The following is a 72,089-nucleotide window of genomic DNA, read 5'->3' as shown; positions in this document are numbered from 1 at the left end:
CTTTCACAACCCCTTTCACAAGACCTAATGACTCGACCAAGCAGTGGCGTAACAAAGGCCCCATGGTGCAAGAGAGGGCCGAGCTCCAGGGGGCCCCCTCAGCATAGTACCCTGGTCCGAGAGCTTTTGATTGAGTATGGACGGGACCCCTACATGTACCTTGCTGGTGGGCTCCCTCAAGTTTTGTTACACCACTGCGACCAAGTGGTGCATTTCACTGCACAATATCCACATAAATTGGCTTCAGAGGATCTGAAGGAGCTCCAAAGATATATTCCTATATGTTCATGGTGTCCCAATCAAATCTTACCCTTGACAAAGATGTTGGGGTCTCACTCTGCTGTAGACTGCCTAATATGGTGGCAAAACTACTGTTCTGTACAATGTCCCTCAAAGCTGAACGGAGAGCCCTTTGAATTTCAGCAGGTGACAAAATCTGAGTATGCAATGTCCAGGGAGGTTTAAAACTATGAATAAAGTGGTTAATTCAACAGGAACCCTACATTTTATGCCCTCTCCCTGGTAACATGATCTCTCTTTCTACCTCTGTCTCTTTCTTTGAGTCTGACTCTCTCCATCTTTCTGACTAGCGTTACCTATCCATTTCTCACTACTCTCTATCAGCCTAACTTTCTCCCTTCACCACAAGTCACTGTATCGCCTCTCTCCCTATCCGATTTCCCCCCTTTTTACCTTTCTATTCTTCTAGGGTCAACCTACCTATAACATTTTATTCATGTTACTTCCCTCTGACTATCTACCTCTTTTTCCACCTCACCCCTCTCTTACTACCTCATCTTTCCCTAGTTTTTTCACCTCATACATCTCACTCTGCATCTCTGTCATGTTATTCCTCACCTCACTCTAACTCACCAATTAGTAAGTACCCATTCTCTCTACCTCACTTCTCTCCCTGCCTCTCTCTCGGACTGCTGCTACATCACCTCTTAGTACCATCACATATTTCTCTTTCTCCGCCTCAACTATCTGTTTCATGTGTCTCCACTTAGCACATCTCATTTCTTCAACATCACACTCTCTTGCTCTCTACCTATCTACACACCCCTATGTAATTATCCCTCCGCACTGTCTCCCCTTTGTCTACCTTACCTTTGTCAATCACACCTTTTTCTATCCACCTCTCTCTCCCACTAGCAAACCTCTCAATTTACCTCAGCACTCATTTGCTACGTCACCTTTCAGTTCCCTACTCCCTACTCCTTTCAAACTACCTCTCTACATCTATTTTCTGTCATCTCCTCTTTCTGTCTCTCAATTTGCTATTATTAGCATCCTTCCCTCTTTCCATTCATCCTCTCTAACTCACTTCATTACACTCTCAACCACTCTCTTAATCTTGCTACTTCAATTCTTTGTGTCTGCTTCACCACTCTTTCTGTACCTAGCTCCCCCTCTCGATCTCTGTATCAACCTCTTTTTCTACCTTACCTTTCTCCATATTTAGCTTGTTTGCTCTCTACACCTCATTCCTCTTTCTACCCATCACCCCACTTGGTCTACTTTTCTATCAGTCTCAATAATCACTTTACCTCAGCTGTATTTTTTCTAAATCGTATTCCTCATTTGGATCACTGACATAGTATTGAGGTAAACAATATCGTTTGACACAAGTATCATGTCAAAAAAATTGCTTTCCAAATTAACATGTCCCTATACTTATAATGCTAAGTACAGAAATATCTGAAAAAATATATAGTTGACACTAATATTGTCAAACAAATATATACAAATATCATTTTCTCAATATATATAGAGTTTAAAGTAGTAAAATCTTTTAATATATACATTTAATATAATGCAAATTAAATATATTCCTCTAGTATTCAGTACTATATATATATATATATATATAATTATATAAACACAAAAACCAATATATATGTGTGTGTGTGTGTGTTTGTGTTTATATAAATATATAGATACAGTGTGTTGCATAATTAATACAAATATTTATTTGGCATTATATTTTTGTAACATTAATTACTGTCAAAATGTTATTATAGATATGTAATACATACACTGTTACAGATATATATATAATACAATTTTTATATGTATATTCCTCTGCCGAATAAAAAATACCTTTGCACCTTGAGACCAGAGGGACTCGTGATCGGCGGATTCTCTCTACACTTGGATATATATAGTCCTCTATGCTTTCTCCAGGGGCCTCACACCGCAAGGGGCTGCTCCCAATGACAGTGAGTCATGTGAAATGCCAAGTCCGTTGCCCAATTCTGGCCACACAATATGAAGCGCACTCAGCGGAGCTCGTTTTCAATAGTAATTTATTGCCACGGTTTGCCAAATACACTGGACAGATGGATTTTCAGCACAGTCACCTTATATATATATTACCTACTGGCGGTCGCCAGTAGGTAGTTATAGTTAGGACCACGTTTCCATAGGAAAACCTCAACATTCTATTTTGAATAACTTTGGCGCCGGTCGACGAATCCTCGCGAATTTCTCAAAATAGGTGGGGCGCTACGCTCCGCTCCTACCCTGAAAGTCTCGGGGGGATCCGTCAAGCGGGGGCTGAGATAAAAGGGGGGTCCCAAAACGCGTTTTTCCCATGCATTTTTCCATAGGACCTTTAGAACGAGCTACAGCCCGAACGGCTGAACAGAATTACTCAAAATTTGGCAGAGAGGTAGTCCCTAGGTCAAGGAAGTGCCTTTTGTAGGTCTGGTGTAAATCTGTTCAGTATTTCCGGAGAAAATAGCATTTAAAAGCATATATATATATATATGCGCGCAGGGTGCGCGCACCGTGCGAGCACCGTGCGAGCACCCTAACGTGCGCGAGCGTAATTCTGATTGGTGGTTACATGTTAGTCAACGTTCGAATCGGTCGAAATCAGGAAGTGTCGGCCGCCATTTTGTTTGTTTTCAGTGCGAGAGTGAAAAAGGAAGGTGGCAAACGTGAAAAGGGGGCAGGGTAGAGAGTTCCTGACCCCCTAGCCTTTGTCAGGGGGTCCCTGAAGGACCCCGAAGGCAAAAAAAAAATTTTTTTTTTTTTAAAAATCGCGGGGGTGCGCGCACAGTGCGCGCACCCTGAAAAACACAAAAAAAAAATTTTTTTTTTTGCAAAAAAAAAAAAATTATTCGCAGGGTGAAAACCAAAAAAAAAAATTATAATAATTTTTAATACGTAGTTTATTGTAAAATAAATATATAAAAAATAATACATAAATATATTAGCATTTAAAAAACCGTACAAATTCACTGAAAAAACCATAGCTTTCACACACGTTATAGTTAGGAATTAGCATTTAAAAAACCTTGCTAATTCACTGAAAAAACCATAGGTTTCACACATGTTATAGTTAGCTGGACATTTTACTGATAAAAAACCAATGAAATTCCCCCGTTATAGTTACTGTAGGCAACTATAACTCACGCGACCGTAATCCTCTGCTGATGACATATGTGTCTTTATGAAAAAAAAATATTTGTAATATATGTATAGCTAAAATTTAATGGAAGAAGACATGGGCAAATAAGTGTCTAAATACAGTATTAGCATCAGCAGAGGATTGCGGTCGCGTGAGTTATAGTTGCCTACAGTAACTATAACGGGGGAATTTCATTGGTTTTTTATCAGTAAAATGTCCAGCTAACTATAACATGTGTGAAACCTATGGTTTTTTCAGTGAATATATATATATATATATATATATATATATATATATATTATATATATATATATATATATATATATATATATTACTTCCACTCCTTTCTCTTGCACTCGTTATCGCTGCAAACAGGAGCCCAGACCACGGTTAAGTGCTTCAAAGGAATCTTTATTCGTCCGCTCTCAGGTAGTTAGACAGCCATTACGCGTTTCGAGCCCGTGGGCCCTTGATCACATGACGCTGTTATCACTCACACCTGGGCTTTTTAAACATTTTTTTCAAAAGTGCATTTTTTTCTTTTTAAAGTGACAAGGTGCTTACTAGAGTTACCAAAGGGATAGTGCAATATACAGGTAATAGACATAGAAGATATATTCATATCTTTTGTGTTTGACATACATAAATACCACAATGTTAATATTTAAAATTCACTTCATTGTTGACAATAAATATATAAATAAATATATAAATATAATTTCATATATGTACAATTGTGTAGAAAAAAAGGGGAAAACGCTTTTGATAAAATGTCATCTAAAAGCAGCCAATAATAAATTCGTGCGAAGAGTTTTTTTCCGCTGAAACATGTTATTGTATTCAATAATCATTTTAGTTGTAATGACATAGTGTCTTAGTTTCAATAGATATTGGCAATTCAGTTTATAACATTAATGTTATTAGAGAACCCAATTGTGTCAAACCTGGAGATGTTTTTTGCTAAAACCCATAATACATGTTGTTTTTTTGGTAACATTTGGCGTGTGAAAGTGTCAAGTGCTTATTGTGTTTTTTCCTACCTCGTCCCTACCCAAAACGTGTGACAGTGATAAAGAACAGAGAGGCAGTTTGCAGATTACTTCTATATAAAATATACTATAGATATTTAGTCATTTGCAACTTATTTTTAAAATAGATTTAAAGGGCGCATATTTTGGAAAAGTTGGGTCTAAAGGCAAGTGTATAGATCCTCCGTGCTATTTAGGCCTACAGGTTGTTTGCTGTCCAGTTGAAGAATGTATCTAGTTTCCAATAAGCTTAGGGCTTTCTCCCTGTTGCCTCCTCTCTTGTTGTGTGGCACATTGTCAATCAAAAAGTATTTTAAACCTTTGGGATCTCCATTATGGGATTCTTCAAAGTGCCGTGCCACAGGGTATGTGTGATCTTTGTTCTTGATGGCTCTCATGTGTTGAAGTATACGTTTGTGGCCTTGGAGAACTGTGCTCCCAACATATTGAAGGCCACAAGGACACTCCAGCACGTAGATCACAAATTCTGTCTTGCATGTCAGAAATCTGTGTATGGGGAATTCTTTGTCACTAAAAGGTGTTTTATAGGACCGTTTGTTTTCTCCATATTGACATGCTTTACATACCGTGCATTTAAAAAAACCCGTGCGTTGTTCTAGCCAGGTGTTTTTTTTACACACGAAAGGGTCATTATGGACCAACTCGTCCCTCATCGAGGGTCCTTTGCTGTATGTGATTGCTGGTTTACTCGCTAGACAATGGCCAATGATGGGATCACCTAGTATGAGTGGCCAATTGTCTTTAATGATTTTACTGATGGCCCTCGATTGTTTGTTGTATTCCAATATAAAACGGAATGTTTCTAAATTGGAAGCAGTTTCATTGGTGGGACTAGCATTAATGCTGTTATTATCTGTCTGTGGTGTCAAAAGACAGTTCCTACTGATTTTGCTGCATCTTTTTATGGCCATATCTATAGTTTTTCTGGAGTATCCCCTCTCAAGAAATCGTTTGGTGCTTGCCACCTGGGCACTAAACAAATCGTTTTCATTGCTACTTATACGCTTCAATCTTAGCATCTCCCCATACGGTATACTCTGTATAAGATGTCTAGGGTGGGAGCTAGTGGCGTGTAGTATGGCATTTCCCGCAGTTTTCTTGCGGTGAAGTTTAGTGGCAATTGACCCATCTTTTATGTATACCTCAACATCAAGAAATTCTGCCCTTTGCTCACTGATATTGGCTGTGAATTCCAGATTTAAGTTATTGGAATTAAGTTTATTGACGAACATCTCTGCCTCTGACCGGGTCCCCTTCCAGACGATAAAGAGGTCGTCAATATATCTAAGCCAAAGTTTTACATGTGTGTTTATAGTTTGTTCATGTTCTTTATGGAGGACCAACTCCTCCCACCAGCCCATGTGTAAACATGCATAGCTAGGGGAGAAGCTGGCCCCCATCGCAACGCCCCGTAGTTGTTGGTATAGAGTATTTCTATACATGAAAATGTTGTTGTTGAGACAGAACTCAGTCATGTCTTTCAGCATTTTGTTATGATTTAAATAATGTTTGGGTCTTTGGTTGAGGTAATGTAATAATGCCCTGATGCCATCTTGATGATTAATAGACGTATAAAGTGAGGAGACATCTAAAGTAATTAATAAATAATCATCATTCCAACTGAAGTCTTTGATTTTGGATAAAAAGTCACCAGTGTCACGTATATATGATGGTAGCTGATGCACAAAGTTCTGGAGAAAAAAGTCAACATATTTGGATGTTCGTTCTAGCAGGCTGTTCCTCGCCGAAATAATAGGTCTCCCTGGTGGATTCGTGGGATCCTTGTGTATTTTGGGGATGAAGTATATAATTGGGGTTGTTGGATGGTCATTGCGGAGATAGAGGTATTCATCCTGTGTGAGCAATCCTGCATTTTTCCAAGTGATCAGCTTCATTCTGTAAGTGTTGTAAGTGTTCCTCAGGGTTAACTGATCACTTTTGCGGTAGCATACTTTGTCTTGTAGTTGTTTCATGGCTTCATCATTGTACTCGGATTTTTTCCATAGGACTAGATTTACCACCCTTGTCTGAATTTCGAATGACAACATCAGAATTGTTTTTTAATCTTTTCATCAATATGTGATATTGAATCTCAGTTTATTCTTCTTGGTTCTGGCAATTCTTTGTGTCCTGTGATTGAGTTTTTTTATTTGACTGACCACATGTTCATGGAAGATTTCGATTCCATCTCGAGGCATAATGGGATTAAAGGTTGAAGTAGGTTTAAATCCCGTTTCAATCATTTGGGTGATAGGCACTTGTCGTTCCATCTCATATTGTGTAGATGTCATGTTTTCATCAAGCAAAGCTTGCATTGTATTGAGCATGGATACATCAGCATTGGTGGCATCAATGGATGGTGATTTTGATGGCCCAGATATTTGTTTTAAACTGTCTTCTGTCCCTGATGTTTTCTGTGACATGAAGTGTTTTTTCAGTTTTAGTTTGCGTATACTGCGATAGATATCCATGCGTGTTGAGGCATAGTCAAAAGTACTCTCAGGGCAATAAGATAGTCCTAGCGAAAGTAATTGTTCTTCAGCTTTGGTCAAATCAATGTTCGCCAAATTGATTATTGTTGGACTTATTGCCGGTTTTGTCGTCTCCAATTTCTGCGGGTCATCCCCCTCTTTCTGGGAGCGTTTGCGTTTTGCTGCTTGCCTCTCTCTGCGTTTGATGGTTGGTGTTTTACGTAAGCATTTACTTGATTTCTGGGGCGCAGTGTTTCTCTGCGTTCTCTGCATAAAAAATCCACTTCATCAACCAGAGAGATTTGGGTGTGTGCTGGTCTCGTAGTGCGCCCGCCAACTTCAGGTTCCGATTCACTTTCTATGGGGGAGCTAAGATCCGAATTGGAGAAAGTTGCTGTTCTGTTAGCACTGGTTCCTATGTTTGCTTGTGTTGTGCCATATTTAGATGCCTTGATGGAGTCGAATTTCCTTGCAAATGTGAAGATGCGGCCGCATTCGTAATCCATGCGGTCTCTGTGAAACTTGAACGCCTTTCTTTCACGGATGATTTCCTCCTCTTTTTTCAGTCTTTTTGTCATCTCCTCTTTTAATTTGCTTAATTCTTCATTTTGTCCCATTGTATTGAGTTCTCCATTGAGTAAAACAATTTCTTCTTGTAACTTTATGCGGTCTTTTTCGGCATATTTTACCAAAATCGTGACTAATTTTCTAGAGGATTCTAAGTTGGTCTCGGCCCACTCCCTCATCATTTCAGGGTCGGGGTTCTCATAACTGGGAGCTGTTAAAATCCGTAGGCCTCTCGGTATTCTCCCAACATCCAAATAGCGCTGCAATGATTTCGCCTCCCACCATTTACTTTGCTCTGATTTCATTTTCTTCTCCAAGATTTTTACTTTTTCTTTCAAGCTGGTATTTTTAATGCTGTCAGTTGCATGCTGGGAGATTGAGTGCATGGTGGGTGCTTTCAAATCATCAAAGATATCTGCTGCTGCTGCCTCTCTGTCTTTGAGCGCGTCTGCTGACATGATAGATGTTGCCTTCGAGCTTGGACTAATTAAATACTATTTGTTAGGCGGGTAGCGTACACTTGACAATGCTCCTTATGGTTTAATTGCCCTTTCCGCTTAGCCGCCTCGCACACCTCTGACCCAGCGTTTTGTGAACAAATACGGGCCGCTATATCGCTATCACTCGCTGGTATGCTGGGTTGTCACATCAGCCGATGTGAGTTCTCCTACCTGCGAGTGTTTCCGCGATCGCGTGTCCGCTTCTGCTGTTGCTGGGGGGCCGCTGTTCTTTAATCCTCCCGGATTACTTCGTTTTCGGCTTGGAAGGCCACGTCTCCCTTGAGAACAGCTTAGCCGCTTGCACAGAGGGGGTCCAGGTTACGCCGGAGGAGACAAAACCGGCAGCTTTATATTACTTCCACTCCTTTCTCTTGCACTTGTTATCGCTGCAAACAGGAGCCCAGACCACGGTTAAGTGCTTCAAAGGAATCTTTATTCGTCCGCTCTCAGGTAGTTAGACAGCCATTACGCGTTTCGAGCCCGTGGGCCCTTGATCACATGACGCTGTTATCACTCACACCTGGGCATTTTAAACATTTTTTTCAAAAGTGCATTTTTTTCTTTTTAAAGTGACAAGGTGCTTACTAGAGTTACCAAAGGGATAGTGCAATATACAGGTAATAGACATAGAAGATATATTCATATCTTTTGTGTTTGACATACATAAATACCACAATGTTAATATTTAAAATTCACTTCATTGTTGACAATAAATATATAAATAAATATATAAATATAATTTCATATATGTACAATTGTGTAGAAAAAAAGGGGAAAACGCTTTTGATAAAATGTCATCTAAAAGCAGCCAATAATAAATTCGTGCGAAGAGTTTTTTTCCGCTGAAACATGTTATTGTATTCAATAATCATTTTAGTTGTAATAACATAGTGTCTTAGTTTCAATAGATATTGGCAATTCAGTTTATAACATTAATGTTATTAGAGAACCCAATTGTGTCAAACCTGGAGATGTTTTTTGCTAAAACCCATAATACATGTTGTTTTTTTGGTAACATTTGGCGTGTGAAAGTGTCAAGTGCTTATTGTGTTTTTTCCTACCTCGTCCCTACCCAAAACGTGTGACAGTGATAAAGAACAGAGAGGCAGTTTGCAGATTACTTCTATATAAAATATACTATAGATATTTAGTCATTTGCAACTTATTTTTAAAATAGATTTAAAGGGCGCATATTTTGGAAAAGTTGGGTCTAAAGGCAAGTGTATAGATCCTCCGTGCTATTTAGGCCTACAGGTTGTTTGCTGTCCAGTTGAAGAATGTATCTAGTTTCCAATAATCTTAGGGCTTTCTCCCTGTTGCCTCCTCTCTTGTTGTGTGGCACATTGTCAATCAAAAAGTATTTTAAACCTTTGGGATCTCCATTATGGGATTCTTCAAAGTGCCGTGCCACAGGGTATGTGTGATCTTTGTTCTTGATGGCTCTCATGTGTTGAAGTATACGTTTGTGGCCTTGGAGAACTGTGCTCCCAACATATTGAAGGCCACAAGGACACTCCAGCACGTAGATCACAAATTCTGTCTTGCATGTCAGAAATCTGTGTATGGGGAATTCTTTGTCACTAAAAGGTGTTTTATAGGACCGTTTGTTTTCTCCATATTGACATGCTTTACATACCGCGCATTTAAAAAAACCCGTGCGTTGTTCTAGCCAGGTGGTTTTTTTACATACGAAAGGGTCATTATGGACCAACTCGTCCCTCATCGAGGGTCCTTTGCTGTATGTGATTGCTGGTTTACTCGCTAGACAATGGCCAATGATGGGATCACCTAGTATGAGTGGCCAATTGTCTTTAATGATTTTACTGATGGCCCTCGATTGTTTGTTGTATTCCAATATAAAACGGAATGTTTCTAAATTGGAAGCAGTTTCATTGGTGGGACTAGCATTAATGCTGTTATTATCTGTCTGTGGTGTCAAAAGACAGTTCCTACTGATTTTGCTGCATCTTTTTATGGCCATATCTATAGTTTTTCTGGAGTATCCCCTCTCAAGAAATCGTTTGGTGCTTGCCACCTGGGCACTAAACAAATCGTTTTCATTGCTACTTATATGCTTCAATCTTAGCATCTCCCCATACGGTATACTCTGTATAAAATGTCTAGGGTGGGAGCTAGTGGCGTGTAGTATGGCATTTCCCGCAGTTTTCTTGCGGTGAGTTTAGTGGCAATTGACCCATCTTTTATGTATACCTCAACATCAAGAAATTCTGCCCTTTGCTCACTGATATTGGCTGTGAATTCCAGATTTAAGTTATTGGAATTAAGTTTATTGACGAACATCTCTGCCTCTGACCGGGTCCCCTTCCAGACGATAAAGAGGTCGTCAATATATCTAAGCCAAAGTTTTACATGTGTGTTTATAGTTTGTTCATGTTCTTTATGGAGGACCAACTCCTCCCACCAGCCCATGTGTAAACACGCACTCAGCGGAGCTCGTTTTCAATAGTAATTTATTGCCACGGTTTGCCAAATACACTGGACAGATGGATTTTCAGCACAGTCACCTTATATATATATATATATATATATATATATATATATATATATATATATATATATATATATATACATTAATTACACAATAAAAACATAAAATATATAAGCAATTCAATAACAAAAATATTACCTACTGGCGGTTGTTAGGACCAATTCTCCAAAGGAAAAGCTTTTTTTGGCTTGCCTGTATCTTTGGCCCCATTTAACAAATCTTCATGAAATCTTCCCAAAAAAGTGTTACGGTGTTTCTCCTTTCAAGCTGCTATCAAAAACTCTACCCATTACCCCAAAAGACGCCATTTACATATTTCATGAGTTAATTGGGGATCGAATTAAGAAAATCAATGTAGAGGCAAACAAAAGCAAGTCACATCAACCAACCGCAGTTATGAAATAGAGGAATTTGGTTTTGAAGCTGCAACAAAAAACATGTCTTTGTAAGAAATTCAGATAAGGGCGGGAACATTGTACTGTGGCCAACTAATATGTATCTGCTAGAAGTTTATAGCCAGCTTAAGGACATTAGGTGTTATACTAGATGCAACCTCAGCAGGTTGCCTCTAGTTCAACAAGAATACAACTGAGATCTTGAAGGCTGCCGTAGTGATGGTCTTATAGCACATGATGAGTACATGTTCCTACGCAACGACAACCCGAAAACTCCAGTATTATATATGATTCCAAAAGTCCATAAGAACGCAAGGGTACCTCCGGGGTGACCTATAATAGCTGTACAAGGAAGTTTATTGGAAAATACGACAACGTACATTTACTTCTTTTACAACGATATGTAAAGAATTTACTACCTTATGTCAAGGACAGCGGTGACTTCCTAAGGCTAATATATGGAATTTCCACAGAGGACAATTATGTGTTGATTGCACTTGATGTTACTGCACTGTACACAAGCATCCGGCACGAGCATGGCTTGAGAGCAATTAACTCTTTCTTACAGAGCAGACAGGTCAGTCTGTACAAGCATACACAAATGCTATTAGCAATGGCTAGAAGATGCCGGGAGTGTAACTTCTTCCTTTTTTGGAGGAAGTTGTTTCAACAGGACCGCAGGACTGTGATGGGCACCTGCTTTGCCCTCAGCTATGCATGCTTGCATGTGGGCTGGTCGGAGAAGCAGGTGCTCGCAGGGACCACGGGGAGGCATGGGATGAGCATATTACTGTATCGACCAGGCTCATTGATGACCTGTTTGTGGTATGGCGGGGTTAAGGGAATCGACTGAACAATTTGTGAGAGGTATATCATAACAACCTGAACCTTTACTTCACACATAGCATAAGTAGAACTCATTTGACATTTTTGGACTTAGAGGTTTCCATACAGAACAGCAAACTGGAAACATGACTACATGAGAAAGCAACTACGGCACTGCAACCTTACATGCATCCAGTTCTCACCCGAGTCATACCAAAATTCCATATGGGGAGATGCGGCGTGCAAAAAGAGATTGCAGTATATCAATGGATACATTGCAATGTCAGGCGGACATGAAACAGAGGTTTTTACAAAGGGGGTATAGCCTCAGAAGGATTGAAGAGGCAGAGAGATCTGCCAACAGCAAGGAACGGGAAACCATACAATTTGCCAAACAGAATAAGATGGAGTTAAAGAAATGCAAAACTGAGGTAAGGTTTATGACCTCTTTCAAGAACCAAGAGAGAAAACTAAGGGCCTTGTTGTTTTAAGAAAAAGTGGCATATTGTTAAGGCAGAACCGATTACTGGTGCACATGTCAAAAAATCCTCAGATAACATACAAATGTGCACCCTGACTTAAGGATGCCCTTATGAAAAGCAGCCCTGAACTATAAAGCCAGTTGAGCTGGCTACAACCCCAAGCAGGTTTCAAGAAATGCTCAAAGTGTAAGGCGTGTCCCATAGGCCAAAACACAACCCTATGTGCCACCTTTTAAGACCAAGCCATACAGGATCAAAGGTGCTTATACCTTTAGAACTGAGTACGCAGTAAGTGTGCTGACTTGTACATGCAAACTGTGTATGTAGGCAGTACAGCACTAGCAGTCTTCAAAAGAATTCTGCATCAAATGTGCACCACCACAAACAGTGACCTGACATACCCATTTGCAAGACACTGTACAATGTACCACTGAAATGATCCTAACCAAATCAGGTATTATGTGATGGATATTGTGCCTCTGAACAGGAGAGAAAGGGATCGGTTGAAAGCAATGTGGGAATCTGTCATTGCGCACAATGTATTGCATATTATATTTCACGCCCCGGTTCATCTTATATCACACTTTTTGGTGCATAGTTTATACCATATACTATATCTAGTTTTCATTTTCAATCGTGCTCTCAGGACTATGTTCTATATAACACTGCTTCCACCTACCCTTTTCACGGGCATTACATCTTGCGATGGGTGGTGGAGGGTCAGGGGGTGTTTCTGCCAAGTGAGCCCGGAGTCACAGTCACAAACGTCCTCTTCCTCCTGAATAAAAGTGAGATTATGCTGCATACTTGTTCATATTTTAAGTAGTTCGCACAGACACACATTTTAAAAACAATAAAGTTCCTAATACCCACCTTCTCTGAACAGTTAGCTTGCTGCCCCATCCACCTCCTCCCTATCCTCTGTTGTCTGAATCCATGGACTAGCCTCCTCCCTCCTGCCATGCATGGTCTGATGTGCTGCCACTGCCCTCCATTTAGCATGATGTACCAGTCCACTCCTCCTGCCCTCCATTGCCCAATTCTATGGCCCATCATTGACCTCTTGCTTAGCCTCTGTGCTTAGCTTGCTGCCCCTATTCTCCTTCCCCCTGCCCTCCGATGTCTTTGTGCATGCCCCTGCTCCATCCTTTTTGCCCACCATCTTCCATGGACCTGCCACTCCTATCTACTCTGAGTGTTCTGTTGAGCTGCCACTCCCCTCCCACCTGCCTAGCATTGTCAGATGACTGTAACCTGTCCCTGCCACCTCCACCCTGCCTGTCCACGTGCCATGCCCCTATCCCCTTTCTCCTGTCCTCCATGGTCCATTTTACTGCCACACCCTTCTGCCTTCCCTGGTCTGTTGTGCTGCAACTGCTCCTCCTGCCTGCCCCGCATGGTCTGTTGTGAGGCCCCCTACCCTGAACTCTCTTGTCTGTGCCCAGGTCCTGACCCTCCCTTCTATCCTCCATGGTCCTTTTTGCATGACCCTGCACCCTCCTTCTTGCCCATCATAGCCATTGTGTTGCCACTGACCCTCCCGCTTGCCATGCATGGTCTTCTGTGCTGCCATGGCCCCTCCCACCTTCCCTGTGTGGTCAGCTAGCTGCCCCTGACCCCCTCCCACCTTCCCTCCATGGTCTGTGTGTATGCCATCATAGTCTCACTATTGCTCTCCATGGTGTGTCTTGTTTCTAGTGCCCATCCTGCCTGACCTCCATGGTCATCTTGCTGCTCCTGCCCTGCCCCCTTGCCCCCAGCCCCCTGTTTCCATGTGCAGACCCCTATTCCCTCCCTCCTGGCTTGTCTGTTCCATTGTAATGCCCCTGATCCGTCCCTCCTGCCCTTTATGGTCTGTTATGCTGCAGCTTTCTCTCCTGTCTGTCCATTATGGTCAGCTAGCTACCATTGCCTCTTTCCCCTCTGTTCTCTGTTGTCCATGTGCATGGTCCTGTCCCCTCCCTATTGCTTTCTATGGATTGTTGTGCTGCACTCCCGTCCCGCATGCCCTGTGTGGTGTATTGTGCTGCTGCAAACCCTGATGCCTGCCCTGTAGGGTCAGTTTGGTGCACCTCTCCATGTCCCTCCTGTCCTCTGTTATCCGAGTCCATGTCCCTACCCCAATTCCTCCTGCCTACCATGATCCAATGTACCATACTTGCGAACATTTTTAACTTGGTAAGAGGGATATTTTGAAAAATAACTGGGGTATTGATTTTCCCCTTTGAGTTACATTGAAAAAGAGGAGATTGTAGACAGGAGACAGATCAAATAAAGCCCATTTGAGCTTAAAAACATTGGACGTTTCCTGGCTGAAACGGGTCTGTTGGCATGTATGGTTGTACTACCACTGCCTCTTCCTTCTGCCCACAATGGTCTATTATATTGCCACAGCCTCTCTTGCCAGTCCTGTATTTTTGGTTTGTTGCCCCTGCCCCCCTTTCCACTGCCCTCCAGAGTCTGTTGTGCTGCCACTGCCCTTCCTGCCTGCCCAGTGTGGTAGAATTGTATCCTCTGCACTCTCCTACCTGCCTTCAATTTTCAGAGTCCGTGCCCCTGGCCTCTGCCTCTCAACAGTATCCCAATGAACAACTAGAATGCTAACATTCTATATTTATTACAAAAGTGTGGAACGCCTGACGTCATCTTGATGTAATCAAAACTGTAATACCTAGAGCATTTCCTTTAGAAATGACATATATGAGAGGGTCTTATTTGCATCAAAATTATGGTTAGTGCTCTAAACAACTGAAATGAGGACATCGTTTCTGAGTTTTCAAATAGCGACAAAGAACTTTTATATTATTTGTAATCTTTATGTTTTTTTATCCAGTTGACCACTTGATTAAATGTTGCACTTAGGGGAGAGGATGTGGTATTACTTCCAGAGCTGCAGACTTTGCAACTGGGGAACAAGGTCGGAGTTTTTGCTTCAGCTCAACATTCTGTGATTCTGGTCAAATCACTTAATCTCCCCATGTCTACAACCAAAATGAATTTGATCTTGAGTGATGTAACCAATGCTCATGTAAAGCACTCCAATACCTGACAAGTCTGCACTATATAAAACTGCAAATACACAAAAAATAAGTGTTTTGCACACTTCTGTCATTGGGCTACATGTGGGCTACATCTGGGTGATATTTGTGCATGTTTCAGTCTGCATGTCAGAATTTGTTTATGAAATAGAAGAGGATTTGAGAAGTCAAAATGGGCCCTAATTTTTGTTTCTGCAGCACTAATCATAATTTCTATGGCAAAATGAACCCCCTCATTTTGTTCCTCTGTAAATTAAATGTTTAAAGTGTTACCACTTTATTCCAATCAAGATGGCTTCAGGTGTGCCATACTTTTGTCATAAGTAAGACTGTTAGCGCTCTAGTTGTTCGTTAGAACACTCTGGGACATTCTATCATTGGGCTATACTTGGGCTACATCTGGGTGATATTTGGGCTACATTTGGGCTCTTTTGTCTCTGGTGACCATCTTGGCAGATTTATTTGTTATGAAGTTTCCTAATTTCCTCATGTACTGCAGTCTCCTCAGTAGGAAATACTTTCAGTTTTTTACTTTGGTTCCATCAAGAAGGCATTCAGATGTGTCACACATTTGCCATAAATTCTGAATGTTAGCACTCTAGTTGCTCATTAGATCACTGTAGTAAAGCTACTGCTCACCAGGGAAGTCTGCTGCTGGTATTCAAAGTGCATGTTTCAATCTGCATGTCAGAATTGTTTTATGAAAAAGAAGAGGATTTGAGAAGCCAAAATGTGCCCTAATTTTTCTTTCTGCAGCACTAATCATAATTTTTATGGCAAAATGAACCCCCTCATTTTGTTCCTTTGTAAATTAAATGTTTTAAGTGTTACCACTTTATTCCAATCAAGATGGCTTCAGGTGTGCCATACTTTTGTCATAAGTAAGACAATTAGCGCTCTATTTGTTCGTTACAATACTCTGGGACATTTTGTCATTGGGCTATACTTGGGCTACATCTGGGTGATATTTGGGCTACATTTGGGCTCTTTTGTCTCTGGTGGCCATTTTGGGAGACTTATTTGTTATGAAGTTTCCTAATTTCCTCATTTACTACAGTCTCCTCAGTAGGAAATTCTTTCAGTTTTTTACTTTGATTGCATCAAGAAGGCATTCAGATGTGTCACACATTTGCCATAAATTCAGAATGTTAGCACTCTAGTTAAATTTGATACTTGTATAGCGCACTACTCACCCGCAAGGGTCTCAAGGCGCTTGTACGAATACCGCTGTGGAACCCATCCTGGCTTTTCCTGTGAGGCGTCCACTCCTGGGCACCCCCAAGGTGGAGGCCAGGCATCCTTAGCGTTGTGGGCGCGTTGTGGAGATTAAGCAAGCTATTGCCCAGAGTTGCAGAGTGGGACTCCATGATTGGAATAGGCACCGAGGCGAGAATTATCAGGTCCGTGGAATTTTTGAGTCCAAGACCCGCCGAGGCAGGGAATTGAACCCTGGTCCCGGGCTAGACCTCTGCATTAGGGTCTGCCGCTCTAATCATTGAGACACACTTCTCCACCTAGATCACTGTAGTAAAGCTACTGCTCACCAGGGAAGTCTGCTGCTGGTATTGAAAGTGCATGTTTCAGTCTGCATGTCAGAAATTTTTAATGGAATAGAAGAGGATTTGAGAAGTCACTCAAAATGTGCCCTTATTTTTCTTTCTGCAGCACTAATCATACTTTCTATGGCAAAATGAACCCCCTCATTTTGTTCCTTTTTAAATGAGATGTTTTAAGAGTTACCACTTTATTCCAATCAAGATGGCTTCAGGTGTTCAATGCGTTTGTCATAAGTAGGACTGTTAGCGCTCTAGTTGTTCTTTAGAACACTCTGGGGAGCTGCAGTAGAACACAAACGAATCAACTGACAGTCTCTGCCCTTGTTGGATGTACATGTTTTACTGAGAATGTCAGACTTCATTCTCACATGATTGAGAAAGATAATGTGAATTTACAGAAAATATGCTCTCAGTTTAGCTTATAGACCACCTTCCAAACCTCTGTGGGAAAAGCATGAGAAAATAGTTTTCTCTCAAACATGATTCATGATATCACAGCAGAAGGCTTTTTCACATGATAAAATCACCTTAGAACACACCACAATTCCTAAAATGAGTATGGTACCATCAACAAATGATTTATAATGTAACTAAAGTCTTAAAACCTTCTATTAACTGCAATGCTTTTTAATGAGGTGCTATCATGTATATTGGTCCCAAGATGGCTGCCAACACTTCTTGGATGAAGTACTGACAGCCAATCAGATCTCACGATGAGATGTGTGGTTAGGCTCCGCCCAGATATATCTATCTTTTTAACTCAAATTTTCTCAGGAACTACTGAACGGATTTACACCATTTAAGCAAAAGGAGTGAGTCTGAACTGAGGACTACCTCTTTGCCAAATTTGGTGTAATTCCGTTCAGCAGTTCGGGCTGTAGCTTCGTCAACAGGTCCTATGGGAAAATGCATGTGGAAAACGAATTTTGGGACCCCCCTTTTTTCTCAGCCCTGCTTGACAAATCACTTTGACATTTTCAGGATAGGAGCGGACCGGAGCTGGCCAAAAGTTTGGAAAATTTCACGAAGATTCGTCAATCGGCGCCAACGTTATTCCAAATAGAATGTTGTGAATTTCCTATGGAAAATAGGTCCTAACTATAACTACCTACTGGCGACTGTAGAGATATCTAATGTCTTTTGGAAATACACACACATACACACACACACACGCACACACACACACACACACATATATATATATATATATATATATATATATATATATATAAAATATACATATATATATATGCAAACGCGTTTCCCACCAAGGCCGCCAAACTCACGGCGGGTGCCTCCAAAAAGCGGGGGTGAGTCCCGCTGGTTCCACAACCACTAAAAAACACCTGGAGCACTCACTCGACATTCAAAAATAACTTTATTGGCCGCATACGCGTTTCAGCATTTTGCCTTCCTCAGTGTGGCAAAGACAAATGTCTAGCATAGGCAGCACACTTTCAATTTCAGCAGTTCGGTTACATGATTGGCTGTTCTCTGGCCAATCAGGAGGCAGCAGTCAGACCGGCATGGAGACAGTATGCCGGTATCTCTGTTGTTATTAAAGGGTTATGGGACTCCAATGTCCAATGCTGGCACCACCATCCTCCCTCTGTGCCCTCACGATCTCACAAGAGCTGCTGCAAGGTAAGTTTGATTCTGAATGCCCCTCGTCTGTCACTGGATAAAATACAATCCATCCATGGGGGTCAGACAAATGACTGGCCTACCTAGACTTGTATAGTCCATAACCTTCATTGGTCAACGGGGGTTGTCAGCGACGGTTCAGGCAGTCCATAGAAAAATGCAAACACGTTTCCCACCAAGGCTGCTTAACTCATGGTGGGTGCCTCCAAAAAGCGGGGGTGAGACCCGCTGGTTCCACAACCACTAAAAAACACCTGGCGCACTCACGGGGCATTCAAAAAGAACATTATTGGCCGCATATGCGTTTCAGCATTTCGCCTTCCTCAATGCGGCAACAGTTCGGTAACATGATTGGCTGTTCTCTGGCCAATCAGGAGGCATGAAACATCAGGGGACATTGAAGTCCAATAACCCTTTAATACCAACGGAGACACCGGCATACTGTCTCCATGCTGGTCTGACTGCTGCCTCCTGATTGACCAGAGAACAGCCAATCGTGTAACCGAACTGTTGTAATTGAAAGGGCGCGGCCTATACTAGACATTTGTCTTTGCCGCACTGAGGAAGGCGTAATGCTGAAACGCGTATGTATATATATATCAAACACAATCCTACTCCTCACCGGAAGAAGGCACGCACTCGAGGCTGTTGGTATACGGCTTCTTTTATTTTCCTCAGGTCTCCCTCGACCCCGAAACTGAAGAGACACGTTTCGGCTGCACAGCAGCCTTTCTCAATCTGGCGAGCGCCATATACATTCAAGCATTTAAAGCCCATCCCCCTCATAGGCATAGAAGGAATATATAAATATATATAAATATCGAAAATACATTTGACAGTGAACAGGATGCCCAGCCTTTCGAGTACGGGCTTGAAATCGGGCGTCACTGCTATATATTCCAAAAGCACAATTCTGCCACATCTGGCAGAATGACGAGCCCACCATTCAGAGAACAATACAACAACTTTTATTTCAGAGAGTCCGTGATTATCATGACTCGTTTCGACACCCACTTCCCGTACAGGTAAAACTTAAAAGTACATGTCCATCCTTTTAAGTACATGGCACCCTGCCCCAAGTGCTGTTTAGTGCCTACCCTGGGGTGACATAGTTATTGAAATGGAAGGTATAGGCCTGGCAAAGCGTATATTTTGCCAAGTTGAATTGGCATTTTAAAAGTGCCCTCTGGCTGCAATGGCAGACCTGAAACATAGTTTAAAGGGCTACAATATGTGCTGTAGGCCCATTAGCAGTGCTTAATTTACAGGACTGGGTATATGTAGTACCACTTTATTAGGTACGTAGAAGTAAATTAAATGTGGCAATTGGCTATATGCCAATTTCACAATGTTCAAAGGAAAAAGCACTTTAGTACTGTAGCACTGGTTAGCAGCGGTAAAGTGTACAGAGACCTAAAAGCCAACAATAATGGGTTAAAGAACCAGGAGGGAGGTTTGAAGGCAAAACGTTTTGGGATGACCCTGCAGCAGGGGCAAAGTGCAACACAGCCCTGCGCTTTTCACTAGATCCTCAGGTTTAAAATAGAATTGAGAATCTATCTACTTTTAGAGTCAAGTTAGATAAATTAAAGGATGTGGAATGTAGAAGCAAAGAAAGACACTATATACATTTTGAAAAATGTTAGGCTACACACTTTCATCCTCAATGTTTTTTGTCTGGCAGTTGTAACTAAGGCTTGATAACATTGTTTTAGGGAAATTGTGCTGAAAATTTTTCTATTTAGCCACCATGGGCCCAATTGACAAAAGTAATCTGAGACAAAATCTTAACTTTACGACTTCCGATATTCACAAAAGGCATTTAGGAGTAGTAAAGTTAGGATTCCTAACTTTACTACTCCTAAATGCCCTTTGTGAATACCGAAAGTCGTTAAGTTAGGATTTTGTCTCAGATTATTTTTGTGAATCGGGCCCCATTTTTTCAATGTTTTCTTAGAAAAAGTGTACTCCCCATATCCCTTTCTTGGCCCACCATGAAAGTATTGGGATATTTCATGAAGGCCCCCTACAGAAGCTGCACCTTTTAAGCCAATTCACGTGGATACAATAGGCACGATTCACAAAGGTAAATGTAGACGTTTGCTCTAAACTTAGACGTCTAAGTTTGCGACTTTGGGAATTCACAAAGGGCACTACTATCTTTATGTCCGCACTCAAGCCGCATCTCCATTTAAGTTTACCTTTGTAAATTGGTCCCTCTACTGTGAAACACACTTTATGGTCATATTTACAGCCCTATCCCCGTCCCAAAAAATAAATAAAAATGTGGCTATATTTATTTTAAAAATTGCATTGACCTGGCTTCTCAAGGGTCATTTAGGAGTGCCAAGCAACAACATGGACCGCCTGCTATTCCGCCTTGTGACTATGGCCCTGCTATTCTATGATGTTTGCTCCAAGCTTGTGCATTTCAAATACTAGTTGAACATAGAAACATCCGGGGCAGTCAACTTGCCCCACGCCAGGGTAGCTTTCAACCACTCATGGATTTTCAGCCAGGGGCACAGAGCATGCTGGGATTTGTAGGCCATACTTATACAGCCAGGATCATTGAAACTGCAAGCCTCGTTTCTGCACTGTAACACCAGGACTTGGGCCAGATGGCAGCTACTTTAAAGTCTGGTTCTTATGAATGAAGAGCTGCAGAGGCAGCCTGGGAACAACCCGCTTAGACACGGCGGAAGGCGCTTAATGCGCGAAGAAGCATCGGGGAGCTATTCATTTGAGTTGGTGAGACTGAAGCTGTCTCTGACAAGAGCCCTCTGGGCCTCTCACATGCAGCTAACAAAGGGCTCTGCGCTCTCTCGAGTGGAGAAAACAAAGTTGCAGGTCCCGGATTGAATCCAGCTCGAAGCCTGTCAGCGGCGGCGTGTCTAAATGCCAGCCCGGAGCCCACCTGCCTCCGGCTCTCTCTCTCATCAGCAACAATCAAACCTGGAAGGCCCCCCAGAGCCCGGCCTGTACCTGCTGCAAGATGGGAAGCTGGGGTCTGGGGTTCACCGGAAACGCGCGAAAGGGTAGAAACACTGACGAGGCACCTTTGGGAAATTAAAGGCAATAATTGTGCTTCTGTTGTGTATTAGAAGAGCGACAGCTTGCCCGGAAATGCTAATCCCATTGGAAAATCTTATTACGAGTAAAATAAATTATTGTTTATAAACTGCTACTTGCACATGTGTCTCTAAAACAGGAGCACTCAAAGGACACCTACTATACTGCAAGTAAGGCTACTGCTTAACTCCGTGTCATCAAGGTATGTCCATCACCTGACACTTAACAAGCCAGTGCATTGAGTGAGCAGTGGTCCTGGTTCACCTCCAACAAACTAGAGTTGCAGTTTACAATTTTATGTAAATAAAACTGTCTTTCAAGTATGCTGTCCCTCAAGGCAAGAAACCATCTTATATTCTTAACTGCAGGTCAGTGTTATAACTCTTTGATTTCCCTGGAGACACCTCGGGGAGCTAGCCTACTCCTGGGTGATTTATCCTACATATGGAAGAGCTAGCCTACGCCTGTGAGAGATAGCCTACCCCAGGGAGTGATAGCCTACTCTTGTGAGAGTTAGCCTACTACTGTGAGAGTTAGCCTACTCCTGGTAGAGACAGCCTACTCCTTTAACACTTACCCTACCTGTGGAAGAGCTAGCCTTCTCCTGTGAGAGTTAGCCTACCCCTGGGAGCGCTAGCCTACACCTGTGATAGTTAGCCTACTCCTGGTAGAGATACCCTAGTCCTGGGAGATTGTTCCTATCTCTGGAAGAGCTAGCTTACTCATTTGAGAGCTAACATACCCTTGGGAGAGCTAGCCTACTTATGTGAGAGTCAAACTACTCCTGGTAGAGATGGCGTACCTGTGGGAGATGTATGCTACCCGTCGAAGAGCTAGCCTATGCCTGTGAGAGTTAGCCTGCCCCTGGGAGAGCTAGACTACATTTTTTAAAGTTAGCCTGCTCCTGGCAGAGATAGCCTATTCCTGTGAGATGCATCCTACCTGTTAAAGAGCTAGCCTACTCCTGTGAGAGTTAGCCTACCCCTAGGAGAGTTAGCCTATGTCAGTGAGAGTTAGCCTTCTCCTGGCAGAGACAGCCTAGTCCTGGGAAATGCATTTTACCTGTGGAAGAGCTAGTCTTCTCCTGTGAGAAATTGCCTTCCCCTGGGAGAGTTAACCTACCCATAGGAAAGCTATTTTACTCCTGATAGAGATAGCCTAGTTCTGGGAAATGCATCTTACCTGTGGAAAAGCTAGTCTACTCCTGTGAGAGTTAGCCTTCCCCTGGGAGAGTTAGCCTCCCCATAGGAGAGCTATCCTACTCCTGATAGAGATAGCCTAGTCCCGTGAGATTTACTGTACCTGTGGAAGAGCTAGCTCACTCCTGTGAGTGTTAGCTTACTTCTGGGAGATTTATCCTACCTGTGGAAGAGCTAGCCTACGCCTGTGGGAGTTAGTCTACTCCTGGGAAAGCTAGCCTAATTCTGTGAGAGTTAGCCCACTCTTGGTAGAGATAGCCTAGTCCTGGAGATTGAGCCTTCCTCTGGAAGAGTTAGTCTACTCCTGGGAGAGCTAGCTTCTCCTGCAAGATTTAGTCTCATCCCATGCTTCACATTCCCACTCTCGGAGCATCTTCTGTTTCCTTCCACTCAGTGTCTCCACTTCCTTTCTCCCATAATGTTACGTTTGCACTGGAAGCTCACCTGACACTTCAGTGTGTAAGTTGGACCTCACAACCTGTTATAATAAATCAACATGTTTATGGTTTTTTGGACTCACTGTGATTTAAGACACTGTGTATCATGTGTTCATGTTCATTGCATGAGAAGCAACTTCATATCTTCCTCTGCACTGCCCGATTCGTTTTCTGGTTTCTGGTCACGCTCGGCTCACACCTGGGAAGGCGGCAGTCAAGCATGGTGCCTTGAATGATGTCAAGCATCGGGATGTTCTTCTCATACCAGAAGAAAACAATATCCATGAAGACGTGGGCGTGGCTAGTCAAGCCAAGATGGTGCTAACCCTTTTTCTTTTTTGTGTGCTCCAAGACGATATTTAAGAAGGCATTGAGTTGGATGCATCGCAACACATTCATTCCCTTATTGCCCGTCATGTTCATTGCCCACACAGTAGCCTTTTTGTCCTAATTTTTGCTCTACGTTTTCTACAGCAAGCAGGGCTCCTTTTGGATTTCCTTGTTCAATCAAGAATTACCAGCATTACAGTATTGCCAAGGAGGTTTTATTCTGGCCTTTGTGTTTGTTTCATCCAAATGAGACCGCTCAACAAGGCACTTTACTCCTTTCATGTGTACATTACTGTGCAGGAGGGCACCATTACTACTGTGCAGAGTTGGACAATCGAGAAGGAAACAAGAGAGATCTTCACTGAGTCGAACCCTCGACACATCGCTTCTTATATATCGCTACTTGGTGTGAATGTTCACTAGCATGGCTGTCACTCCACAATGACATATTTTCTCATATTTCAACTCAGGAATTCAGATATGGTTAATGAGTTGTTGAGTTAAAAGGGATGGCCGAATGATCTGGGAAATTCCTTCACCTCTACTGTGGGTGCAGAGGGATCTGCAGGTATTTTTATTTGAATAAGTACCATTTAGATCATCAGGAGAGTGTTCTTACATCTCTAGTGTCTTCTTCTTGAAGCTTGAAGTATTATATGTTTGATGTGCCTTGAAACCCTCATGGGTGATTTGCTGCACTTTATCAATGATTGACAGATTGTTGGAGAGGTAGTCCCAGTAAGTTTAACTCTGGTGACCTGGAGGGTATCTCACCAACTATGGTGTCAGTCTTTCTGTTCTGTTACTGGCATGCCAGCAAGGACTCCAATCACCGTCTCCCATCTGAGGGAGTCCCTTCTTACATAATATATACATTTCTCTTTACAAGCCTGTACGTAGTTGGTGTGCTGCAATTTGCCAGTAGGGGCTTAGGTTTTGCTTATGCGAGACATGTTTGGACTGTTCATGCAAACTCATTTCAACAGGAAGCTCCATATGGAGCTTTGTTATATATTTATGAAGTCCCTAAGAGCCTAACACAGTAATCGGCTGGTTGAGCTAGTGATGGCTTGGCTCTTTAAAGTACTCTATGATTGTCATGAATTGAGCTATCATGTGATTTTCTTCAAAACAGAGCAGTGTAACCTTTTAGAGGATATTCAACACACATTTGGGGAATCCTCTAAGGCTTCTGCCATGGAAGAGTGGTCTTTACTTAGAGTCACGTCTTTCATAGAGGTCTGCAGCCTAAAAGGTCCTAACAGCACCAGGTAGCTGTCACATTATTAATGACTGTAAAATAACACCATTGATTACACATGTTTGGGTAGGGTAGATATTTTTTATTGGATCCATCTAGCTATGGTACAGCATGAGGATGGTTACTTTTAAAATCCTAGAGGAAATTTCCTGGTTCCTAAATCCCCATGTATAAGAGTGTCTTTTGCCACAAGCCTTTCCATAATAAAGGGGTTTCACAGTCTACCTTAGATCAACAGTAATTTTCTGCAAGGAGTGGGTGATAGCACTACCTGTTTCATTCACAGGGCTGCCTAGTCCTTGGCTCTAAGTAGGGGGCTGTGGGGTATATTTGTTCCCAAAAGAAGTAGGGTTCATGGCCTTAGGATGTCCAGAGGTGCGAGGCCAGGGAATCTACTTCGATCAATGTTTGGACAAAATATTGAGTTTTAAGATCATAATACCAGAATATAGTCGCAAGAATATCGTGATATGCAAAAAATCATTGTTAGGAATACTACAGATAAGAATATCATTTTTAGGTGTTGTTTTTAATGTTCATTGTTAAAAACATCATGGTGAAAAATATAAGTAATGTTGTTTTTTTCAATATTTTTGTACTGTTGTTAGTGTTATGTGTATTGTTTATGTTTTCATTTAGCAATGATTTATAGATTTTTTTTAGTTTAATAGTTGTTAGCTTATAGAATAGTTTAATTAAATGTTTAAGTTTTGAATGATATTTTAAAATGCACATATACATTTTAAAATTGTAGAACTTGTTTTTGTTTTAGTAGCCGGATGTTGGGTTTATAGCTGAAAATGGTGGGGAGATTTTTAAATAAATGTATATTGATTTTGCCTTTTTAATATAATAAAATATTTATAATTTATTTACATTTGATAATACATTTTATATATTTGACATTTTTATTGTCTTTTAAATAGTTGTATTTTCAGCATGTTAATTAATTTATTTAGATGATATAATTTCTAATATTGTATTTACATGCTGTTTTTCCATTGGATGTTCACATAATATCTATAAATATTGATATTGTAATTTTGTAAAATATTGATATTGTAATTTTCTAGAAAGAACATTAATTTTACATTTTATTTATAATGTATTTAAAAATAATGTTGGTTATTTCTCATATATTCATATATATATAAATATATATACACACATATATATATATATATTATACATAGATATATATAGATATCAATTAAAATATGTTATCTGTTTTTATTAAATGTACAATTATTGTGTTTTAAATAATGCCATAAAATAATTTCATCAGTTAAATTTATATTACTTTTTTATTTAATTATAAATGATTTATTTATTTATTTAGTTTTTATACTTACATTCAGTTTGTGTTTAATATTTTGTAAGTATGTATTGTTTGTTAAGTATAATATATATGGACATTTTGTATAGTTTTTTGTGTAGATATTACAAGTAATATTGTTATTGTTTTACAATTATGTAAATGTTATTTAGTTTTGAGCGGGAATATTAAATATGAGCCCTTCATGCTATCAAATGAGTGTAATAGGTCTAGTAAATTAGAACCCTGTAATGTCTCACACCTTCCCCAAAATGGTTTAGATTGGAGTGGGAATATTGAATCTGATGCTTTCAGTGTTCAACACCTTCCCCAAAAATGTTTAGATTGGATGGGAATAGTAAAGCTGACCCTTACAATGTCCAACACCTTCCCCAAAATGATTTTGATTGGAGTGGGAATACTAAATTTGCCTGCTTTGGTGTCCAACAGATTTTGCAAAGATGATTAGTCTGGGGTCTGAATAGTAACTATGGGCCCGATTCTGATGCGGTTTGAAAAGCTTCCCGACCGAATGGGTTTTGGAATGGTTTCCGACTGAATCGGATCGGGAGAGTAAAACCGACTGATTATGATGCATCCGGATGCGATTTGGTTGGACTCCCATTGTCTTCAATGGAAGCCTTTGTTCCGACCGAATGCATAGGCTCCCAATGAAGGCTCCCAATGAAGAAAGGGGTGGCTGGGGAAAATCGGGCACCCTGAGGTGGGCACCCCTGGTGCCTGACACTCTGTGAATGGCTGGTAAGGGGGGGACCAATGGGTAACCCCATGGGCCCAATTGGGAAGGTTCCGGGTGCAGGGGGGCCCACTAAGGGCCCCCAAAATCTTATTCCAACTGCCGATTCAAGTCAGACTGCACAATTCGGAAAGGTTGTCCCAATCCAGCATCGTACTCAGTCGTTAGGAAACATGGCTCCTAGAGACGTACGTTTATGCTCCGTACTGCTCGGTCATTCCAAATGGCGTCGGGTTTGGATTTCGATATTCCTAATGCCTAACTCGCTTCGTACTCGGTCAGTCGGAAACCTTTCCAAGTCGGTCGGAAAGACACGTTCCCAATCCGATTTGGACGGAGCAAATGCCGTTAGGAGTCCTTCCTAACCGCATCGGAATCAGGCCCTTCGACCCCTTCCTTCCCAATACCTTCTCTAAAATGGTTTCAATTAGCTAGAAATAGTAAATCTGATATATATAGTTTATATTTTATATATAATTGTATTTACTAACAACAAATTAATTTGTTTTATTTTTGTGTTGTGTATTATGTGAGCATCGGTATGTTTTTGGTCATAGTGGAAGCGTATCCTTATTTTGGTGCATTGTTGTTCAAAAGAAATTACTTTGTTATATTTTAACCAAGATGGCTTTTTAATTTACTTGCATTTTTTGTTTTTTCAGGAGCGGGCTTAAATCATTTTTTTATGGTTTCCAGTGCTTTTATAATATTATTCTGGATTTACCTTTTTGTTATGCAATTTGTGCATTTTGTTTGAGTCACTTTAACACTCTTTTTGTGAATTTGTTTTTGGTGTATCGGAGAAATATCATGGACATCAGCTACAGAACCAGAGGTTGATCTAAATATCTTTTTTTGAGCGGGAAATGTTTCTTATGATTTCACTTTTTATTATTCTTTCATTTTACATAAAATGTTGTATATTGTATGTATATTTTTATAAAATATTTGTTGGTTTGGATTTATTTTTATTTTTGTGTTATGTTTTATTTCATGTACTTATTCATTAAACTTTTTTACTTATCAGTTTTATTGGATATTGTTTTATTTAAAATGTTAAGTTAGACTATTTAATAGAGATAATGTAAATATTATTTATAAATAGATATATTATTTTGTTTTTTGTTGGTTCCAGTTTAATTTGAATTCTTAGGTTGTTTATAGCATTGTTCTTGCAATGCGTTCTTAGTCGTTTGCTATTTATAAACAGTTTTTCATTGCATAGTAGCCTTTTATACATTTATTTGGTCTGTTTGGGTATTTTAGGTTTGATTTGGATTATATATTGTTCTATTCTAAATTCTTGGTAGCTTTGTTTTTTTTTTAAAGAATTGGTACAGGGTAGGATGCCTTTGGCCTAATGTTGCCTGATTGTCATTATGTTGTTATAGTCGTCCCACAATGATATTTGAATCTTGGGTTGGTACCTGTGACCAGAACGGTGTCTTTAAAATTGTCCATTAGTGGACTTAGTTTTTGCTCATTGGTTTGGTAGAAGGTGGATTATATGAGGAGGATGTAGTGGTTAGCTACTTCTCTGACTGGTACTTGTGCGTTAATGTTTTTCATTTCATAAGCAAATTGGCTATTTGTTGCATATTATACACTTAGGGCCTACTTATGAGTTTGGCGGTCCTCGGGCCGCCAGACTCTTTGTGGTCTGTCAAGCGCCATATTACGACTTTAGCAGTAGTGCCGCCCTGGGACTGCCGACTCCACCAGGGAGCAACCCTTCTCTGGCGGTGGTGCGGCGGTCAAGAGGCATCAATTTGCGGCGGTCCCGCCAAGCATATTATGACATTCCACACCACCACTGATTTCATGGAGGTCTTTCCTCCATGAAAACAGTGGCAGTGAGGAAAGAAAGGGGGCTCTACAGGGCCTGCTTGTGCCTCACTCCATGCGGATGAACACGTGGGGCACGACATGCGCAACCCTGTGTGTATGCACACCCAGTTGCATATTAGTCCATGTCTTGCTGGAACTTCCTTTGATGTTCCCATTGCGTTAACATGAAAGATTAGACTAAAAAAGTCATAATATGGTGGGTCGTTCTCAGGCGGGTTTGGCATTGCGGAGGAGGGGCGGTCCTACCGCTGCACCATCAAGCTCGTAATCAGTCCCTCAGTACAGGTTTTTAGAGGTGTCTCCAAATGCTTTGGTTGGAAGGGTAAACGCAGCCTTATATGCGCACATCCTCTCTCTCCCTTCCAAAGAGGCCTGGCCCCGGAAATGGGGTCCCCAGTGCTGACATCGGCCCAAGGAAGGAGGTCACGCAGCCTCCCTTCCCAAATAAAACAACACAAAATGTTAAAAAGCATTGGCAAGTCTCTGAAGGCCCACCCCCCTTTTACCACCACTCTACAAATGTGCCTCCTGGCACCCTTCTGGTTGGGGGATGAAGTCCCCTTGCATGCTGAGGGTCCTTGGGGGCCAACAAGTCCTCCTATTACCTCCAGTAGGTCCCACACAGCGGGATTGTTGAGAGGTATTTTTTGGAGGCCACGCCCCCTTTTGCCACCACTCTGCAAAAGTGCATCCTGGCGCACTCCTGGTTTGGGGAATGAAGTACCCCTGCTGCTGAGAGTCCTTGAGGGCCAAGAACTCCCCTTGTTACCTCCAGTAACTCCCACACAGTGGGATTGCTGAGAGGTCTTCGGAGGCCACACCCCCTTTCTCCACCACTCTACAAAGGCGCCCCCTAGTGCACTACTGGTTGAGGAAATGAAGTCCCCTTGGATGCTGTAGGTCTTTGGAGGCTAAGGACCCCTCCTCTTACCTCTAGTAAATCCCACACAGCACAATTGCTGAGAGCTGGTCAGAGTCTCTACCCCTTTCTCCACCACTCTGCAAATGTTCCTCCTGACGCACTACTGGTTGGGGGATAAAGTCATCTTAGATGCTGAAGGTCTTTGGGGAGCAAGAAGCCCTCTTTCTACCTCCAATAAGTCCCACACAGCAGGATTCCTGAGAGCTGGTAGGAGGCCCCACCCTCTTTCTACACCACTTTGCAAACGTGACTAATAGTTAAAAACCATAGAAATTCGCTTAAAAAACACAGTTTACAGGGACGTTATAGTTAGGAAATAGAATTTGAAAAGAAATTCACTTAAAAAACAAAGGTTACAGGGACGTTTTAGTTAGCAAATAGAATTATAGCAACCTTAGAAATTATTCTATTTATAGTTAGGCTCAGATTTTACTAGTACAAAACCAGTGAAATTCAGCAGGTATAGTTACCTGAGCTAACTATACCCTATGCCCTCACATTAGAGTGCTTATGACCTCACATTTACATCACTGATGACATGGTCAGTGACATCACTGATGACATCTCGTTATGACTAAAGAGTTCTATTGGTTATTTTGTTTCACATTTAGTTTCATTGGTTACTTTGTGATTGTCCATAATTTGTAGGACACTAATTATAGATTCTTTTTAACTGTAACATATACATCTATGTGTAAGACTTTATTTTCAGTGGATATACATTTTTATTATATTTTTGCTGCATTATTTGTATTTATGTTAGTTTATTAGTTATATTAATTTTATTTGGGGACGTCAATTTGATCTGTTTACTGATCACAAACCTCTTACACATATACTTAATGGTACAGGTCTTGGTAAGGCTTCTTCTATATTGGTTAGACTGCTGTCTACATTACAAGTGTTTAATTTTTCTATTAAACATATTTCAGGTGGCATGAATTTCAGGGCAGATTGTCTGTCACGCATGGTGGTTCGGGAGGACACTGATCTTGAAGATGTTGAGGTCACAGAATGTGTTGTAGCAGCTTTGGATGCGATCAAGGAGTGTCCCGGTATCACTGAGCAGTTATGTGTGGAGGCTTACAGTAAGGACAAAATTCTTGAACAAGTTATGGACTATATTGTTAAAAGATGGCCTGAGAACAGGAGACTCTGGTGAGTTAAAAGCTTTTTCCATGGTATCATCTGATTTGTCCATTGTCAATGGCATGGTTATGCGGCATGATTCTTTTGTTCCTCCTACAAGTCTCAGGGAAGATATAATCAAATCTGCACACCATGGCCACTTGGGTGTCACTAAGACTTCCCAATTGATCAAGTTGTATTATTGGTGGCCATCGTTGGAGTCTCAGGTCAAATTTTGTATTGATGCTTGCACAGAATTCTTGTTGTCTGATAAGAAATGGAAGTTGATGAATGCACCCATTCCAGACAGGTCTTGGAACTAAGTTGGCTTGTATTTCTCTGGGCCCTATGATATTTTGCCTTTTGATCTCAGGTTTCCCATTTTAATAGTTGACTATCATTCCAAATGGATTTATCATATGTTTTGTGATGCAGCTAGTACTGATAATGTTGTCAAGTTTTTGAAGATGGTCTTTGCTGTTGAAGGTCCTCCATTTGTCATTGTTACTGACAATGGTACGCATTTTGTTTCTCATAAGATGTGCAAGTTTTTAGAAAGTAATGATGTTAGTGATTTCAAGGTTGCGTTGTATTCTCTAGCCTCCAATGGATTAGTTGAAAGGGCTAATAGGTTGGTCAAGGACGCCATTCAGGCAGCTGTTTCTTCTCGCCAAGATGGTCAAGATTTTGTTGATGCCAAATTGTGGGCTTACAACGTTTTGCCTCATTTTACCACAGGTGTCCCACCTTTTACTGTTCTAAGGGGTAGAAATGCACACACCAAGTTATGTCCTAATTGGTTGCTAAACAGACATGACAAGCATGACCATGTTGACAAAGGTCTTGCTTCTCATGTTTTACAAAAGCAGAATCGCATGAAAACTGTACATGATTCTGGTAAAAGTTTTAACAATAGGGATCTTAAAGTCAATGGTTGGGTCCTTATCAAAAATCCTAAGAAGGTTGCCTAAAGGTTTATCTAAATTATCTGCTACTGTTCAGGTCATTGAGGTGAGCAAAGGTTCAGCTCTTCGTGACTCAAAAGGATGGTGGAATAAAAGATCCCTTGTGCATCTCTCTGATGCACAGATTGCTTCTTTGCTGAAGTTGTCCAAATAGGAAGCTGAAAATTGTGACTGGACCAATTGGTTACATGATCTCACTTCTGGTGTTTCATCTCCGGTTGGTGAGAGTAATGCTCTTGAAGCAGCTGCTTCTCGGGGTCTAACTTCACAGGTCAGTCAGTGTGACAGTCCTGCTCCCAGGGCTGTTGCGACAGCTGTTGATCTTTCCTCTCGTACTGGTACTCTTGGTACTCGGCAAAGGAAGTTACCATCCAAACTCAATGATTATATTTTGTCATGAATTGTTGTTTAGATAATTTTTTCACTTACTGTTTGATTACCTTTGTTATTACATTTGTTTTGTTCTTCTTCCTCAATCTTGTTCTTTGTGAGGAGGGAGAAGTTGTAGTGTTTGGCTCCTTCCCCGTGCTGCACTCAGCGAGAGAATGCCTCCTGGTTTTGCTTTATTTATACAAGGTTCCACGATCGGGCTACGAACGATGCGTGCCAGGATTCTGCCAATGTTATTCAGTTGGTGGAGATCCTGGTACGCAGCGAGAGCACTCGGTCGTGGGTGCTGTAACTTTGGAATAAATCTTCAAAAACCTCACCTTGGCCTGCCGTCGCATCATTATTTACCACATTTAGTTAAAATCGTTAAATATATATTTTAACTGTTTAGTGAGTACATATGGTTTAAATATAACTTACAGTATTTTGTTTTGTGTTCATTTGGTAAGCGTAATATTCTAAATTGTTATGTTAATGTTTGCTTATGGAGTGCTAAGGGTTATTTTTACTTCAGAATTAATTGGATTCCTATTGTTTTACATTTATTAATCAATATTTTTGTACTCATAATTCTTGATTTCAATATTTAGTTTACTTTAATATATTTAATATGTTAAAAATATTTTGGCTTACTATAAATTTGTATATTTTTTGTATATTTATAGAGTGGTGGTATTTAAAAAAAAATAGTTTTTTGCTGAAATGTTTGTAATTCGATTTTTTAGTGGTCAATATTTTGTTATATAACCCTTCGATCACTTGTACAGAATGGTGATAAGATATCAGGCGGTTATTCAGCTCTCCAACATATCTCCACCCTGAAGGAAAATCTCCTGCCACCTTTTACTTTGAATCCTTTGAATTCCCAGACTTGCCTGGAAGGAAAGGTGATGAGACATCAGGACGGTACCACTCTCTCCAACGCAACTCTCTAAAACTTGCACTGTAGGACTATATACACAGTTCAGCGCCACCCCCACTCTGTCATCCTTCTGAAAGATTGATCGAAACCTATCCCAGAAGGGTCACATCTCTGTACCTCTTCTTCTGTAGTCGCTCTGACCAGTATAAGGAGGATACCTCCCCCACTTCTGGCATTTTCCTTTACTCTGTGACATGGAAGAACCTGGTTTGTGCTGTTCTCCCCATGCTGTCCCCCCAAAAAAAATGTAACTCATAGGGAATTCCAGGCCTGCTCCCGTCAGCCCTGTGCAAGCATAATGCAGAGGAGGTAGTGAGGTAAGTCTGTCAGGGCTCTGGGAAATTATGGGTAGATAACAACTTGGTGGGAGGAGGAAAAATGAACTGAGAAACCCTTGAGTTCCTAATCGACTCCTACTCAAACAGAACAGATTGCCCTACCTCCTATGGAGGCTACAACTGATGCATCATAAGGTACAGCAGCAAGCTGTGTGGGTGTCCCTTAACAAGGAAGCAGGATGCCTGGAGCATTCTGGGTCCCTAGAACAGAGCCTACTGACTCACTGCAGCTCTTGGTGCGATGGCGTGCTCGTTCTCTGGCAGATAGTGATACGTCTTTATGGAGTGGTCCATCCTTGTGTCTTTGCGATGGGATCCATCCTTGGAGCAAATGTTAGTGCTAACCAGCCCCATTTGGTGTTTGTGTTCGATACTGATGAATTGCTGATGCAAGCTCCTCTCACTGGTATTGCATTATTTGACAGAGATAATCTCTCTGCACTTTTTAGATTCCAAGCACAAGGTTAGCTCATCCTGACACTGATCTGGAGAAACACCAACTGTATGATCAACGAGGTGCAATGACCACCATTTTCCACAGGTATTTTAGAGTGTGTGTATGTGTGTGGCATTCTGGATGTACATAGTAGATATTGTGTGCAGAGGATGTTGGTGGTTTAGGTGTGTTTAAATGAAGAGCGGGAAAGTGTACTAAAGTAGGCTTGATGTTGGAAAAAAAGGTGGAATTATGGAAGTGTGTGATGTTTGCGGATTTACAAATGTGTATGTGTTTAAATTGGAGAATGAGGGGTGTAGAGGGTTCTGGAAGGAAGTTGGTAGAATCCCACCTTCAATGTCCTATGGCCCTGACCTTTGAATTTCTTGTCCAAATATTTCTTGTCCTGGTGGGTTAAGGTAACAAGAACTGGTCTCTAGACGTACCCCGCATCGCCTCTTTCAGCAAAATATTTTACCAGTGGGCAGAGCAAAGCAGACCTGAAATCATATTCATCTATTTCATATTTTCTCTCCATCACTACCATCAAAGCCAGCCAGTGCACTTACCCATGCTTCTTCTTGCATTTGAATGAGCCTCTCTGAACTTTGGGGGTTTGGAACATGCTCAGAAACCATGTGTAGTGCGTTTAATGTACCATCCAACCTGAGACGATTTCCCGGGCGGACGGTCTGTGGTGCTTTTCAGCACTGCCAAGAAGTTTGGTTGCCATGGATATATTTGTTATGTGAACACAAGCTATGTCTTGTCTTTAATGCCTGGTTGCTGTGGGTTACAGTGGCTAATCAGATGGAAGTGTCCACACAATATGCTCTGGGTCTAAGATGCTTTCGAATAGGGCTAGGGCAAAAGTCTAGTTGCTAAAGAATGTGCAGGGTTTACATTTGGTAATCATGAATTCAAGGCTTGATTACCCCCCTCACACTTTCAGCCTTGGCACATTATTTTTTTTTTATTGTTTCCTATTTGCCTATACCTGAGTCTAAGCTGGGATGAATTTTCTTCTATGCCAAATGCAGGTAATTTTCGATATACATAGGTGTATTACATGAAGAACACTTTGTCAGTCATCTGCATAAAAATTGTGCGCAGGGTAAGCCCTCTTGAACAGAAGTGCCTGCTTAATGGATTTTCCTTACATTTTCTAGAATGAGGCGAAGAACATAACTCAAGCTGTCAGCCTAAACAGTTAGCATAAGACAATTTTCCTTGTCAAGAAACCCCTACCTCTTCACCGTGAACAAATCTGGGAGTCCTCCAATCCCCTTGCCGCCCTGGGAGGGCACTGACACCTGCTCCTGGCTACAATGAAAATCCTGTTGGTTCCAGAATGGAAAGGGAAATGAGAGAAGTACCACTAAACAAGTGAATACCAGTAAAAGTACATGTCTAAAGCCATCCAGCCATGGAACACTGACCCCCCCCCCCGAGTGTGATCTACGGGCACGGAGAACTCACCACACATAAATGGGTTTATACCTGCCAGAGATCACTTTGTGAATTCCAGGCATGCTTAATACAGGTACATTTAGTCAGTAACTTATGTTTTAACTGCATTTAACTTTCTGAATGAAGCCCTAAGTGTAAATATTATGGATGGTCAAAGCCTTGCAATCACCTCTCACAAAGTGTGCTTCATTGGTTAAAAATAACAATATAAACTGGTGCTCCTGACCATTCTGCAAGCTTTAAAAAAATCCAGGAGACTTTCACCCACCTGGAAGGCTTAAGAGACCACATGTAACTTCACATCACTACGCACAAGAATCCCAGCCCGGTCAAGATGGCCGAATCAAAAAAACAGTCAGGATTAGCATAGATTGCACCAAAAACTCTTTGACCGCTGATGGTATCTCACTGACCACCATTTGTCCACCCCTAGCCCCTCAACAGTCTTCTATTTATATCTGACTAGGTAAGGTAAGGGCAAAGACTGAAAGTGACAGGAAGTAAACTGTGCAGTCACACCCCATTTTACTTTTAGTTCCCTCTTGTTGCCTTCACTGCTTTGAGATGAGGTGTAATGAGAGGACTAACAAATGGCAAGGCAAGGGTAAAAACTACCACACCAGGCTAACTCTTCTTGATGCCCATGCATACTGGGGCATAAGCAACGTTTAACCATATTGCTAGCATTTACCACGCCCCGGATGGTGGAAATGCTGATGACGACCAGGTGACGATGAGGCTTTCGCCAGAATCAGTGCACAAATGGGCAAAATATGAACAAAAATGATATAGAGCAAAACAGAGATATGATGATGTGGTTACCAGAATCTGCTTGGTCGCAACACATCTGGCCGTGATTTTTTATGTAGTATGTCTCAATTTTGCAACTCAGTGCATAGACTGCAGGCAATAGTGGCATTGGTACCATTGAGACTGGACTATGCATGTAGGACCATCTCCAGTGTTGGCAGTTTCTCGAATCAGACATTTCTCTGATACAGTACATGTCTATGTCTATGTCTATGTATTGGTATTTGTAAGGCGCCTATATCACCCGAAGGTCTCATAGCGCCAGCAGTTGCTCAGATGGTAAGGATAAGACACGCCAATTTAGAAGAGCCAGGTTTTCAAAAGCTTGCGAAATTTCTGATGGCTGGGTTCCAATCTGATGTGGAGAGGGAGAGTATTCCAGCTTACGGGAGCGATTTTCGAAAATGATCTGTCTTCATTTCTAACAGTTCGCACTTTAGGGACCGTTAGAAGATGCAAGCTAGAGGATCTGAGCATTCTGGCCGGGCGGTATTCTGTCAGTTTGTTGGCTAAATAGACTGGGCCATTTCCGTGCAGGGATTTATGAACTAGACAGCACATTTTAAACGTGATTCGTTTCTTAATGGGGAGCCAATGAAGCATCTTCAGACAAGGGGCAGAGGAGGTACGAATAGGTAAATCCAAGGCCATTCTGGCTGCAGTATTTTGGAGAACCTGGAGTCTGTTAAGGAGGTTCTCATTTATGGAAGCAAAAAGGGCATTACCGTAATCCAGGCGACTAATAATTAGTCCCTGGATTAAAGGTAGACGAGAAGAGAGAGGGATCCATTTAAACATTTTCTTTAAGTTACGCATAAGTCCGAAGCTGGTGTGAGAGATGTTATAAATATGATCTGCCATGGTAAGTTTATTGTCAAGCGTTATCCCAAGATTGCGGGCTGCTGATTTGGGAGAAGGGCAGGCACCCAGTGGTGATGGCCACCATTCGTCAGACCAGTGCTTATGGGCAGATCCAAAGAGCACAATCTCCGTCTTTGCCGCGTTGAGTAAAAGATAGTTGTTAGACATCCAGTCCTTTACTGCTAGCATGCATTTTTGGAACCTATGTTTGATGTTAATGGGATTAGGCCCAAACGTGATGAGGATTTGAGTGTCGTCTGCATAGGACACAGTATCAAATCCAAAAGCTTTAATTAATCTTGCTAGAGGAGAAACATAAAGATTAAAGAGCGTGAGGCTCAAGATAGAGCCCTGTGGTACCCCTTTATCAACTTGCTGACTGGCCGATGTAAATTTGCCAATCTGGACCTTAGAACTCCGACCAGTCTGGTAACTTTTGATCCATGCCAAAGCTGAGCCCTCGACACCAACCTCCATCAGCCGTTCAATCAAGATGCTGTGTGAGATGGTGTCGAAGGCAGCAGATAGGTCGAGTAATACCAAAATGGCTGATTGTTTTGCATCTAAAGCCAGTCTAATGTTATCGACCATTTCAAGTAGGGCAGTTTCGGTGCTGTGGAACGCCCTAAATCCTGACTGGGACGGGTCCAAGAGTTTATTAGATTCAAGGTGTTGGGTGAGTTGAGTGTTGATTAAGGATTCCATGATCTTGCCAAACATCGGGAGAAGGGAGATCGGCCTATAGTTTAGAGGTTGGGATGGATCAGCAGAGGGCTCCTTCAGTATTGGTCTGACAATGGCTTCTTTCCAGTGGGAGGGTACTGTAGCGTGGGTGAGTGAGAGATTAAAAATTTTGGTCAAATGAGGGGTCAAAATGGGCGCAATTTTAGATAAAATTGGAGAGGAAGCTGGATCAATGGGGGAACCAGACTTGATTATTTCCATAGTAAGAATAACTTCTTCTTCTGTAAGTGAACGAAATTGATTTAGTGTAGTGACGGGGGAGGGAAAGGGTATAACGATGGACGACTCAGAAGATGTAAGAGGGGCAGAAACATTAATAAATGCTTTGTAAATGTCATTTATTTTATTGTAAAAAAAAGACGAAAGGGTGTCAGCCCAATCCCTAGACGCATTTGTGATAGGTTGGCAAGTTAAAGGGTTAGAGAACTCTTTAACTATTTTATAAAGTTCTTTGTGCGAATTTGAAGCCTGGTCAATCCTATTCCCCAGGTAAACTTTTTTGGCTAAAGCTATATCGCACATGTATTGTCGATGAAGTTTTTTGGAAAGCAGTCTGTCACTAGGATCTTTGGTGTGTCGCCATTTGCGTTCACAGACTCTTACCGCCCGTTTCGTGGTCTTAAGTTCTGAAGTGAACCACAGGGACAATTTGTCGGAGCATCGGTTTATTTTGCTGGGGGCAATTATATCAAGAGTTGTCGTAATGGCTAGGTCTAAGTTATTGGCTACCAGGTTAGGGTCGTTATGGGATTCAATGGGAGGAGGGAAAAAGTGTGAGAGAAATACTTCAGGACTGATCTTATTCCAGGGTCTACTATAATGGGATCTTTCCTGGGCCGTGGTAAGGGTGAGGTACGTTGAATATGAAAATGAATTTTGAAATGATCCGACCACAGAACAGATGCAGAGCAGTCAATCTTTAATTTATTTGAATTAGTGAATAAAAGATCTAGGGTGTGTCCGGCGGAATGGGTAGGGCCGGTCACTAATTGATTTAGACCTAGCGCATTCATGCTGGAAATAAGTTCAGCAGTGTAGGGATCTTGTGCAAGTTCAAAGTGATGGTTGAAATCGCCTAATAAAAAGAAGTTAGAGGAGGATAAAACATGCGATGCTATGTTTTCAGTGAGTTTATTAACAAAATTAGTTTTAGTTACTGGAGGTCTATATAAAAGGGCTCCTTTCCAGGATTCCTTATTCCCCAATGATAGCGTGAAGGTACAGATCTCGCCCCAATCTGCTGCGAGCAAATTGACAAGGTGTAACTTTAAGTGAGCTCTGTACACGATGGCATCATGGTTGATAGCTCTGTGCTCTATTTTTCAACGCTTATCATGATATAAAATGGTGCCAAAACTAAACCTAACCAAACATTGACATAGATAATCAATACATAAAGAATGGATTCATAATGCAAGCCTGCCCCCCTGGGGCCAGATGTACGACCGCAAAAATAGCGCCTCACAAATTGCAAGTCTTTTGCGACTCGCAACTTGAGGCTCATGAATATTAATGAGCCTCTTGCAATTTGCTACCCCATTGGGAATGGCAGGCCCTCCCAGGTATGGTGGCCTGCTGTGCTCAGCAGACCACCATGTCTGGGAGTGCTTTTAAATAAAGCTGTTTTAAAAAAAAAATGCAGCCCGTTTTCCTTAAAGGAAAGTAGAATGCATTTAAAAAAGAAAAAAATTAAACGTTTTCGTTTCATTTTTTAAGGGCAGGCAGTGGTCCCTAGGACCACTGCCTGCCCTTAAAAAATATTTTCCCCTGCGTTTGCAAAGGGGAAGGGGTCCCCTGGGGACCCCTTCCCTTTTGCGAGCCCATTACCACCCTCTTGAAGAGGGTGGTAATTTGCGAGTGTTTTGTGCCCGCAATTGTGGACATAAAACATTCTTACATAGGGTTGCGCTCGCTATTAGGAAGGGAACGCCCTTCCTAATAGCGAGTCGCAAAACCCTATTTTGCTAGTCGCAATTTGTTGCGACTTGCAAAATAGGGTTTGTACATTCCCCATGCTGTTTTTGCATGCACAAACGGGTTCGCAAACCCGTTTGCGCATGCAAAAATGGTCATACATAGGTCTTCTCTTTTATAAACATTCAGGGGCAGATCTACAAGGAAGTGCCGCAGCATGGCACCGCAAGCCCTTTGGCTGCGCCAAGCTGCGGCACTTACGAAGCACAGGGATGCAACATATTTACAAGAATATGTAGCATCTCTGTGCTTCCCTCTGCGCTGGCGCACGAACTGCAGCCATGCGCTGGCACAGGCACCATGGTGCAAGGATGCCTGCGTCATGGGGAGATTGTTTTTGTGCAGGAAGGGCACCTTCCTGCCCAAAAACAATCACTACATGCATTTTCCTCTTTCAATGCGTGCTGCAGAATGCAGCACGCATTGAAAGAGGAAAAGATGAACAGAAATTTTAAAAATTCTCCCCGTTCCGCCTCACTCTGCCACCTTTAGGGTGGCGTAGCATTCAGACGCATCTCCAGATTTACGAGAAATATTGTTCCATGGGAAAGCTTGTTCCATGGGTGTTGCGTGGGAACACCCACAGCAACACTCATGGAACACCCTTCAACGCAAAGTGCTGCGTGTGAAGGGGCCGTATTTACTAGGAGAGGAACAGTCACGTAGGGTGGCTTTTCCTGTCCTTGTAAATATGGAGGAGCCCCCTGCGCCTCCAGTACGTCACGAAAAGTGATGTACTGGTGGCGCAGGGGGCTTGTAAATCTGCCTCTCAGTCAAGCAAAATTTCCAATTTTAGCCTGCCCATTTAACATTTCTACATTGTCTTTCCAGAAAATTTGAAATTATGCTTGACTGAATGCTTGTAAATTGTGCAGTGAGTGAGCACCATCACCAGATCAGTCCTCCCAGGTCACATAAAACAGAGACAATGCATAATTTTAGCCAATGGTTGCTGGTGAGGCCCACCAGCACTCATTTTTGTGAACCGGCACTTATGTTTCCTCAAAGGACTTTGATCCAGAGCGAGAGAGAGAAAAACACAAAAGGTGGAAGAAGAGGAAGTGAAAGACAGGAACAAAAGTGACAAAGTGAGAAAGCAGAAATGAAAAAGAAACTACAAGTGTCAAATAAAGAGTCAGGAAGTGTGTCTTGCTGGATTAAAGAGGCATGAGGTGCAACAACAACATATCCTTGGTACTTGGCACCCAGATCATCGCTAGCTTCAACCGTGGGCTGCTGAGCAATACTTTGGGCCCCAGCATTTATTCTTTTACAAATTAACCACTAAAAAGAGAGCTGCACCTATGAAAGAAGAAGTCCATAATCACATGCTCTCTAGGGGATGACAAACTTTCTAGTAGGAAAACGTCCACCAACCCATGATCAGTTGCCACTCTACAAAGATTCATTTTCAGTACTACCAACATTTTACAAAAAACATTCCACTTGAACTTAAGTGTTTCTATCAAAGGCACTGGAATTGGATCCAACCTGGACCCAAAAGTCATTGCAATCATCGGTGATTCAATGCTGTCCATAACGAAAGGTAGCTTCTAGTAATAAATATTGGGGTGGGGGGGAACTTATCCGGAGTGAAGATGTCAGTTCTGGCTGGCTTGACCTATCTTACCTGAAAACGAATGCCGTAATCCATACACAATACCTTAACAAAAGCTCCCTGGCAGGACCGTATCCAATATCCAATTTTGGGCAAAATTGCACACAGGGGTCCAACATGGCGACATCGAGGTCAGCAGGAGTGAGGGGGAGAGCCGGAGGCTGAACGCGGGATGTATAATCTTCTTAACTTTCATTAATATTTTGTCTGAAAGTGAATGTTATTTACAAATATGCAACTTACTTATTTTCCATTGATGGAGCAGGTAGTGCAAAATTTTGTATACCTCCTCTATTTTGCATGAAAGTATTAACTGAATAACCTACTTATTATAATTTACTAATTGTGTACTGTGATAAATTAAAATTAACCAACCTGCATACACGAATTATACGTGGGAACTTGCTATTGCATGGCAAAATAACTCAAATGATTAAAATACGTACGCATATTAACAGTAGTACATATGATAATTGAATATCGCATGCTTTATGTTGCTTTGTGATGTTTGCATCTTCGTGGAGGACCGTAAAGGTGAATATACTGCTTTAAATGTCGCTATATGCTAGCAAAATACTAATACATAAAGGGATTAGTGAGGGTATAACATTAGTAGCATCACTTCTTTGTATTAATTACCCTTTTGTGTTTGTTTGGCTTAAGTTGACATCTTGGCCGATCAAAAGATGGCGGCAGAGTACGGATTCAGAAGTGGCCACCGTCTTGTGATGCGCGAAGTCTAGTGCGCAGAATCGGATGGTACCGTGAATTCCCTAACGACCTCTGTACACGCTGTTCCTGTCAAGGATAGGTTATTGGTGAACTGCCAAAGACCCCAGAAACCAGAACTGTTATAAATGAACAATGAACATTTTAGAAACATTGCAACATTCGGAATTTGGTCATAGCCGGAAAACTCATCAGCAAAATTCCTGTGAACCCGGACTGTACAAAATTGGACGATTTCTCCTGACCAATCACCTCCTTTCTGCGCCCAAAAATGTTTTATGTTATCCCGAAATGTATTATAAAAATGAGTAGTAGAATAGGGAGGAGCTACGTTATTCTTTCCAGATGGCGGATGCTGGCACGACTTTTGGTCCATTGATGATCCTTGGGACTATAACGTGCTGAGCAAAGGACTTTCGACTCTGAGATCTGGCCTGTTCTTTGGACAATTTAACGACAAAACTCGGTTATGTTGAGCCAATTAAATAGAGAAAATCCAGATAGCCAGCATAGGTAAATATGGTGTTCTGCGATTTGATTAAATTGATCTAGAAATTCTGAATTTGAAGAAACAAATGCTAATTTAATGAAATTTTAGATAAACAAATATTGATTAACAGAAATTATGAGTTTGTGGTTCTTCGTTAAAAGAATAGAGGATTCTGTGTCATAAATGTGTTTTAGCTGGTTCTAAAATCACCATCAACCAATCCAACTATTTGGTCTGATCGACCAAGTGGGCGGAGTGCCTTGATGTTTAGGATTAGGAATCTATAGGTGGCGAATGTAAATGTCTATGATGTAAGATAACTTTTCTTTCCCTATAGGTTATAAGGTACCCCCACCCACATGTCCAGCGCATCGATCCCCTCCTGTGTGCAGACCTGTGAGAGAGAAAAATGTGCGAGTGTTGGTGTTATGGGCCCCACCAATGAATGCATGTGTGAATGAGTTAGTGTGACAGCAGGTCTTCGACGCAGGGAGGACAGCTGTGTTCTCACCTTTTCCCCGAGTTGTTGTTTGCGCTGGATCAGTTTTTTCTGGTAGCTGAGTTATGGTTTTATTGCATTGGTTTGGTGATTATTGCTTGTAAATTGCTTATTGCTTATTGATTATTGACTGTGGATAAGTGTAGGGTTATGTATTAACACTCTGGTGCCGATTCCGATCCGTTAAAAAATATTTCCGTACGACTCGTATCCGTATTTTTTTCCGTACGAATCGTACAAGTCACGTCCGACCCGTGAAGTACGATTCGTACGGGAAAAAGTACATACGGTTCGGCCCACTCTGTACGAATCGTAGCGGGAAATGTTGCACGAGACGTACCCGGACACTTTTCCGAATGATTCGTAAAAAGACAGTCCGAGCGTACAAGTACGATCCGGACCGGCTATCCGATTTACGAATCGTACGGAAAACGACCCGTACACGGGGAATGACGCTACCAGCTACGAAGTGAAGTTTGTACGACTCGTAGATTGGGAAAAGTTGTTCCCGGGGTACGAGTCGTACAGGCCCCCCCGTATGTACACACCGTACCCCCACTACCCCCGTATGTACGCACTGTACCCCCACCCCACGTATGTACGCACCGTACCCCCACCCCTGTATGTATGCACCATACCCCCACCACCCCCGTATGTACGCACCGTACCCCCACCTCCTGTATGTACGCACCGTACCCCCAGCGTGTACGCGCTAGGGGTACGGTGCGTACATACGGGGGGTGGGGGTACGGTGCGTACATACGGGGGTGGGGGTACAGTGCGTACATACGGGGGTGGGGGTACGATGCGTACATACAGGTGTTAAATGGTAGCGGCAGTTTCAGTCGATAACCTTTCAAGTATTTGCCCGGCGGTAATCGCCTCTCATACCACTCGATAATTTACCAATAAAAGAGGCAGGCGCCGGAGACTGGAAGGCAGGAAACAAAGTTTTATTCCGTCGGAGCAGAACACATCAGATCAGACAGCAAGGTATCGTCACGAGGTGCTCTAACTGCATCTCTGAGACCTGGTCTCTTATACACTGGTTTATTGCTTTATTACATATAGTACATTCTTGAGATTCCCTTGATGTACGGGGGGAATATCCCCTGAAGCCCCGGTTCAGATCCGATCCCACACATAGATACAGTAGAAGTTCCCACCCCATCCACAGTAGGAGATGGCTATTGCGCAGCAGGGTATTCCGCCAATTCCTGGGGGGTGTGTGACCGGTCGGGTCTCAGGGAGTAGGGGCTTTGATCTACTGTAATCCCTTTGATGTGGGGTGTTTCCCTTACAGTAGGGGCAATAAACTGCATCCGCAGGGCTAGGTGATGGCCTGGGACCAGTTCAGACAATGGGGCGCAGAGGAAGGGGGTTATCAAAGGAGAGGCATGACCATGTATGGGTTGTCGGTCGGAAGTGGTTCCGTAGCAGGGTCGCGCAGAAAGAGAGGGTTTATGGCCTGTATGAGAGAGCGGGGGTGGCCAGCGCGCGGGGGATGCTCGCAGCGCCAAGGGGACCGCGCTGGCGATTGACAATGAGTGGGGAGAGAGTGGGGTGCCTAAAATGGTGGTCGTGCATTCGCTGTGCGTGGCGCTGGGGAGAGGCAAGATGGCGCAGATAATGTTTAGTTTGCAAGCTAAATTTCCACAGTCCTCCCTTTTAACATATCTCGCCAGCTTGTCCGGCCAATATTCACCTTTGTTAGCCTTTCAGTTACAGTATCGTCAATGTTCGTCATACATTTAAAGATACAGAGTCTTTAGGGTAGGCAGGAGTAATCTGACACACTTGTACATTGTCTCATACAGTTCGATAAAGTAGGCGAGGGGGAAGTACATTCGAAGTTGCAGTATAGTCGTGTACATGGCTGGTGTTGTATGAATGTTACTATACAAAGTTACATTTTCTTAACTTCTCAGTGTACAGTTGGAAGTGATTGATGCAACATCATGAAAACTTGATAAGAAGATAGTTAATATAATAAGGTGGTTGGGAGAGGATTTTCAACTTTGACATGGGTTCTTCTTTCCAGTGTCCTTATTTTATAAAGAGCTATCACTGGTAAGCTCTCATTGTTGTTCTTCTTTCGTTGGCACTGTTGAGCACCGGCGGTGGAGCTAAGGTCCAGCTCAAATCCGATTTCTCACGTGGCAGGGTGTGACCACTCACTGTTCTTTGATCACAGTCCTGTTCCTTAACACAGTTCATCACAGGTACTTTGAGACAGGGTGCCGGCCTTTTGTTCTTCGGTAGTAGGTCAAAGTCATAGTCCAAATGAAAGAGGAAGAGAGAATGGGGTGGCGTGGGATCGGATCAAAAATGCGGACCAAGGAGAGCAGAATCTTTCAGCACTGGGCCCATCAATCGGGCCCGAAGGGTTGAGACTTCAGGCACGCTGGTCAGTGAGCAGGGGCCTCGATGTAGCCCTTCGCGCTTATCGTTCTGATAATGGTGTCTCGTCTCACACCCTTTTTGCTTCGTCGCTTCCCCTTTGGTCGATGTCATAGATGCTTTATGATCCGCAGCCAGACTGTGCCTCACGTCCGACCCCTCTCTTCCGATGGCTGCAGGTTATCTTTGAATGGGTTATAAGAAACGAAAGTCTTAGAGATTTTGACAGGGAAGACATTTACATACTTCATTCTCTCTCCCAACCACTGAGTAGTTGCGGAAATGCTCTTATCTGTTACTATATGATTAGTGTCTATTAACTCTGATGTTAACGTGCGTGTTACTAATCTATAAATTACAGCTGTGGTGCAGGGTTCTGTGGGTGTCCCTGTCCATCATCTGGCCTTCTAGGTGTCAGTTTCTGTGTCCTATAATACAAGGTTTGGTAATACCCGTAAGTGCGAGGTGCTACGGTCATGCGTTCACGAGTATCCTTTTCATACAGTAGGTGACCCTTTATCAGTTTAAAACAGGGCCATCAGCTGTTTCGTTCGGAATACTCTGAGACGGCTAGTATAGGGCTGGAGTTATCTTTGGGAGAACAGGGTGCTTTAGACATTCTATTTCGGGCTAATTGGTCAGGGGTAATTCTGGGCGGCGGAGATGGTGTCCTTTAAGAACAAAAACCACTGACATATAGTCCCCGTGTTGAGGGTCAGATTGGGAGACATCAGTCGTCTTACCTGTCCTTTCCTTCTCAGCCGATTAGGCTTAACGTTCCCAGAAAGGAGAGGTAGTAACGTGGTAAAGTATGGTCGTTTTTTGTTTCTGTCAATTTGTTCGAACACCACCGTGTTCAGGCCAATTATACACTTACCAAAGAGGTGTATGTCGTTAATTTATTCAAGAAGAAAGAGGGCAAGAAAGAGCCTTTTGCGAGGGAGGGGGAGAGAGAGTGAGAGAGAGAGAGAGAGAGAGAGAGAGAGAGAGAGAGAGAGAGAGAGATAATAGGCCACTTGGTGCACACACAACATGGAGTAGCATGGGTCTGTTCCATGTAAGAAAATACAAGCGGGGAAAAGACATAAATTCGGTGGTCACGTACACACAAATGCCGGATAGGGTGTGACAGTACATGCATCAAGACGGAGACTCAGGGCTGTGTTGAGCACGGGGACCTCTCCTTTCCTGTCCTCTATTCCTATGCATGCTGCGTACCTTTAGTATTTTGTAGTTTATCTCATGGGTTGTCTGACCCTATATTCTCCTCCCTTTGATCGGTGGACGAGCACTTCAATCATACAATGACGCTCTCTTCAAGTGACCCAAACATGAAATGCATACACATTCATATCGTATAATCGTAGTACACACGCACAATCATGTCATACAGTTTTTCATGTTCCCAATGATGGTCTGTAATTTTATGCACTATCCCACAACGTTTGTCTATTTTTTTTTTTCCTGATGTTGAACTCGGTGTGGTCCATGTCCACTCCACTCTTCAGTCGGAACTTCGTCGTGACCTATAGAGGGGAAAATAAGAGGGGAGGGGAGGTGCAGTATTCAAAATACCCCAGCGCGCGCAGACACGAAAGGTTCTACCTACCATGTACCAGGCTAGCCGCAGGGGTGGGTAATACCACGGACCTATTTTTCTTTAGTTCGAGGCAAAGATGCTCTAGTTCATTCATCTCCTAAATTCGGGTTCCCTGGTCGTGCATGTATTTCTCAATTGGTCGTGTATTATGGTGCAAGATACCATACCTTGCGTGCGACGTATACCTTAAGTTATAGTTCATTATTGATTTGACGATTCTTGGAAAAAGGGCAGGCGTGATGGGTACAAATTCCGTTAAACAAAAAATATTTTAGGCAAATCGAGTCTGTATTATTTGTATGCTTTCGCTTAGGAGTGACAATCTTTTATTTAAAAGAGAAACCTTCAACAACCCAGATGATTAGTCATGACACTGATTCCATAATTCCTTTTTAAGAAGCCCTTTATTCAAAACAATGTCAGTGTAGAAATACGGGCCTACAGCCGCTATAGGCCGGCCACGGTGTGAGAGGCGTCGAGCAACATGAGCAACACTAGATTAACATAAAAATCGGTTCCCCCCTTTCCCCCACCATCATGTGTGAAAGCATCGCATACATATATATATATATCTCTTTTTAACACAAATGTCACGTGGCTGGAACGCCACAAGGAGTTGTAGGCCACTCCTACATCAGCGCCATCTTGGGGCGGGGTCGGGCCAGTGCACAGTCTAAGTCTTTCCATGAATTAGCTGTTGAACCAGAATTCCTTTCGGTAGTTCGAGAACTTTCGTTAGCGTCAACTTTGCGTCAGCATGGCGTCACTGCAACCTTGTAGCAATGCCATGGTTCGTTCTTAGGGCGGGGCAGCAGGCGGGTTCTTCCGCCGACGCTTTACTGTCTCACTGCACCAAGCGGAGGCAAGGTGGCTGCCGCCCGGGGGCAAAAAGAGCAATGGCTGTGGTTTTGTCCTTACCGGAAGTCCGCAGGAGTCGAATGTCAAATGACTCCAACCAATTCTGCAAGGCGGAGGGGAGCGTTCTGTCAAGGGTGGGGCCCATGCCCTAGCAAACAAGCTTTCGAGTCCAGAATTGTCTCACGGTGGGCCAGGCCTGGAACCGGAGGGGTCAACCGCCGGAGTTCAAGGGCAGCAGTAGCAGCAGCTCTTCGGTACGGCTATCGGAGAGGGGCCAACAGCAGCTACAGCGGCAGTTCAGATGGTATTGCCACCGGAGTGGTTCCAGTAGCAGCGACAACAGCAGTTCGGATGGTATCACCACCGGAGTGGGCCCCTGCTTACTTGGCTGCGGGGGCCCACTCCCCGCGTCGGGTGCTAGCGGCAGTCCTGGTGAACCCTGTGCTTGGGTGGTTGCCTGGCGGCCGCGTGCAGGGGTGCCGGCTCAGCCGAACGGCGAATGAAGTGGCAGGGCGCAACTCAGCTGGCTGACGTGTGAAAGATGCGGTTGGGGTGCCCTCATCTGCTGGCGAGCCTCCACCTGGGGAGGTGGGGGAGGCCCGTCCACGTCGCCTCCCCCCGCCAGGGCACCCTCCGTTATTGAAGGAAGAAGTGAATGGGAAGATCCGCACAGCGTGCCAGGGTGAAATTCAGCAGGCCGATGAAAAAGATGGCTGGGTGCAGCTTAGCTGGCCGGCGAATCAAAGACGGTTGGGTGCAGCTTAGCTGGCCGGTGAGTCAAAGACGGCTGGGGTGCCTGGCGAGCCTCCACCTGGGGAGGTGGGGGAGGTCCGTCCGCGTCGCCTCCCCCCGCCAGGGCATCAGCCCTCATTAAAGAAAGAAGAGAAAACGGAAAGGCCCGCACAGCGTGGCGGGCTCCGCCTTGGGGCTGCCAGAACCTCGGCGCTTCGTATAGCCTCCGGCCTATTCGCACAATCGCCCGCCACTGATGTCAAGGGATTTTTGCATGGTTTTTATAGCCCAAAGTCAACTAAAAGGACCGCCCAAAAACAGGCCAATGTTGCAACTTCGAGGAAGGAGAGGCGAGGGCGGTGTCACGTGGACGTGAATGCTTTGGGATGCAGGTCGCAGCAAACTGTCATGTAAATAGTTGTTCAAAACATGTTTTAACCTGTTCATCTTGTCGGAATGTTGGTTTACTTATAAGTTATTAAAAATGTTTGACCATACTATTTTGTTGGAGCGTTGTACGTATCAGCGATCTAGTTAGCGTATTCGGAAAATGGCGTTGTTCGATTGCACGTGATCCTAATCAAGTGTGGTGACGTTGGTGGTGGGTATCAACAAACTTCCGGTTGTGTCTATTGGGGTCCCTATTTTTGTTCAGTTCCAAAAGGACCGGGCACTGGGATTTCCAGTGTCCGAACCCTCTACAGAACGCACATTGATTCCCATCTAAGTCTCTCCGTCCGTTGTAGGGTGTAGGTGTATGGTCTCTAGGGGGTAGCTTTCTAGGGGCGGTTGGTTGGTAATTCTCTTTTGGGGGTTCCCTTCCTATGGTCACCCCTTGCAACTGTGCTATCATCACCCTCTCCTTTAATTCCTTTTTCTTCTTCTCTGACGCCCTATCGTTCTCGTTCTTCTGGTTTTCGTAGTATTGGGCCATCTGGAGAATTGCTGCGGGTTTGGAGGCTGCCCAACTACTCTCGCTGGTCTGTAGTTTCTGGGAAACTTCTGGCGACAGACCCTTTACATAATTCTGGACAAAAAGGTGATGTCCGGTTGCGGTGGTCATGTCTTGGCCACTGTAATCGGAGAACACAGTCTCGAATCGGGAGAAGTATTCAGACACATCCTCCTGGGGTTTCTGGCGGCAAGCCGTCACTATCGACCAGTCTACCTTTCTTTCTGGGATTAGAGTCTTCAGCTTTTGTACAATCTTGTCTGGGAGCTCTAAGATGGCTTTCGGGGGTTTCTGTCCTGGTTCTCGCTGTTTATCTATGGTATCGAGTTGTACCCAGGTATATCCGAACGGCTCAGCGTGGTCAACTTTCCGGATTTGTTTCCACACATCAGCCGGCAGGCATAGCCCAAAGAACAAGTCGATATCTGCTAACGTCATTATCGTTGAGCCTAAGGCTGTACCCAATTCAGTGTAGAAGGCAGTCGGGTTCTTTCTCAAGTCGGGTAGAGTCTTTCTAAAGGTCAAAATATCTTGCCGGTCCCACGGCTGGTAGACCCAGTTATATACAACCCTTCCCTTTGCATCTTGGTGGTTGATGTCGTCGTGTGTTCCCTGACCCCGTGGGGGGACCCAGTAGGGGGCAGCTTCTTTAATGGGCATCATGGCATCGGACCTTCCTCCCTGGGACTTAGTTGCTATGGGGGTTTCTGTTTTGGTGGTCTGTCCATGTTCTTTAAGGTGTCGGTAGACCTCGAGTGTACGAGTGAAGAGGTTCGCTACATCGCCCTCTCTTTCTTCCCCAATGTCTACCTTCCTATATAGGGCCGCTAAGCCTTCGGGACCTTTATCGTGGTACCTATCCTCATATGCATTCAGGGCGTGATAACAGAGCCGTACGACGAAGTGTCGTCTGCGGCTGTCGGCGTACGAGTTATACACGTCTGTTATATACTCCTCACTTTCTTTTCGTTCCACCAGCGTCCCTACTATCTTGTCAATTCCTGCTCGTTCATCCTTAGTTAATCGATTCATTCTGGTGGACTCTTTCTTTCCTATCTCATGGTCGTCTAGCGTTGTAGTCGACGTTGGGTTTGGCACAAGAGGCTCAGCCGGCGCGGAGGCCGTGAGGGCCGAGGCCCCTGTACTGCTTTCGCTCGTGTTCGGGGGTTGTGGGTGTTGCACTATTGATTGGGAGGGTGCATACGGAGGGGGCATGTAAATGATCGGGGGGCCTAACAGTAACTCGTCATTTGTTCGCTGCTTGGAGGACAACTCAGGGTAGAGCAAAGAAGGGGTCCTAACAGCGTACTGGCCTGAGGTTTCGGGCTCCTGTCTTAGTTTAGTTTCCCTTCTCTCCTTTATGTCTTCTTCTAACTTTCTAGCGGCAAGGTGAGCTGCCTTTCGTAATTCCTTTTCTGCTTTTACTTCTTCCCTCTTTTTCCGTTGCGTTGCTTCTTTGCGCCACATGCCGATACTGTCAAGCATAGTAGGCGTTGTCTTATTGCTACGCAGAGCTATTTCTAGCGCTTCTATCTTATGGTCGTCGAAGGATCCCATCAGTGGCCACTGACTTTCGGGGTCCTTCTTGGTATATTTATGCCACAGCTTGCTATAAGCTACGGCGACTAGTCCATATTTAGTGAACATGTCCTTATTAGGGGTGCCTTCCAGTGGAGCCGGGTGGTTCACCTCTAATAAGCGGTCCGGGCAGAACCAACTACCAATCAGTGGGGAGAAGATAGGCATGACGGGTTTCAACGGGGACAAAAGTCAGCACTACCTATCTTTTCACTGCTTGCAAAGACTAGACAGAATATCTCTATTCTTCGTTATTTGTAAGCAGAGAATACCTCCAAAGAACCAATATCGAACAACTAGTGTTCGGACAATCAATCAATCAATCAATGGGGAGATAAAGATAGGCACGACGGGTTTCAACGGGGACAAAAGTCTGCGTTACCTACCCTTCACTATTTGCAAAGACTAGACAGAATATTCCTATTCTACGTTATTTGCAAACAGAGAATATCTCAAAAAGCACTATTCTTCAAAACAATCAATGTTCGGACAATCAATCAATGGGGAGATAAAGATAGGCACGACGGGTTTCAACGGGGACAAAAGTCTGCGTTACCTACCCTTCACTATCTGCAAAGGGAGAGAGAGAGAGAGTATTTCTACTCCTCCCCGTTTGTAGACAGCGAATATCTCAAAAAGAACAATCAATGAGCAATACTAGTATTTCCAAAGCATCAAACAATCAATCAATTATTTCTCAATTTGTCGTGTATCACGACCTTACCCGGACCGCGTGGACAGTTTCTCGTCTTCCGCCTCCAGCGCCCGATCGTCCTCTACTCTCCGTATTTGCCGCGGCACTCCTGATGGTTCCCAGTCAGGACCGTAGATCACTCGAGAGAGGTCTGCTCGGAACCAGTGAAGTTCGGATGATCGGCTGCCAGACGAGGGTCTATTGGGCAGGAGCTCTCCCGATCGTTGCAGTCGTTCACTCTGTCGTCGGGACCTCTCCCACTGGATCCACGTGTCGCTGATGGGCCCCACGTTTGGGACGCCAATTGTTAAATGGTAGCGGCAGTTTCAGTCGATAACCTTTCAAGTATTTGCCCGGCGGTAATCGCCTCTCATACCACTCGATAATTTACCAATAAAAGAGGCAGGCGCCGGAGACTGGAAGGCAGGAAACAAAGTTTTATTCCGTCGGAGCAGAACACATCAGATCAGACAGCAAGGTATCGTCACGAGGTGCTCTAACTGCATCTCTGAGACCTGGTCTCTTATACACTGGTTTATTGCTTTATTAAATATAGTACATTCTTGAGATTCCCTTGATGTACGGGGGGAATATCCCCTGAAGCCCCGGTTCAGATCCGATCCCACACATAGATACAGTAGAAGTTCCCACCCCATCCACAGTAGGAGATGGCTATTGCGCAGCAGGGTATTCCGCCAATTCCTGGGGGGTGTGTGACCGGTCGGGTCTCAGGGAGTAGGGGCTTTGATCTACTGTAATCCCTTTGATGTGGGGTGTTTCCCTTACAGTAGGGGCAATAAACTGCATCCGCAGGGCTAGGTGATGGCCTGGGACCAGTTCAGACAATGGGGCGCAGAGGAAGGGGGTTATCAAAGGAGAGGCATGACCATGTATGGGTTGTCGGTCGGAAGTGGTTCCGTAGCAGGGTCGCGCAGAAAGAGAGGGTTTATGGCCTGTATGAGAGAGCGGGGGTGGCCAGCGCGCGGGGGATGCTCGCAGCGCCAAGGGGACCGCGCTGGCGATTGACAATGAGTGGGGAGAGAGTGGGGTGCCTAAAATGGTGGTCGTGCATTCGCTGTGCGTGGCGCTGGGGAGAGGCAAGATGGCGCAGATAATGTTTAGTTTGCAAGCTAAATTTCCACACAGGGGGTGGTGGGGGTACGGTGCATACATACGGGGTTGGTGGGGGTACGGCGTGTACATACGGGGGGCCTGTACGACTTGTACCCCTGGGGAATCCGCTTTTACGGCTGTTTTTGGATCCCGTAAAAAAAGAGCCGTATGGAGTGCCGTAGGGACGGATCCTACTTGCTGGGCTGTAAAACGCTGCTTACATACGTACGGACGGCGCATACAGGCTGTTCCGGATCTGATTCGTAGTTTTTTTTACCCGTACAGTCTTTTGTACGATTCGTTCGGAAATAGGCTTTCTGTACGAATCGTACTTCCTAGGTTGTACGTAGGGGTGGGCGGAATTACTGGAAGTGCCTTTCGCCAAATATCGCGAAACGGCACAAAATCTCCGCGATCTCGCGATATTTCGCGTGATCGCGGAGATTTTGCTTCCGGTTGGGGTTTCATAATGGGGGAAAGGGCGGGAAGACGTTGCCCGCCGCTGGTGTGTGGGGCAGGACTTCCATGCAGTTCACATGCCTCTTGTTTAGGGCCAGAGACCGATCAGAGCAGCAGACGAGGAGACAGAACCTCCTGGTGTCAGGAACTACACGGGGATTGCGCTCGAGAAAGTCATGGCTGCACAGAGCTCCATCAAGGACCACAGCTAATTTTTGACGGTAGATATGGCGAGAAAAGCACAGCACACCACGGCGCCGACGGGCCCCTCGAGTCAGCTGTCCATCAGTGGGGGAAAGGGCTGGAAGACGTTGCCCACCGCTGGTGTGTGGGGCCCGGCTTCCATGCAGTTCACATGCCTCTTGTTTATAAAGGGCCAGAGACCGATCAGAGCAGCAGACGAGGCGACAGAACCTCCTGGTGTCAGGAACTACACGGGGATTGCGCTCGAGAAAGTCATGGCTGCACAGAGGCCGAGCTCCATCAAGGTAAGGACAGCTAATTTTTGACGGTAGATATGGGGAGAAAAGCACACCTGCCCAGCCTCGACCTAGCTCCCGAATGTTTTGTGCTGATTAATGCTTTACTGAATTTATTTTGTTCAACTTACTCGATGACAATTTCCGTTCCCTCGCGGAAATCGCGACAATTCGACATTATTGCGTTCCGCGCGGAGCGCGAAAATGTCGAACTGTCGCAATTTCCGCGGGCGGAACAGAAACTGTCGCCCACCCCTAGTTGTACGGACAGTTTACCGGGTACGAGTCGTACGGAGAAAACGCTCCGTATGACGATTCGTAGGGCCTTTTTACCGGATCGGAATCGGCACCTCTATGTTGAGTCGCGTTGCGTTCCATGCTGTTTGACGACTTCTGGGATGTAGGAAGTCGGAAGTTTGTAACGATTCCGTAGTAGAGCAGAGGTAAGCGCTGCTCTTGGGAAAGACGGAATTGTTGTTGTTGTCCTGTAAGCACACGGGGAAAACGTGTAACGATTGAAGTTGCACGATGCATTGTCTGGGTTCGATTGGTAACATCGTTGTGTGTTGCCGTTAGGGACATTTTCTGTATGAGAGAAATGTATGGTAGCGAAAGGTCATCTGTGAAATTTTGGTCTTTAAGTACCTGGAGTCCAAAAGGAGCTCTGATTACGCTTATCACTGGAAAGGTAATAGGTGTTCCCTAAGCTTGTTAGAAGGATAAAGTAGAGGGAAGTGCTACTTTATTAACAAATGAAATAATTCTGTAGTAGGGCAGAGGTAAGCGCTGCTCTCGGGAAATACAGGATTCTGTGTGAATGAACTACATTTTCCGTATGAATGTGTGTAAATGAAATGGCATTCAGGTTACTTGTGAAACTCTGGTTTTAGTTCTCAGGAGCAGTGGATCTCCAGCAGGTGTTTTATTTCTAGAGAAACGGTTAGCTAATGCTTGCTAGAAGGGTGAAGTAGAGGGAAGTGCTACTTTATCAACGGAAGTAACGATTCCGTAGTAGGGCAGAGGTAAGCGCTGCTCTCGGGAAAGACAGATTTCTTGTGAAAAAGGTCAAGGCTATCCTTTGTTAGCGAAACAGATAATGGTGGCGTTTTTATGTCATTACTAACAGAATTTAGTGAGAAAGTGAATGTAAAAAGTTTGCCGATAAATTTTGTAAAGGAGGGGTCAGCAGGAGCAGGAGCAGCGACAGTGAGAAAAGCTGACGTCAGAAAGACCGCGCTGAGATTGGTCAGTCAGTAAGACGTAGACGGTCCCGATTGGTGCGTTAGTGTGCGCCGCGCTCTGAGTGGAGAATTACAGGGTGACGTAGACGCCCCGGATTAGTGCGTTAGTGAGAGTCGCGCTGGGATCGGAGAATTGTAAAGGTGACATAGACGCTCAGGATTGGTGCGTTAGTGTGAGTCGCGCTACGATTGGATAGAACAAACAAAACAGTCGTAGGAGAAATCTAGCAATACAGAAAAGAGAAAATTATGTATTATGATCCACCAGAAAAGGAGAAAAAGTCCTGGTTCGGTAAAATCAAGAACATATTTAAAAAGGACAAACCGATTGTGACTAGAGAGGGACAGTTGATCCCTCCAGCGAAATCACCTGCATCTTTTATGATTACGAAATATGGTTATCATACATGTATTTGGTTAGACAATTGGGCAAAGTATACAAAAGATGATGGAGTTTTGGCATTTCCGGAACATGGTTCATTTAATTTAGCGGTTTTGAGAAATCTGAGAGAAAGAATGATGAAATTAGAACCGAGACCTAGACCTACACAGTTTGAAGCATTGACAGAATAGGAAGATGAGATGTATGACGGAGAACGACAACGGAGTGGCGGGAGGTATAGATATTAGTTTGGTAGATCGTATGGACTAGAAAATCATGATGATAGAATGAAGAGATGGCGAAGTGCAAATATGACTGATGGGTTGTTTCCTATGAGAAATGTAGAGGAGACAACTAGTAGAAAATGTATGGAAAAGAGAAATAATACAGGATCAGAAGGTCATAAGTGTGGTGTGCATGAGATGGAGGATGATGTGCTTGAGGACATGTTTTATAAAAATCCACCCCCATATCAACCAAATTCCACATTGACACCGAGTGCTCCAGTAAAAGAATCACCACAGAATATAAAATTTGAAACTACCACATGAGGCAGGAAGAAATAATCCTTTTAGAGAAGCAGAAAATACTCAAGTTAGTAAAATGGCTAATGAAAATTCAGCTGAATTGGCTAGAACTACTTTAGAATTGACTGAGAAGATTAGAGAACTAACTAAAAATATGGAAGCATTAACTGTACCTGTAACAATAGGACCTGTAATGCCGATTTTTGATAAACAGAAGGATAGTGAGCATTGTCTGACGATTCCTTACAATGCAAACAGAGAAAATGAAATACAAAGACGAGATACAAGAGACTCTGTCCACTGTTCCTGAGAGGATTGTTTGTTTGAACAGTGGGGGCCACGAGGAGAGGAGAACCACGCTCCTGCATTTCCTTTTTGCTGCTGTCCTGCGATCATCTTGTTGTTGCTGTTCCCGTCCCGCCCTCTACAGGTGGGATAAATTCAAACCCTGCACCGCGCATCGCGGGACGAGCCGGGCGAAGCCCGGGCAAAGGGCGGGCCGTCTGTGGCCGTTCGGGGCTGGACAAGGCTGGGCTGGGCCTTCCCTCTGAAAAGTGTTCTAGGAGGTGCACGGGTAGCAAGTATTGTATTTTATGTGACTGTCAACTGGAAGAATTCCTTTACTAGGCACAGCTAGAGGGTCAATTAATTATCTTTGCTGAGGCGTTTATGCCAATGTGTACACGATCTGGTAGGGGCTCGAGGGGGGTAGTTGGGGCTGGTGCTGGTTGTGTTTCCGGGACTATGGACCAATTTATTACCCGGGTTGTCACAGTACTTGAAAAAGAAATTGCCATGACAGAACGACGTCTTTCTCAGGAACCCCTGATTGGCAAACGCTCATCGTTGGGCTCTCTGGCACTAGCCCCCTCCCCAGTACGCCCAACTGTCCCTCTAGTTAATGTCTCACCTGCTCATGCACCTGATCCTTTAGTTAACGACTTATTAGACCCTAACCATCCACAGGTTGTCGCGATCAGGGCTAGCCTGGACCGGCTAGAGAGCTTGTCTGCTGCGGCTCCGATGGGAGGTGAGAGCGTCCCGCTAGAGCCACGGCTGATTGAGACTTCTGCACTCTTGCTTCCTGTTGCTACCTTACCTCGCCAGGTGGATTCTTCCGCCCCTTCTGTGCCCTTACCACTGGCAGCAAAAGGCCTAGCTGCTAGTAAAAGGAAACGTCCGGCTAGTCCGCGTAAGGGCAGTTATCTAAAACCCTTTAAGAAACCTAGGAGAGTTGGAAGTAGGGTGGGTTGGTCTCATAAGGGTGCAGGGGTGGGTCCCGGTCATCCCCAGGGGGAAAAAGGGGGAGTAGCCACTGGTATTATTGTAGAGAAGACATGTGTGGACTTGACGTCTGACCCCCCTGTATCTACTGAAGGCCCCACTACCGAAATTCCATTAATCACCCAACTTGAAAAAATCGTGAAATCATTGTTGATCCCGGTACTAGAGAGAGTGAAGGGGCTAACAGAACGACTGGACAGATTTGAGCAAGTCACCCTTGACAATTTCTTCTCCCTAAAATCTCTCATTAAACTTCATTCTAGGATTAGGGAGGATGGCTTAACTGGGAATCCTGCTCCGCGTGAACTTCCTACTGCCCCAATAAGTCTATCTAATACCTGTGGGGAAGCCAAGGGGGTGGTTGAGGAAAATAGCCCTGTTGTACAAACTGCGGCCTCCTCTGGGGCTATCCCAAAGGTTGGGGCGGCCACAGTGGGGGTCTCAGCGAAATCTAACGCAGCACTGGGTAACATTGCCCATCCAGTGATGACTGCGGGGTTTGTGGGCCCAAGTACAAGCGGTACCGCTATGATAAATAAACTTAGCGATAATAACTGTACTGGTACTAGTAATACTAAATCTGCCAAAATAACTTCAATTCACACTTCTCAACCAAGAAATGCCACAAGCATCGTGCCTGTCCCCATTCCTAATTTACCCCCTGACTGCCAACCATTTGTGGCAGTACTTACTGGGGTCCCTGTGCTGAAACCAGGCAAACAGGAGTCTTATGCCGAACTCAAGAATAAAATCTTATTTTGGCTGAAAGAAAATAGACCTCTCCCTAGTTCACTGGGTGGTCGGGTTATCCATGTGAGGAGGGTTAGCTGGTTAGGCACCCGGCCCAAAGACATAATGGGGGACTGCATTATAGTCAATTTTGAAGGCCCCAGGGTAGCCACCTATGTTTGCAGCTTTAATAATAGTGAGGGAAGTATGGGCTCCAATATAGGAATTGGTACACGTGACCTTAGTTTTTTTAATCACCATGCAGCCCCTGTACGGTCTGCTAGAGCGGCTAGTTGGGAGGGATGGAATGGCAGGCATACCTCTTATTATCCCCACCACTCCAGCCTGCTTCATCAAAATTCATGCCCATACCTCACTTGGCCCTGGCAGAATTGTTGACAAAAGAGTGACCGACCTCTCACGAAGTCACCTGCCGTATATGTTGAAAAAGAGAGTGTTGTTATAGATTGTAAAGGGGTAGTTTTGGACCCACCCTGTCATAACCCATTTCTTTTTGAGGGTAGTGCTCCGTCCCTTATCGTGGAGTTAACAGGTTATTCAAATCCCGATGAGTTTGCCTCTGATGCCCCAAACCAGGTGGAACTGGCGAGCGATGTACCAACCATCTCTGCATTTCAGGACAGTCTACCTGTGCAGAGGCTACCCCCTGCACAGGCTGCAGTTGATGTCGAGGTTTTGAAGATTGTCAGCTGGAACATAGCGGGCACTTCTCGTAATTTGGACATACCGGAATGGAACTCTTTTATTGAGTCATTCGGGATATGTTTATTCCAGGAAACCTGGTGTCTGGAACCCCGTTACAAGGTTGGCTAAACTACCTACTTTGTACCTGCAATTCCTTCGTCCGCCGGGAGAGGTCGACCTTCAGGCAGTCTATTAATCTGGGTAAGCATCTTATTAGGGTATCACATAAGGTGCATAGAAATTAAGTCCCAGACTTGCAGAGACTAGTGGTTAGAGGGTCTTCCGGGGGGCGGACTTTAGAGATCTTTAATATTTATGTTGGATCCCCGAAAGGGGGCACGCTCTCATTGACCCTACTGGGCTTAGAGGATGCACTCAGATCTTGTAGGACTGATTCGTATGTCATGTTAGCAGGGGACTTCAATTGCACTTTTGAACCCCTAGCTGAGGATGACATACTAGGCACCCAAGAAGAAGATGTTAGGAGAGGGATTCCATCCCTGTCAATTCCACCCATCAAGAGCTGGACCCAAACTGCTATCCATTTAAATGCCCTAACCCTGGAATATGGTTTGAGGTCAGTAAATGGACGGTCAAAGTCTGACTCTTGTGGGGCCCATACCTTCAACAAGGTAGGACATTCATCTCGAATTGACTACATCCTGTTGAATTTCAAGCTCTGGGGTCATCTGTTGGATATGGCAGTCCTCCCCTCATCTGACAGCGATCACAATTCGCTGTCTTTGACACTGTCCCCTATGTGGACAGTTGTGGAGAAACTGCAAGCCCATCATGTGTGGAAGTCAACAAGTGACGTTTGCCCCTCGAATTGCGGGAGGCGCCTTAAATGGAAAAATGTGGCTCTTGACGAAGGCAAGATCGTGGAAATAAGATCAATCATGACCAATGCCTTGTTCAGACTAGATTCCTTTATGCCAAATGACCATGAGATCTCTACTCTTTTTAACCATACTACCAATGCACTAGGTGATCTCTTCACTATGCGAAACCCAGGTCATAGGGCCAACAAGACAGGGCGCCCCAAGGGTAACCCTGGCTGGTATTCTGCTCCCTGCAGAAGTGCGAAAAGGGATTTAATTATCGCAGTTAAACTCAAGGATACCGTATTGATTAGTATAGCCAGGAAGTTGTACAAGGGTGCTATTAGCAAGGCGAAGAAAGAATGGGAGAACCAGTTCTGGAGTGACCTAAAATTGGCAAGTGCTGGGAGGGATTCGAAGGGTTTTTGGGATTTAATAAGAACCAGGGACAAACCCATGGATTCCCTTATAACATGTAATATCCCTAAGGCGTCATGGTTTGACCATTTTTCCAACCTTTATACTGTGACAACGGGGTTTGGAATAGATCCAGTCGAAACATTTTTGGTTGATTCTTCAGGGTTGAGTGAGGATCTCCTGTTTACAGGGAAGGAAGTAGAGGATGCGATTTCGTGCCTTATCCCAAATAAAGCTGCGGGGCCGGATGGGCTACCCGGGGATTTGATTCATATGAATTCATTAGAATGGGGAAAGCTCATTGCAGCATTGCTCAACGCAAGCTTCTATGATGCCCCTCTCCCAGATTCCTGGATGGGCGCTGAGGTCGTCCCGATTTTTAAAAAAGGGAGTCGGGACGATCCAGCTAACTATCGCCCTGTAAGCTTATTGGATTCATCGCAAAAGGTGGCAGGAAAGGTGGTCTTAGGGAGGATACTCCAGTGGGCAGAGGAGAATAGGATACTTTCTGATTTTCAGGCGGGCTTTCGGTCAGGTACTGGGACCATTGAGCAGTCATTTCGTCTGCTGTTGTTATATTGGAAGGTGGTTGTGCTGGGCAAAGGTAGTCTGTACCTTGCTTTCATAGATTTACGGACTGCCTTTGACCTAGTGCCCCGCAGCCGCCTATGGAGGGTGTTGGCAGATCTGGGTATGCCACCGTACCTATTATCTTTGATAATTAAGTTTCATGCGGATAATTTTGCCCAGGTTCGGTGGGGTAACCAGGGTCAAAAGACTGCCCGAATAACTGTAAATAGAGGTGTCCGCCAGGGCTGTGTTTTAGCCCCCACTCTGTTCTCATTATACGTCAATGGAGTGGTGGAGCATCTCTTACAAAATCCTTCTGATGCTCCATCCCTGGCGGGCAGGAGAATACCTACTCTATTATTTGCAGACGACACTCTCTTGATCTCCAAGACCCCAATAGGGTTGCAGAGCCTTCTTGATAGGTTCCAAATGTTTTGCAATCTGAGGGGATTAGAAATTAACACGGGAAAGACCAAATATTTGGTCCTGAATCCCCCGAAGAAAAGGGGCAGGCCACCTGTACAGAACTCAGTGCCCCTAGAAAGGGTCAAGGAGTTTGACTATCTAGGAATTCGCCTCTCTGACACCATGAGGTGGAATTGTCACCTCCATAAAATGCTGTTAAACCACAAAAGGGTGGTGGGGGCTCTGCTAAAAGAACAACGGTCCTCCACCCTCAAACCAATTGCCCCAGTACTTGACATCTATAAGGCAAGAGGGGTGAGTGCGGCGCTTTATGGAGCAGAGCTTTGGGGGGCGCAGAATGTGGATCAGTTGACCCGTTCAGAAAATAAATTTTTGAAAGATATAATGGGCCTTCCCTATAGTACCCCCACCCTTCCCCTATTCCTTGACATGGGCTGTTGCCCTATTAAAGACCAGGCAAGGTTGCGCCCTCTACTTCTTTGGGGTCGCTTATGGAGAGTTCCGGAGCTTGTTAGTTATGCAGAGGGGCTAAATGAGGTTTTATCAATGCCTGGCTGGTACAAAATAGGATGGTTGAGGGATGTTAAACGACTGCTGGGCGAGTTGGGTCTTGGAGAGGCCTGGCAGTCCAGGACCGCACCGCCCAAGTCTGTCCTAAAAAAACTGTACTGGAAATGGGTAATGGATTCCAGAAATACTAATCCTAATCTATGTAGATGTGCTGCTGATTTCTTATTAGTAAAGGAGGTGGCACTACTCGAGCCCTATCTCTATATTATTTCAAAATCTAGAGATAGGGCCTTATATTTTAAATTCAGGATAGGTACACTGCCCGTGTGTGAGCTGACCGCTGGATGGAAGGTACCAGTTCAGACTACTCCTTTTTGCCCTTTCTGCGAGACCAGGATTGAGTCGGTCCCTCACCTTTTATTCGAATGCCCTTCATATAAAGCCCCTCGCCTTAGGTGGTTGAAACCCCTCTGTAAAGAGCTAGGCACAAGACAATGTAGTGAGGCCTATTGTATTTTAAAATCTGACACTCGCCCTCTATTTGTCTGTGGTTTGGCGAAGTTTTTGAACTGGGCATGGTTGATCAGAACAAAAAGGCTTTTGTGTGTTGTTTAATCATGGTTTTAAAATTGGATTTTTATGTAATTTATTCTTGCCATTCGTATCTTGATCCTGTATAACTGTTTTCTTATGAATTGGCGTTTTAGTTTTTTAAAGAATGATGTGATGTATTGCTTTTAAAGATATGTTTTATATCGAAATAAAGCCAATTTGACTGACTGACTGACTGACAAGAGAAAATTTGTGGGGACAAACGGTAGGAATTTCTGACCAAAGTACTCCTAAAAATTTGAAAGTAACTCAGAGTTTAGTAAATAGAGCAATAATGACGATAGTACCAGGATCACCAAAAGGATTAGAACAGACACGAAATGAAATGATTCCTGTAGGTCCTACTTCTGATGAATTAAGTGATTGGCTAAGAAGTTTACAACAAAAAGATGCTGAGCCTAAACCTTTAGATGTGTCCAAATTAAAAATAGTATTAGAAGAATTAATAGTAGGGACTATTCCTACAGAAAAATTGAAAAGTTATCAGGATGAAGAATTAATGTTTCTATGTACAAGCATAACATGGAGAGCCAGAAATTTACATGAAAGACTAGAAGAAGTGGCAAATGCAATGGGTATTGATTTTGAAAAGGTAAAGTCATTACAAAAACCATATAGGGTAGATTTTTCTGAAAAAGACATTGAAAACTTAAACACGACAGGACAAATGATTCAGATTAAAGATTTAATCATATTACAGAGGAAATGGGGCGATGTAGACAAATGGAAGAGTAGATGGTTTCGAAAACGAGATGATGCAACGGATAAAACGTTTGCAGCTTACCCAGTAAGAGAAAAGGAAAAGGTAGTAACGGAATGTCCCATGAGAGAGATTCCAGGTGGAGGCAATGTACCTGTCCCCTGGACTAGACAAGATATTTTGTCATTTACCAATGATTTTCCTCGACTGCGCGAAAAGCCAGTTGAGTGGTATAGGCAGGTAGACAGGTTTGTGAAAACAGTCTTTTTGACATAATAGTACGTGCAGATTTATGGAGAGAGTGCAAAGTAATGATTAGCTGGCCTACAAAAGAATACCCTAGAGATCCCAAAACAGGTGCCCCGGATCCAGAAGTAATGAGAAAATATGAACAAGTAATTACCTTTTTGAAAAATAAAGTACCTCCTAAAGAGACTGATTGGGTAAAAATTGCTAGAACTCATCTAGAAGCGAAAGAATCAGTACATGCTTACTATGAAAGGCTGATTCTTGCCTTTAAACAGTATAGTGGTGATGAAAACTTGAGTGAAAAGGATTTGAGTCATTTTGTATATCGATTGGTGTATGGATTGCGACCTCAAGTAAGTGAAATGATTAAACAGCATACAGTTGATTGGCAGAACAAAAAGATAGTTGAAGTACTAAGACATGCAAAATATTTTAGTGATGAAATTGAAGCAAAGCAGCGTAAATTAAAAGTAAAAGCCATGTGGGCTCAGGTAAAGGTAGCAGAAAGACAGGAAGCTCAATTAATTGAACAAGCAACTGGTACAGGTATGAAAGCAAAATTTAATAATGGAAAAGGACAATTTAATATAGATGAAGCCAAAAAGAAATGGCCATGTCATAATTAAGCGGAAGAATGGGACATTGGAAATCCAAGTGTAAATTTCCCCCGAATGCTAATGGTAAGAATGCATCATTGAATCCGCAGGTGCAGAAAGAGGTGAGTTGTCAACCGCACCAACAACAGCAGGTTGTTCCCCAACAGAATCAGGCGCCAAAACTGACTTTTCCAAAGAGCGTAAATCATTAGAAATACAGTAATGAGACAGGATTCTACAACGAAGAACAGGTAACTAAGCTGCCACGTGCTAGTGCTGTTTCGCAGTATTGGCTACAATGCGAAGAGAGTGAGTCAGAAGAAGGTTATTGACGGTGCCGAGGGGAGGAAGAGGAGTGCGTACTTGGCACAACTCTAGAAGTAGACCAGACAGGCCCATTTGTGGATGGAAAGGTAAATGACGAAAACATTACTTTCCTAGTAGATACTGGTGCTACTCGTTCAACTGTTAGGTCAGCTGATGTTAAAAATCTTCCTCTCTCGGACGAAACAATCCAAGTAGTTGGCGTATCCAACAGACAGAAAAAAAAACTTTTCTCACTGATCCAGTAAAAGTTAACATAGGGAAATTTTCTGAAATGCACCGCTTTGTCGTGTGCGACTCAAGCCCTGTAAATTTGTTACGAAGAGATTTGCTGTGCAAAATGAATTGCACTATATTTTGTACTCCTGATGGTATAGCATTTGAGACTCCAGATGAAGATATACTGTATAAAATGACTATGGCTAATATGGAACCTGAGATTACAGCATTTGCTGTATTTAACCCTGAAGAACTGCCTCAAGAGCTGAAAAAGACAGTAAAAGCGGAGGTCTGGGATTTCACAGGAGAAGATGTGGGATTAATGAAAAATGGAGATCCTGTAAAAGTTGCTATAAAAGAAGGAATAAGTTACCCAAATATTCCCCAGTACAAATTGACACCCGAGAGAATTGCAGGAGTTACTCCTATAATAGACAGAAAGATCAAACAAAGTATTCTGAGAGAAATAATGAGCAGTCCATGTAATTCACCCATTATGGGCCTGAAAAAGCCTAATGGAACATTTAGAATAGTACAAGATCTGAGGAAAATAAACAAAATGGTGGTATCATGTTGTCCCATTGTACCAAATCCATCCTTGATTTTATATCAGATACCTCATGATGCAGAATGGTACACAGTGATTGACTTGTGTCATGCTTTCTTTTCTATCCCATTGCATCATGATTGTCAACAAATTTTTGCGTTCCAATTTGGCAAACGTATCTTGGCATGGTGCTGAATTCCACAGGGGTACACAGAGAGTCCCTCAATATTCAATCAGATATTGAAAAAGTCTCTAGAAGATTTAAAAATGCCTGAAAGTTCAGTTCTGGTACAATATATAGATGATCTGCTTGTGGCATCAAGAACTAGGGAAGCGTGTGTTGTGGATACCATTGCACTGCTGAATCATTTGGCAGATGGAGGACTTAAAGTATCCCCATCGAAATTGCAATTTTGTCAGAAAGAAGTACAATATTTAGGTCACAACATCGAAAAAGGACTGAGAAAAGTAACTGCAGACAGAATCAAGATTATAAAAGGAATGAGAGCCCCAATAACGCAAAGAGAAGTAAGAATGTTTCTTGGAATGGTTGGATACTGTCGTTAGTGGATAAGCAACTTTTCCCTGATTGCAAAACCTTTGGTACACTTGACAAGAAGTGATGTAAAAGACCCATTGAGTTAAATAAAGAGGAATTAGCAGCTTTTAAACAATTGAGAGACAGTTTATGTGAAGCACCAGCACTTGGTATGCCTGATATGAAAAGGAAATTGGAACTCTATTGCAGCGAAAGAAATGGATGTGCACTTTCTGTATTAATACAGAAACATGGGAAACTAAGGAGACCAATTGCATATTTCTCAGCTATATTAGATCCTGTAGCTGTAGCATTGCCAGGTTGTCTGAAAGCCGTAGCAGCCACTTGCAAGAGTTTGGAACAAAGTGAAGGAATTGTGATGGGATATCCTGTGAGAGTGTTTGTACCTCATGATGTGGCAATCCTTTTAACAAGGAGCCGCACCCAGTTCATGACGCACAGTCGCCTGACTAAATATGAGAAAGTTATCCTAGGTGCAACAAATGTGAGCCTGGTGAGATGTTTGAATGTGAATCCTTCAACGTTACTGCCTGATGCTGAGAATGTGGAAGTCAGAGATGATGTGGATCATGACTGTTTGGAAGTGCTTGACTTCTGTACCAAACCCTGACCTGATATAAAGGGTGTACCTTTGACAGAAAGTGACTATGTGATGTTTGTGGACGGATCATGCTTGAGAACAGATGAGGGAATTCTGAGTGCAGCATATGCAGTATGCACAGTAGCAGCTGTTTTGGAAGCATCATGTCTGAAAGGAGTAAAATCAGCCCAAGTTGCTGAACTATTTGCCTTAACAAGAGCATGTAAGTTGGGAAAGAATGTGAGAGTGACTGTGATAACCAATAGTCAATATGGCTTCGGTGTAGTGCATGATTTTGGTCAGATTTGGTCACAAAGAGGATTTTTGACATTGAGTGGAACTACTATAAGGAATGCTGAAGTGGTTGGAAAACTGATTGAGGCGATACAGCTGCCTAGGCAATTGGCTGTTGTGAAGTGTGCAGCACACACAAAGTCTAAAGACTATGTGACGGCTGGTAACCAATTCGCCAATGATATGGCTCAATGTTGTGCACAAAATCAGAATTCAATAAACAGGGGAAGAGAAAGGGAAATTAATTCATGCCCCTTGTTGTTTACTAACACTGTGAATACATGGGAGGAAGTAAGGCAGTTGCAGGAAGAAGCAGGAGATGAGGAAATGAGACAGTGGGTAAAGGCAGGATGTGCACCACGGGAAACAGATCATGTGTGGGTTTATCGGGATGGAAGACCAGTTATGCCTGATAGCATGGTGCCTGCCATTGCACTGATGTATCATGGAAAAGCACATGTAGGAAGAGATGCAATGATCAGACTCTTTAAAGAGACATGGTACAACGCAAAATTTAGACTTGTAGCTGAAAGTCTTTGTCAGAGATGTCTTATATGTCACAAGTTCAATCCTGGAAGAAAAACAGTGGTAAGGCTGGGAATAATAGGTCGAGAAGGAGGGCCTTTCACCAGAATGCAGATTAACTTCATTGAAATGCCCCCCTGCAACAGGTTGAGGTATGTTTTAGTGATGGTTTGTCTGTTCTCACAGTGGGTGGAAGCATACCCAATGAGAAGAAGTGATGGAATTACAGTAGCCAAGCTATTACTAAGAGAGTTCATTCATAGGTTTGGTTTTCCAGTCACAATCGAGTCAGATAGAGGGAAACATTTTCATAATGAAATCATGAAGTTGATTTGTGAAGCATTGAATGTACAACAAAAACTACATTGTGCCTATCGCCCAGAGGCTTCTGCTGTGGTGGAACAAGTAAATGGCACCATTAAAAACTGGCTGGGAAAAATGTGTTTAGCCACAGGTTTGAAATGGCCTGATGTCTTGCCTCTGGTACTCATGACTATTAGATCAATTCCAGATAGGAATACAGGTCTGAGTCCCCATGAAATTGTCATGGGAACAGCAATGCGACATGTTTTCATACTAGTCAACAAGCTATTGCCTATATCTGATGACTTGGTGTTGGATTATAGCAAGGGGTTGGCTGATTCCGTTCATTCTGTGTTCCATCAGGTTGGATCGGATGCCACCACTCTTGAAAAGAAGCCAGCTCATGATTTGAGCCCAGGTGATTGGGTAAGAATAAAAGTGCATAGAAGAAGAAATTGTTTGGTCCCCAGGTGGGGTAAACCACGTCAGTTGATCCTGACCACGACGACAGCTGTAAAATGTGCAGGAGTAAAGAACTGGATTCATGCTAGTCACACCTTGCGAATTCCAAACCCAGTGGATAACAAGGAGGGAGAATATTTTGAAGAATCAGATACGAGCTCTGAATTCGATACTGAAGAAATAAGAACAAGTCAAATTCCTGAAAGGGGGGAACCAGAACAAAGCCCAGCTACTGCACCAGAGAATTTTCCTTTAAGACGAAAGTTACAGATTTCTGACACCATCTCAGAATCAGACATCGAACCTGTCCAAGAACAAAAGAGAAAGAATAAAAACAGTGAAGAGACTGTAAAAGAAATTTTTGACAAGACAGTCCCGAATGAAAGTTCAAGAGAAATTCCACCTGAAGTAATAAAATTAGATGGTGAGGTACCAGATACAGAGAGTGAGGGAAAGATTTTTGCGGAAGACCCCCGAGGAGTTGCAGGGAATTCACACATCCAGTTAGAGGAAGGGACGGTTAGTCAGCAGGAAGATTGTGTGGAAGAACCACGAGGAGGGACAGAAGTAGGGAATAAAACAGAAGTGGTTGAAAGAAGAACAGTTGAAAGTAAAAGTCAAGTTGGAACTGAATCAGAGGACAGTGATGAAGAAGTACCAGAAGGTCGAGTCCTGAGAAAGAAAGCATGGAGAACTGAGAAAAATGAAAAAGGAAGTAAGTTGAAAAGGCCAGCAAGAGATGAAATTTGGCCTAACAAGATAAAGAAATAAAGATACAGACTGACACGAGTGAATTCATCTAGAGCTGAACAAGTAAATGAAGTGTCTAGCCAAGAAAAATTTAAAGATGTGGAACAAACGACAGTAGAAGAGAATAAAAGAACAAGAAAACCTAACCAGAAGTATAAGTCACCGGAATGGTCTTATGTGGCATTGCGTGAAATAAAAGAAGAGGCAGACAGCCAAGGGGATCCAGAGGTGACCGTACCAGGAGTGGTTGAGGAAGACGAAGAATCAGAAATCCTGAGAGTTATCTGAAAATGTTTAATATGGAGAAACAATGAATTACCGGAAAAGACATAAAACGGAAAGAACCAAGTAGGTGCTTAGAGCCTTGGGTTAGACAAAACTAGGTGTGAAGTAGAAGAGGCTAAGTCAAAAGACACTGATCATTTTTCGAAATGGCAAACACAGAAAATAGAAAATCAAAATGTGTGTTTCTTAGAAGATGGTTCAAAATGTGTTGTTGTACAAGATTACTAATGCTTCTGTGGAGTGCGTTAGCTCTAATGGTTTCATTTAAGGTTACACTAGAAACAATAGAAGGACATAACAAGAATAAAACAAATGTAGAAAAGACTCAGAAGGTATATCCGACTAAAATAGATAGAATTTATTTACATAAAGATAGATTCATAACTGATTTTTCTAACAATGTATTTTCAAAATTACTATACGAATATGTGAAGACGATGGACGTGAGGGATTGCTACGTCTGTATGCAGTTGCCAGCATCTGTATCTGAGGGAGTGACTTACCATCACCTTCCAGTAACATATGGAATAACATGTAGTGTAAAAGCAAGTTTGTTTTACAAAATAGGGAAATTAGAATATTATTTTTCAGACGTAGATAATGTGTTTTCACAAGTACCTGTAATTAACAAGTTGAATAAAGTAAAACCTGCAAAAGTGCTAGGTGAATTTTTCTTAGAAACTAAAGAATTAACATTAGAATCAATATTTAGAAATAATCTAAATTGCAGTTTAAAGAAGGAGGAGAAGGTTTTCTTGGATATGGTTAAAGGAAGGAGATTAAAAATGCAAAGGAAAGGACCTGAGGGAAAGGAAGAAAAGACAGTCTGGGATGTTGAAAGAGAAAAACATATGAAAGGAGAAGCTAGTCCAAAATGGCTTTAGATTGGCCTCAGAAAGGGAAGTTGTGTATTAGAAGAAATCAAACTGCATGTGATAATTATTTTGTAGGTACCAGTGATTGCCATGATACTTATAGAATCATGGGAGGATGGGGATTTAAAGGAGGAAATGATCCAGTTTTTCCTGGATTATATTTTATCTGCGGGAACAAAGCATATTATCGATTACCAGAACATTGGTATGGCACATGTTATCTAGGCCTTGTTTTCCAAAAGATATTCCATGTGAGAAGAGGAAAAGATGGTGCACATGAGTTAGATAGTCAACTAACACGTAGGAAAAGAGAATCTTGGTCAGAAATTGTAGGAGACATTTTCGGAGCATTGATACCAGCAGTGGGAATATCTCTGAATGCACACAAAATTAGAAAACTATCAACAGTAGTGGATCGTTTGTCAATAAGCACCACTGGAGGATTTTTATTGGTAAATACTGAAATGGTTGCCATGCGTGCCATGGTAATGCAAAATCGACTTGCCCTTGATATAATTTTGGCAAAAGAGGGTGGAGTCTGTGGAATGCTGAAAGTTCAACATTGTTGTACTTACATTCCTGACGAAAGTCAAGATTTAAAGACGTACATTAAGAATATAACTGATTTGTATGAGGAAATTGTTCCACTGGAGGTTGAAGGTATTTGGGAAAAGATTGGGAAAAAGTTTTATACTATTAAGAACTTCTTACTCAAGCTATGTAGTACCTTTATTGGTAAAATATTAATTCCAGTAACATGTGTAGTTATTTTAGTGTTAATTCTAATACTAGGATGTTAATGTAGCAAGAAAAATAAATTACAAAAACATATAAATAGAGAATCTGTAAGAAATAAAGATAAAGAAAGAAAAAGAGAATTTGAAGAGGTAGAATTAGAAGAATGGAAAGACAATATGTATAGAAAAACAAGAGAAGAAGAGACAGGGGAAACAGTAATGTAATCTAACAAAAGATTAAGAGTAATGAATTCATGTCTTTTACACAAATTTTTCATAAATTTTAAAGGTAGTGTGGTGATGTTAAAAATCACCAAAGGGGGGATTGATGGAGCAGGTAGTGCAACATTGTGTACCTCCTCTATTTTGCATGAAAGTATTAACTGAATAACCTACTTATTATAATTTACTAATTGTGTACTGTGATATATTAAAATTATCTTGAAAAGACAAGGAGAGGGGCTCATAAACGTCCAAAGAGATAGAGCACCAGAAACTGTATAGTTAAAAAGATTTTTCCCTTTGGACTAGATAGATAGATTTAATATCGATCACCTGCGAGCACCAATCAGTCACATTCAACCACACCAAATTCAAGTAGGCTACAAATCACTCCAAAAGGGATGTGGAAAATTTACCCCCCAAAAATATATATATTTTCATTTATTAAGATTCTCACATTGAGTTTATTAACACATTAAAAATCTCATAACAACCATGGGTCATACAAAGAGATAATATCATAAAATCCAACATAAAAATGACTTATAAATGTGCACCAGACAAATACATCTTTAAAACAAAAAGACAAAATTCAAAATGTCATACATAAATGACAGTGGAACATCATATGGAAAAAAAAGTAACAACTGACACACCAATTGTGTCTTGACAGTGTTAATTTGTGAACAAAGCGGACAAGAAAAAGACTGGGCGAAGTTCACCCTAGTTTCTATAGTTCTTCTCCCTGATAAAATTCAACCAAATGATTGTGCGTCGACGCGTTTCGGTGGTATGAATTCATAAACACCACCTTCTTCAGGACTAGCAATGCTTTTCCTCCAATAATCAAAGTAAATGATCGTTCCTTAAATCATGACATGAATACAGATTCTGGCCGCGACCATCTGCACTTTAGAGCGACCGGTATCGCGATAATGATGTATATCTTTCTCAGTCTTATGGTGGGATCACCCTTCGTTCACTGGTCTGTTAAATAGATAGGGTCCCAAAAAGTAGCATGATCAATAGTTTAAAAAACCATCATTCATATTTGTGACTATCATTATTTGTCATCTGTTGAAGACGTCTTATAAAACCAGAGATGGTTCACTATTCCCCATCAATTATTCGGTAGGCTCGATAGCTCTACACGGATGCATCTAAGGCTGCCGTCTGATGTATCCCATAAAACAGTCAACAGATGACGAATAATCAGAGTCACAAATATGAAGGATGGTTTTTTAAACTATTGATCATGCTACTTTTTGGGACCCTATCTATTTAACAGAAACAGAGAGGCGTTAGCCTTCCTGGCTTAAAGCCTCTCTCCACCACTTCTGAAATGCAAGGCTGCACCGTATTTATAAGAATGTGGTGCAGCCTTGCGTTTCCCCCTGCGATGGTGCTATGTTCAGCAACTTAGCACTAACACGGGCATCCTTGCACAAAAGTGCAAGGGTGTCTGGGTGCAGGGGAGGATTGTTTATGTGTAGAAGGTGTCCCTTCCTGCACATAAACAATCCTAAAATGCCATTATGTCACTGTCATGTGTGCTACTTCATGCAGCACACATAAAAGTCACAAACTTGTTTTTTAAAGGATTGTTTATGTGTATGAAGGGACACATAGAAAAGCAAGAACGAGGAGAAATAATGCATTTCTCCTTGTTTCGCCAGCTTCAGACCAGGTTTAACCTGGTCTTATTTTTGGCGCTGACTCCTATGTACGCCACCCTTGTACATAGGGGGCAGCGTCAAAATGAATGGGTGTTGTGGTGGAACGCTCACTGCAACACCCACTGCCC

Source organism: Triturus cristatus, chromosome 9 (genome assembly GCF_964204655.1).
Source record: "Triturus cristatus chromosome 9, aTriCri1.1, whole genome shotgun sequence".
Classification (NCBI taxonomy): Eukaryota; Metazoa; Chordata; class Amphibia; order Caudata; family Salamandridae; genus Triturus; species Triturus cristatus.
The sequence above is the reverse complement of the archived record's forward strand: the minus strand, read 5'-3'. Positions refer to the sequence as shown.